The sequence below is a fragment of the Protobothrops mucrosquamatus genome, unplaced genomic scaffold, assembly GCF_001527695.2.
Source record: "Protobothrops mucrosquamatus isolate PMUCROS unplaced genomic scaffold, P.Mucros_1.0 scaffold3119, whole genome shotgun sequence".
Lineage (NCBI taxonomy): Eukaryota > Metazoa > Chordata > Lepidosauria > Squamata > Viperidae > Protobothrops > Protobothrops mucrosquamatus.
This window is the reverse complement of record NW_015389123.1, coordinates 1-59,279: the sequence shown is the minus strand read 5'-3', so window position 1 is coordinate 59,279 and position 59,279 is coordinate 1. Positions and strand designations below refer to the sequence as shown.

At 36.3% G+C, this 59,279-nt stretch overlaps 1 protein-coding gene across 1 annotated transcript; it reads right to left on the bottom strand.

The window, feature by feature from the left end:
* Nucleotides 1-18,860: 18,860 nt before the first annotated feature.
* AUH (AU RNA binding methylglutaconyl-CoA hydratase) lies at nt 18,861-51,408 on the bottom strand. The gene is made up of 10 exons (XM_015826413.1): nt 51,161-51,408; nt 46,442-46,509; nt 46,272-46,359; nt 41,678-41,764; nt 39,700-39,792; nt 38,319-38,375; nt 26,603-26,790; nt 23,573-23,623; nt 20,777-20,824; nt 18,861-19,453 (listed from the first exon to the last, which is right to left on the bottom strand). Exons 1-10 carry the CDS (start codon nt 51,357-51,359, stop codon nt 19,376-19,378), a joined length of 957 nt encoding a protein of 318 aa, XP_015681899.1. The 5' UTR covers nt 51,360-51,408; the 3' UTR covers nt 18,861-19,375.
* Between the last annotated feature and the right edge of the window lie 7,871 nt (nt 51,409-59,279).

Sequence of the window (59,279 nt, the reverse complement as noted above, 5' to 3'; positions counted from 1 at the left end):
CTGCTGCCGCCGCCGCCAGCCGGGGCATAATACGGTAAATAAATACGAGCATGGGGATCCGCGTGTGAACGAAGCCCCACTCCCCCTCCCCTTTTGCTTTCGCTCTCGAGCCGGCACTTTTTTTTTCTTGAAATTTCCCTCTTAAAATGAAGGTGCGTGTTATACGCCTGTGCGTGTTATACGCCGATAAATACGGTATATCTACTTCAGCATTAGAAATTCACCAGGTTACTTTAGCCAGTCACTCCCTTTCAGCCTACCTTACCTACTTCTATGGGTTTCTGTTGTTTAATAACAGAATTAATTACAGTAATAAGAGGAGATCCCTAATCTACTCTGAGCTCTTGGAGGAAAGGCAGGCTATTTATCGAATAAATAAGTAAAGGATCTGCCTGATAAAATGTTCTGGAAAAACACCAGGCACATAAAGAATTTTGTACCTTGAGCTTAAGAGAAAGATATATTCTTTCGTATGGATTTTTGTATTTTCCTGCCTCTAGAGAATAAACTACTAGCTATGGGAAATTCTTTGTATTACCTGCTGATCCTTGTTCTCATGGAGCAATATGGACTGTGTGTGTTTTAGACTGCACGTTCAACGGTTTCGCAAGACCTTATCACAATGTCAGGCGGTATAAATAAAGCAAAGCTCTTCCATAAATTATCAGCTTCCATTTCACACAGGTTTATTTTGCCTGTGACTTCTTATGTGTAGATGTTGTCCCGTTTTCTTTTAATTTATTATTAGAATAACTCTTTAATAGAACTCCTTTCCTGTAATTCAGAATGTCAGTTTTATTCTCTATAATTCATAGGCATAAATCCTGATTCTGCATCTTCTTCCCTGTTATTTATTCCACTGACAGCTCCAATAAGAAGCCCATACATAATATATTTAGAATGAATAAAAGCCTAAGCCTGAACCACAATCCATAAAAGATATTTTGAGTGAAGGAGGATTGTAGAATTCTACAATTGCAGTAAACTGACTTTATTTTTTCAGTTGAAATAGAAAAGCTGACACACAGTCCAAGAGCTAAAAACTACTTGTTTAACATCTGCCTCCCTCCCAGCAGTACAGACAAAATTAAATTAATAATTTATAAAATATCAATTCTATCTAAAAACCTTGAGACTTTTCCCCAATAGGAAAGAGACCAGTTCAGTGATAGAGCCCATACAGGATTTTGTATGATTCCAGAGACAATTCTTGAGGGAAAAATAAATAAGAACTAAATTCTCCCAATCCTTGCACAATGGGAAGGTTTCTTTCATTAACCACAATAACTGGAAGGTTTACAAAAACAATAAACATTTACATAGAAGTCTTTACAGAATTATAAACTTGATTGGCTGCTTCAAATTGGATGTTTTTACTTTATAATGTTGTTCTTCTGCAAATTTTCCCTTCTGGGCAATTGCCTTCTTTAATATTTTCCTTATTATGAAATAATGCAAAGTATCTTGGCAGATGAAAGTTTTTGCAACAGATTTTTTTTCTGCTCTGCAACATGCCTAATAGTTACCACAAAGCTGTTTAGATTCACTCAACTGAAGTAGCAGGAAAATATCCATAATAAAGAAACACATATTCCAACAGTTAAAAGACTCTGATTTTATATAGAAAGAGAATGAATTTATATTATACATTTTTAGAAAAATAAATCTACTTATTTAAAACAGAATTAGATTTTGTGCATGTGATGGATCAAATCAAAAGTACCTCCATTAACCTTTGAATGGTATTTTAATGTATTAATTTATTTATGGTCCAAGACCAACCTGCTTCAAATGACATGCTTGAGAATTGTATTCCAAAGTGGGTAGGGCCAAAAACCACAGTAAACTTAATTTTTTGTGTGGGGTGGGGGCGTTAAGGAAAAAACAGGTGGGCAAGACAAATACAAAAGGTTAATGTAAATGTTTTGTTTTTCATGAGGCTAAAAATGATTAAGTACAAGTTAATTTAATTTAATTTAATTCATTGGAAGCAAACATTTTCCATGCATTAAGTAAATTCCCCCTTCCTTAACATTAAAATTACAATTTGTTAGCTGGGAAACTGGGAACACACCCAAGGCTTTCAAGAATAATATGCCGATCTGGGGTCATAGATTGTCAACAGTCACTTCAGGTAATGGAAGCAATGAAGGGCGATGACTGAGGCAGTAGTTCAGCAATTGGACCGGATCCTGATTTCAGTTTTTGAAAAAAATAAATCAATATAAATAATGGTTCAGAAACTAGCCTGCAGGTTTTCCAATGCTCCATTTCCTCAGGGAAGAGGAAGGGTCCAATACTGGCTTTTCTACCTTTAGAATTCCGAATATCCAAGGTGCAACTGTTCTTGATAGCAAAGCTAGACTTCTCTCCATGTTTCCATTATAATAGCTCACTTTCAAACCTCTCTTTGATAGCCCAAAAGAGCAGAAGAATAGAATATGATTCACTTAAAACTCAACACTCCTCGATTTACAACAGTTCATTTAGTGCCCATTCAAAGTTACAATGGCACTAAAAAAAGTGACGTGGGACCATTTTTCACACTTATGACCGTTGCAGCATCCCCACGGTCATGTGATTTGCATTTGGATGTTTGACAACTGACTCACATTTATGACGGTTGCAGTGTCTCGGAGTCATGTGATCCCCTTTTACGACCTTCTGACAAGCAAAATCAATGGGTAAACCAGATTCACTTAACAACCGTGGTACTAATTTAAGAACTGCAGTGATTCACTTCACAAATGTGGCTAGAAGCGGCGTAAAATGGGGCAAAACTCCCTTAACACATTTTTCACTTAACAACATAAATTTTGGACTCCATTGTGGTCCTAGGTTGAGGACTACCTGTACGAGTTTTATAATATTCTATAGCACTGAATATGAAAAAAAAAAATTCATTCAGGGGTTCCTCATTTAAGTGACCCCAATTGGGATCAGCAATTTGGTTGTTAAGCAAAGCGGTTACTAAGTGAAACCATCACTGTGCTTATGATACAAACACAATGAAAATGTCTAAAGACGTTTGTCGAAGCCACAGCGTGAATGATTTTCTTGTGGCCACAATTCACACTGCTTTGCATAGCTTTAGTGATTAAACATCTGCAGCTTCTATCTTCATGATGCCAGATTCAGACCAGACTTTGAACTTTAATTCATATCACTCTGCTCCTCAACATTAACAGAGAGCTGACCTCATCAACGATCACAGAGCAATGGGAGAAGACCAATGGCAATTTTGACATTTTGCCACTTTAAAATTGACTCCATTATAAAGGTATTTTATTTAATGATAATATCTAAAGAAAGAAAGCACATGCCGTATTATAATATATAAAAAGAATTGCTGACTGCTTCAGCTCGGGAAAGAAATGTGCTGACCGTGTATTTTTGCAGAGAATGTTAACTCTGAATTATTTCTGTTCCCTTAAATAGTGAGATAAAAATAGTGATTTCAATTAAGTATCCAGTGAACTTCTATAACGGAAAACTGTTCTCAGATAAAGGATTGCGTGCACAGAAAAACGTGATTTAATATCTATCTTCCTGTTCCTTTATTTCGCCTTCTGCATGAGGTCATCTGAAACATCAAATGAAAAGTCATTATTTTTAAATTCTCTTCATTCTGAGTTTTGTTAGGGGGAAGTGTGAAATGCCACCAAGTGTATGCCATCAAGCCTGTAAGTGTAGAAAATTGCCATCACTAAAAACCACAATTCTGTCAGCCTGCATGTGTCTTCACTCATACTTCTGTCCTGAACAAGAGTATAATCACTTCTTTGTCAATTTCTAAGGAATTGACTGATTGTACTGAAAAAAAAAGTAAGAGAAATAAGCTATGCACATGGAAACATCCATCTGCCTACCTTATTAGCTAATTGTGTGTACTGTATCTATCTTTATTTCTTCTGGATATGCAGTTCAGCTTAGCTAAAAGGTATTAGGTTAGGGAAGATAGTACCCAAGATATATTATCAGGTCAGAAGCAAATATATCTTGACTTATGACCAGTGGTGGGACTCAGCCAGTTGGCACTAGTTCGGCAGAACCGGTAGCTAATATTTTGTTGCCCAGGCCCAAAATGGACTTCTGGAAGCAGCATCCACACAGAGAACCGGTTGTTCACATATTTGAATCCCACCATTGCTTATGACCACAATTGAGCCCAACATTTCCGCTAAGAAAGACAGTTAAGAGAGTTTTGCCCCATTTTATGATTTTTCTTGCCACATTTGTTAAGTGAATCTGGCTTCCCCATTGACTTTGCTTGTCAGAAGGTCACGAAAAGTGATCACATGACCCCAGGATACTGAAAGCGTCATATGAGTCAGTTGCCAAATGTCTGAATTCTGATCACATGACCATGGGGATACTGTAATGGTTATAAGTGTGGAAAACGGTCATAAGTCACTTTTTTCAATGGTATTGTAACTTTGAACAGTCACTAAACAAACTGTTGTAAGTCAAGGGCTAACTATAGTTCATGATATTCATCAGTCCATGCACATTTATTCATTCAAAGGAGGATCAATGTCATATTGGCATTGTCATATGATTGCTTTTGGGGAATATTGTAAACAATGGTGATCTGAAATCTTTTCCTGGGAGAGCAGTCCAGAATAATGGACAGTCTGAGCCAATGTATTTTTATGCATAGTTTTTATTAAAACTTTTAAACCAGAAGATAAAAGCTAACTAATAGAAAGTAAGGAAGAAAAAAGAAAAAGTAAGAAATCAAAAGAAAAAGAAAGCATTTAAGAAAAAAGAAAATAGAAAAGAAAATAGAAAAGAAAGGAAAAAAGGACAGTGGCTTCCGATATTCTTCAATGCAGTTATAAGTACAAATCTATTTTAACCTCCCTCTCCATAAAATTACACCATATTACTCTTTTTTCTTTAATGTATCCTGTCTTATCATGTCACAAGTTCACTTTTTTCATTTTTACACATCAAATCCATAAGAGGCTTCCAGTCAATAATAAATGTAGATTATGTCTTTTTTCTAATCAAAGAAGTTATTTATCCATTTCAGCACAACCTGAAAAACTTTTTTTTCTTTACTTCCTATTAGTTTATGTTAGCTTTTATATTTTTTTTTAAAAACAAAATTGTATATAATAGAGCCATTGTTGATTGGACTCGATTAGCCCTAACCACCAAAGATGAGGAATGGGCACACCTTGAGTTCGTGTTATCAGAATAGCAAGAAAGTCAAGAATATGCAACAAATAAAGTCCTGTTCTTATCACATGATTGACTGAGTTCACTGAAGGGGTTAAAATGCTGCGGAAACACTAAAAAGGGAACAGTTACCCCAGTCAACAAATTCTAGTTTAGATTTAATCCAAAACAAATACAGTCTTTCACTGGGCTAACTTAACTTCACTCAAGTATTTCTGTACTTTAGGGTTGTTGATGACACGAATTCCTGCTAATATTATCCAGGTGCTTCCTGGAGAAAGTGAACGGGAACTTTATATATTCAAAATAGAAAACTTTGACCCAATTTGAATGACTATGTCCTGCTAGAATCACCAGTAAGGAGATTTGAGAGCGTTAGTGACTAAATAGGTTACCTAATTGGGTTAAATGTTTTGTGCAAACAGAGCATTCAAGTTCAAATACCTAATTAGATAGAAAAGTATTTTCTTTGTTTTAGAAAGTTTACATATATGGGAATAAATACCAATTAATATACTAGAACAGGGACCAGTTCTATGGAGAGAGTTTTTTCCACGGCTGGAGGGGGCATGGTTTTGTGTGCGGCCTGCATCTCACATATGGGGCTTTCCTTGTTTGTGCGGACCGGTTGCTGGCATGCAATGGCCCGGTACTGGTCCACGGCCTGGGAGTTGGGGACACCTGTACTAGAATGTATATTTGAATAAACATCTACAAGATTTTATTAGCTAAGTTATTTAATATGTGAGGAGATGTCCAGGCTAAGCCTGAGGGAGAGGTCAAGCATTTCATCAATCTTAAACTCCGTCACACCCACAAGAGATCTAAGCCTAGCCCACCTTGCGTTCCATTGACTCTTATCTACCGCCAATTTGCTTTGACTGTTAGTAATTCAGATTCTTGTAGAAAGTGTTAGCATGTATTGAACCTGTATTCATTTGTCACCTTAGCTCCTGATTTCTTGTGCTTTCTTTTAAGTTATTGAGCCAGCCCTGTCCAAAAATGTTTTCACAGTCATGTGGTCAGCATGACATCATATTGCAGTTCAAAGATACAGTGAAACATGGAATGCTGTTACCTTCCCACCAAAGTGGTACCTATTGATCTACTTGCATTTACATGCTTTTGAACTGCTAGGTTGGCAGGATCTGAGGCATGCCTATCAAATGTCTAACAAATAAATAAATAAAATGCAGTGAAACCTAGAAAATAATCTCTGATTTTTTTTTCATGACCACTTAGAATAGGAATTTCAAATTCCAAATTTAAGATTATAAGCCTCCCAGAATTACCCTGTGGTGAGATGGGCTGCCAATAAATTTTACGAAGAAATAAATTCATCACAGAATATTGAATAACCTGTCACTGGCTGCCTTTTCCGAGAATCCTTCTAGAAGGACACCCCATAGATGCATATTCTCTTTCTACCCCCTTTTAAAAGTATATCATTTGAATGTTCCATTGGATGTTATAGTGTTGTTCTTTTAATTAAATGCACTTTGTTGTGACTGGAGCGAAATATATTTAGACCCCAGTTTTATTTTGCAGCTGTGTAGGCACAGCTAGGTTTTCCATCTCACAATGTCTAGAAGGGCTATTAATCAAGATACCTTGTCAAACCAGCAGCAACAACAAAAGCTCCTGAGTACTGATAACGAACATTTATTACCTCCCAGGTTATTGAGGAAGTGGACAATAGTTCATGAAAGTATTTGCATAATCACATTTTATGTAATTCTCCTGTTATACTTTCAAATCATAATGTAGATAATGAAAGAAAGCTAATAATGGGAAAAGCATTATATTACTCCCTGAATCTAGCCCTCTCTGGATTCTGCAACCATGTGCTGGAGAGTGGAACTAAAGCTCAACCAAATCAATGAAAGGTTGACACAGGTCATCAAACATCAAAACACAGAAATGTTATTCTGAATCCGAGATTAGGAAGCTGTTTGTGTCTAGCTGTTATCCCCTTTTATTGTTAACACTTGTGCCACAAGCCTATAGGTTCAGCTGTTGAATATTTACTTGCCACATTGCTATGGCACAGGGGCTTAGCCACAGGGGATAACAATCAGATGTCATATGTCACAGTTCTTTGGCTTCAGTATAAATTAGCTTTGCATAACAGCATATGCCATTTTAGGAAATCTGTTTCCATGCTAATTCCCAAACCAATTAACAGTAGTCCCAAATATTTCAGAATAAAAACAAAGTGAAAACAGGTTTGGTGGGTTTTTTATTTGTTGGAATCAAGATGCAAGGCTTCTCCGGGAACTATTTCCAAGGGACAGAAAGAAATAGCTTCAAGCTATTCCTTCCCCATGTTTTGGACTCCCTTGACCATTGCTAATGGTTGCGTGGGCAGTTGGGAGCTATAGCCCAAAGTGTGAAATGACTGTTTTGAAGACATAATCATGTAGGAAATGTGGCACAGAAACCTAGATATTCCCAATCAGCACAGTATTTCTCAGGACCAAGAGAGTGAATTTGGTTCTGCATGATGTTTCTTCTTGTCTTCAAAGACCAGTCAGTACTCCCTACTTTCCAAATCCATTTACTGGTGGAGATAAGTCTCAACTATGGTATCCTTCTGGGCTGACTTAAGGAGTTGGGGGTGGGTGGGTGGCACAGTTCTGTGTTGGTTCATCTCCTTCTTCTAAGGTTTCAATCAGTGTTGATTAGGAGTGAGGCGTTGTCTCCTACTTTGTGGGTTGCCATAGGGCCCAGTGCTTGTACACCATCCAGAATCCCTCTGTGAGGGACATAGATGTTTTTGTTTTTAAATTTGACAAATAAATAAAGGCATGGAACAGGGAAGATGGGGAAAGGGTAAGTGATGCTTTTTCTGGTCTGCAGTGGTCCATGACCCAAGCAACCTGAAGCAATGATTTTGAGCATTAGGAAAACAAGCTCAAATTAAAATGTCCCTGAATGAGCAAGTCTGCAAGGAAGGTGCTACAACTGGGGATTATCAGATGGCCATGTTTGCAGTTGCATTATCTCTAATCCATCATTTTTGAGTTTGGTTGGACCTAGCAACCTCTGCCTACATCTTTGTCATCTGACAACTTCTTGGAAACTATCTGAAAGTTACTGTACATGTGGTATAGAATATGGCTAGTAACATATTACATCTATGTTAAAAGCTCTTATCCTGATCATTATTTTTGGGGTGCAATTTAAAGTGTTGATATTAATGTCCTAAAAGCTCAGCTCCTACTCAAAACAGTGAGAGATAGTTTGTATTAATATAGATTATAAATATCTTATTTAAGAAGTTGCCCATTAATTAAAATACTGTACCTGATGGGGGTTATGCCGAGGAATAGAAGAATATGAACTGTGGAAATGAGTGGTCATTTTCCTTTCTTTGCAATTGAGGATAGTTCAAATGATCAAAACATACTTACAGGATTTAAGTTCATACAGATATATCAGTACTCAATTTTGCCTCATCTTTGGAAATGGTTTCAAGTTTCCTTAATATAATGAGATTCAGCTCACTTCAACTTTTGCCTGGAGGACTTTAGATGGCAAAATCCAGTTTGCTATAATAACCACCGGCAACATATCATTTTCTTTACCACATCAGCAATTGTTTTTCTAAATACAGACCTAATGGGCAAGAAAAAAAAACATTACTGTACTGGATGTTGTGACACCAGAAGGGTGAGATTTTATAAAAGTTAACATCTTCATAATCATGATTTAGCAAACTGAAAACAGCTAAACCACAAAGGAAAACACAGCACACACACACACAGCCACACATACAGTACATAATCATCTTTCCCTTCTTTTATCTCACAGATTTCTGTAATAAACTGGTTGCTAAAGAAATCTGATCAAATTGTGACACAGTGTTTTGAAATTCTTCATGGAGTTCATTTGAAACTTCAGCATAACAAGTGGCCTCTTATCTGTGTACTATTCCAAGAAGAAAGGCATGCTATTTCGTCATCCCAGCTGAAAAACTAGCTGGCTTTGCACGTAGACCCAGGGAGAAGAGAGAGAGAGTGAGCTTGCACACATACTAGTAAACAATGGTAACCAAAACTCTTTCCTTTTCCCCCTGCTGCTGTTACTGCTTGCTGGAACTGGAATGCAGGAAGAAGTATTGCCCAGATTCCTAAGACTTAATGTTTGACTTTTTTATTTGCTTTTGGCTGTAGCTGCAGTTTATTCTGTGGTAGCATTCTTGTTCTGCCTCTCCCAGCTGAATATGGATGCATCTCTCACCCAGGTCATGCACCCTTTTTACACACTGAATTTCCATGGAGAACTTACGTGAGTGATGCTTACTCATTCTTCGTGCTGAGGCCGACCATTTTCCAAGCAGACAAATATTTCACTGAAGAGGGGAAAGGCAATGCTGCCCTTTTCAAGTTAAAAATAGTATTCTGTAATTTCGGGATATGCAAAATTAGTTGCAGCAGGAGAGGTAGCATGTTGCTTCTTCCTGTATCAGTAGATGGATCAATATTCTAAAGAGCCCAACCTATATAAAGAACGGTACTTTTTTAAAAAAGACTATTACCTAGCTATAGTGGCTAGGGTCTAGTACTAAATCATCTTGAAATATGTTAGGTTTTGGTTTAGTGCGGTGTGTAAATACTGCTGGTGTGCCAAACCATGTTTTATAGCTTAGTATAATGATTGTTGAAAGGAAGCAATTCTGCAGATATTGGGCCTGAAGTCACTGAGAGCATGGGTGGTGTGCTATAAAAATGTTCAAGGGAAGCATGGGATAGATAGATTCAAGTCTCTGTTTCATTATATAGGCCCCTGTATGACACAGGACCCATCTCAAGGGGGCTATTTTGAGATTAAAATAAGGGGAGACACCCAATGTATTATCTTGATCCAGAGAAAAGCTCAAGGTTAAAACAGCAATAAGTACACAAATAAGTAAATGATTAGCATCTTCAACTGGATTAATAAAAAGCAAGAATAAGATCATTGAAATACTTATAATGGCCAGAAAAGAATAGTTAAGTTTGATTGTTGAATAAACACATCTGACTATTTAGACAAAATGAGTTACACTTGTATGATTGTAACTATTTCCAAAATTAATCATGTGTAATACTTAGCAATCCAGAAATAAATCATCTATGCCCTTTGCCAAACAAAAATCTCTTTTCTGAACTTTGAAGCTGAACTACATTACCAAGAAGAAAAGGCTTCATTTTTGAAATGTGAGTTTGAAAAGTTCGAGACTTTCATACTTATGTGATGAGAATTATGTCACAAAGTTAATCATTCCCAGGATATAAACATTCAGGCTAATGAAAAACGTCTTGTGCAAGCAGTCATTAGTCAGGAGCATAACATTGCATAATGCTTTCTAAAACATGTGTTATGTGATCAGAGTACAAGGCTACATAATACAGACAAAGTGTTTATGCCATATGCTGACCTTTCCTAAGACAGAAATGGATCCATGTGATATGCTGTTCTTGCCAACTGGGACTTTAATGCCAATAATTAGACTTGATGATATGAAGGAAGACAAAATTGTCTTCTTTTCAACCTTTAAGAAGCAGCTTTCAAGTTCTTAGTTTCTGCTGTAATAAATGTAATCATAGCCACGTTGTCCACTGGGAACACCACTTTTTAAAAGCTGGAATCGATAAAGACTTCAAACGGTTCCTGGTATTTGTAGGAGAGAAAACACATGCTCATATAGAAACATGTGCACACACATGCACCCTCACACACAATTGCTTTATTTGCCAAAGAATTATAAAGGTCAGAGGAACAAAGACAGCCAAAAGAATGGATGGCACATCAAATCTCAGCACAGAACAATGGTGTTTGAAGTTCTTGAGCAATAACATTAGCAAGAAGCTGTTACTTAATCTCCTACTAGTATTACTTAAAAGAACATTTGCGAAACCATTCAGGCAAGCATGCTATAATTATAATAAAAAGGGTTTTTCAGCAGAAGATAATTTTAACTCTTTGCACAAATATTTCTGGAGACAGAGCTTAATTAGGAAGAACAAAGGAAGCCATGGCTTGTAAAAGAACCACATGCACTTAAAACTATTATAGATAGCAGATACCATGAACATAAAAATATCTTTACCAACTGATGGCATCCATTTTGTTCTGTGTAATCTTGAACACGGTTGTTAAATGACTAAATTCCCACTGAAACCAGTCATTTCCCAACTTGGCATATTCCAAATATATCCTAGAAGTTCCAGTTAGCTCTCATAGTGAGAGTGGAAGCTGCAATGAACTCACTAGGAGTAAAGGCAGAACAAGGAAACTGCTGAACCAGGTATAGGTAGAAAATAGATTGAATACTGGAAAATCCTTGGATAATTTATAATAAATATTTCTAACTTTATTAATTTAAATTAATTAAAATTAGACTGCAGAGATGGGAAAAAAGAACCAAAGACTTTTCTTTTGGGACTGATGGACAAACAGTTCAGAAAAAGTTATGGAACTTGTTTTTTTGCTCTGACACACAAGCACAATTCAAAGTGCATTGAAGATGTCCCCCCCCCCCCACAAATGGAGATGAAACATTTGCAGCTAAAACGTCAAGCTCAGAGATCAAGCCAACAGCCCAACTACCAACCCGAGCTACTAATATTCAAACACTTCTCAACTTTGTTTATGTATAGGGTAACTGCAGCAAATTATTGTATGCGCAATGGTGGAAAAATGTGAGACTATCCACAATGGAGAATGGATGGTGAGGATGATAGAACCTGCTGAGATGACTGTATTTTCTTTGATCAAAAAATATATATGATCTATGTTTATTGAAATCCCTTATAAAGTTTTTGCATGAAACATAAAAAAGTGAACATATCATTTATGGTTTTGATGATTAGATAGGATATATTATAGAAATAAGAGGGTTATGTTGTAACCATAAAATAAGAGGTAAATTTCTAATCATACTTATAACTGTTGTAAAGAATATTGGAAGATACTCTGCATCCTTTTTCCTTCTCTATATTTCTTTTACATTTTCTCCTTTCTTGCACTTTTAACTTTGTTTTTCTTTCCCCCTTTATTTTATATTAGTTTGTATCAGTTATCTTACTTTTTAAATCTTTAATAAAATGTATTTTTTTAAAAGCTGAAAGAAATGACTAATAAATAAATAAGAGTGCACTGGTCTGACAAAATTTTGAGGCTAGTTTACTTGTAGAATTGAAAACAAATTGTTGGCTGAGGAGATGCTCACTGTTCTGAATGTATAATCTGTTCTCAATATACTGCTTTGCAGATGGGTAGACACTGTTCTAGCAAAATAATGTAGACCTATTCTGCACGAAGCAAGACTCTATTACTCATATTATTCCCATTGTGTAAATGGAATAATAGGACTCCCATCCATCCTTTAGACTTTCCCCAAATTTTTAGACTGTTCCAACTGAAATTTGTAATTAGCTGAAGAAATTGATGGTCCAAATTTGCAATTTCTCTTAACAAAATAAAGCTTAATTTTCAGAGTGCATCAATAGTTTTCTCTACACATAACCATTTTGTAATTTGTGAACTTGCAATTAATGCAGGCAAAACCAGCCAGGTTTCTTTCTGCCAGAGGCTGGCTGGAGTTAATAGAAAATATAGTTGAGTTGCAAAATTCTTGAAAAAGGAATATGCACGATAAACTGATAAATAATGAATTAGAATTAAAATGTTTAGAATAGTTTATTGATTAAGCTTGTGACATTGATAAAAAGAAAAAGAAAATACATACAGGATAAAATAGATGGAAGGTAATACAGTGATAAAATACATGCAGTATGTGATAATACAATGAGTCAGCAATTGGTGAATCTCCCTTGCAATTTGTTCGAGGTATTGTGTTCTTACCTCAACTGCCTCCCTAAAAACTTGTTAAGTAATGATATATGTAGGATATACAGGAGGAGGAATTCATTCAGAACTGCGCAAAGGATGGATGACCTGGGACATATAATACAAAGAAAAATGGAATATCAAAATAACTATAAAACATGTAAGAAAACAGCAAATGTTCTAATCAGAATCTGAATGTATTCCTTTTTCTTTCCTACATGTACAACACTGTCGTTCGTGTGTGTGTGTGTGTGTGTGTGTGTGTGTCTTTCTCTCTGTGTTTGCTTGGAACATATACAGCAGTAACACAAAGCAGAGGGCAGTTTGGGAACTGCCAACTTCTTGAACTTGGATACAGTCAAATTGATAAGGTTCTTTCAAATCCAGCTTGCCATTTCTCATTTCTCATTATTGCTTTTAGATAGACAATAGAAAAATAAAGCTTAGCCTTTCTCACATGATGCCACCCTCTAAAAATATTCATTACCTACTGGCAAGTAACTTTAAGATGGAAAAAATCTCCCCCCTCCATCTGAAGATTTTTTTTAAATAAGTGAAAGAGAAGGGATGAGGGAAGAAATCAAATAAGACGCATGGCAGAGTGTCCTCCCCACATTTGGCTTTAATTTCCTTTTATTGCCCACAATTATCCACCTAGTCCTGGCACAACATCACTGCAAAGCTTGTCTATCAACTCAGCAGGGGGAAAAAAGCCCCCACCTCCACTTAATGGGATAGAGAGTTGGGATTGTACCTTTTAGACATGACTTCTTGTCCATTGCTCATCAGAATCCATTAAAAGCAACAACTTCATCCACAAGCATTTCTACAAATTTCCCTTCATTTTTTAAAAGAAATCTAAAGCAAGTTGTTTTTCATCAATGGGAATTATAAGCTGATACCAACCCCCCCCCCCAGAATAATTTCTCTGTCTAGACTTAAAATTTAATGATTTTGAAAGAGTTATGTGACAGAAATGCTTTAACTAAAAGAATATATGTTGATGAAATGTTGATGAAGACACAGAGAAAGGAAGTTATGTAATTTCTGTTTCATCTCTAGAACAATTGAGTTTTCAGGAGTATTTCACATAGTGATATAAAGTATTACTGCTGAATGTTTCTTTCTTCCAGGCTTCCACCCAACTTATGACATGTTTGCCATTTCAATCTTCTTTCCCTTTTCAACCAGCTGGGAAAATAGTTTGAATAGCTACAGTTAGTAAATGGAAATACCAATATAATCCAAATGCCTTAAATGAATTAAGTGCAATTCCCCAAAATAAGCATTTTCATAAGTAACTGAAAAAACATCTGGTACTTAACTGAATATCAACATTGCAAAATTTGGAGTCTTCTTCCTGGAATCATTATAATAACAAGAATCCTCCTGAGTCCTTGTGAACAATAAGGGACATTTTATCATACTTGGTAGACACGTAAAAAAGCTAAAAAAAATAGATACATTGATTCAAAGGATTTTAAAGTAACAGTTAAAATAAACAACTGAGAGGTTTTTGTATTGGAATTGAGGGACAGTTTGAAAAAAGCCATGGAACTTTGTTGTTGTATATGGCAATAGCAATGAGATTATTATATACACAAAGAAAGAAAGATTTAGCATTATCCACAATGGAGGAATGGTTGTTGAAAATGATAGAACTTGCTGAGATGGCCAAATTGACTTCTTTGATAATTAGACTGGATAAATTATAGAAAATCATGTTGTTTTAGAATACAAAGGCAAATTTATAATCATACTTTTAACTGTAAAGAACGGATGAAGTTACTTTGTATGCTTATTTTCTATTTTTCTTCTACCTTTTTCTCTTTCTTCAACTTCGTTTTCTCTTTGATTTATTTGATTTTTTCCCCATTATAGTAGTTTCAGTTTTTATTTTCATTTTTAAAACTATATGCAAAAATGTACAGTGAAATAGTGATTTTGTTTGGATTGCTATAGAACATGATCCATTTCCTTTGCAATTTTTTTCCGTAATTTGATGTGCAAACAATATATTTACATATTTGTGCTCATCATCACATTGGTAAGATAAATTCTGTAAACAGGAAATAAATTAAAATATGAGTGGGAAATCCCATAAAAGATCAAGGATTCTTATTTTCCAATAATACCAAATACCCCTATGATGTCTCGCTATAAATACAGTTTTCTCATAGTGAATTTCATTTCTACTTATTTGATCTTTTTTTTTATTATTATTATTATTATTTATTGAATTTATATCCCGCCCTTCTCCTTGCGGACTCAGGGCGGCTGACAATCAGTTAAAAAATACACCAATAACAATTACAAAATTAAAATTAGTTAAAAAGAAATATTTAAATGTTGTCTAATTAAAATATGATTAAAAACCCCTCTAAAAATTGCCCTAGGCCAGTCCCGCTTGTTNGGGGCAGCTCATTCCAGAGGGTGGGAGCTCCCACAGAGAAGGCCCTCCCCCTTGGGGTCGCCAGCCGGCACTGTCTGGCCGACGGCACCCTGAGGAGACCCACCCTGTGGGAGCGTACTGGCCGATGGGAGGTAATCTGTGGCAGAAGGCGGTCTCGAAGGTATCCTGGTCCGCTGCCATGGAGCGCCTTAAAGATGATCCATAACAAAAACAAGCAAATAGCGAAATGGCTTAAGAGGTTATCGCATTTTTTCTTGGCAACTATGGCAAGCAATAAATCCAGATGTGTAACTCACTTAGTGATTACATATTGACAAGCCCTTATGCTTCAGAGAAAGCTACAGGTTCTCTAAAGATTATGTTCTATATATCACACTGTAATAGAAAAATTAGCGGTAAATAATCCATGCTTTGGTTCCATTTGAGATAATTAATCTAAAAGAGTATGCATTATAAATGCATTATAAATAATATATTAATTGGATATTCACTTCAGCAAGAGATAAGAGTTTGGATTATTTTTTTTTTGAATGAGTATAAATCACTTTACTTGTACAGGATCTAAGAATAACATTTTTTTTCCTCCCAGCTGATTCTTTTCTCCAAAAAAGCTTAAGAAGATTGAGAAATTACTCTGCTTTGAGGTTAACATGGTGGGCACAAACGTAATCAGCACAAAAGGATTATGTACTGAATTTTCAGCTTAACAAGTGTTAAGGCAATGGACAATTTATTTCCCTTCTTTCTGGCAAATGATTAACCAACATAAATTAAAGAGAAATGAGGGAGAAACATAGGAGAAATTATTGCCTAATGTGGACATGCTGCGGTATTTCTGAATAATCTTTCTTCTGGAATTCATTACAACTTAGATACCATATTTTATGCACAGAAGTAACCAGATAAAGGCCCTGCAAATAAATAGCAACATAATACTTCGTCTTGTGAAGGAAAAAATGAGATCTGTATAAATAATGTTCTTAAATCAGGATAATTTTTAAAACACAAGGCATCAAAATATGACTAAATATTTCAGTTTGGTAGAGATATTTTTGTATTCCTTTATAAGCGATTCTGATGAATGACATTCCTCATGCAATTATTATAATTTGTTATTTTTATACACTAGATGTATTTAGTCTGAGTGATGTCTGTACACTTCAGTATACAGTATTTAATTGGATGCACGACTTTATTAAACATTTCATCTTACACAATGAAAACAGAATTTTAATATTTTTGGAGACTTTTTCTTTCTTTCTTAAGTTATACCAGTAATAGATAAAATGGTAAGTCAGCTAGCATAGTGATAAGTCCACTGAAGTATTTTTTATCAAAAAGTGAAATGTTAACTTTAATATTTATTTCATTATATGATCCATTCTTATATTTATTACTGACATGCAACATACAAAATTACATATACTTTTTCCATGATAACAATGTTAGGTAATAGAATATGTAAAAAAAAACCTGACATACACTGCATTCATAGATGAACCCTCGTTCTATTTCATTTAGTGGATAGAATAAGTTTCCCTACAAAGGATAGGGTAGGTTAACAGCCAAAGAGCTTTGGAACAAAAACAAAATAAAAAATTTGGGCATCATCTATATATGTGTAATGCTTGGAAGCTGCAAATGATATCAAAAAGCTGAAAATGAATCCAGATCACATGTTGGTTCTACTGATTGCACAGAGAGAATAGTAATACTATGCATGAATGAAGTTGGGAGAGTAAGAATCCTTATAAGACCCTTTATCGCCTTGAAGAAAGAAAAGATTGGCCACAGTCATATGATCTTTTATTAATTTTAGCTGTCCAGAAAGGGTAAGCTTTCTGAAGTGCAACATGTATTTTTGTTAATTGCATTTTTCTCTCATCGTTCTTTTCGATTTTTAAAAAAAGAACAAGGAGTTACCTTAAATAAACCTTGTATACATCCCTAAACTGTAAATTATACTACAGGTAGTCCTCAGTTTACAACCGCAGTGGAGCCCAAAATTTCTAAGCAACACAGTTGTTAAGTGAGTTTTGTATAATCTTTTTTGTCATAAATATGAGTCAATTGCCAAGTGTCTGAATTTTGAACATATGACCATGGGGATGCTGCAACAATCCTAAGTGTGAAAAATGGTAATGTCACTTTTTTCAATGCTGTTGTAACTTCAAACGGTCCCTAAATGAACTGTTGTAAATTGAGGATGACTTGTAAAACAAAAATCAGTGCTGCTTCTTACCTCCTCAGCAGAAGATAGCTGCTTCTAAAGCTGCAAGAATTCCAAGCAGACGGATGTTGCAGTGCTAGTCAGTGGCGTAGCGTGGGTTGTCAGCACCCGGGGCAAGGCAAGTAATTTGCGCCCCCCCCTCCACAGTGGGCGGCGACCCGGCGGCTCGGATCGGATTCGCACAGGCAGGGGCAGAGAGCTGCGAGTGCGAGCGCGCCCCCCCAGATGTTGCGCCCGGTGCGGCCGGCCCCCCCTGCACCCCCCACGCTACGCCTCTGGCGCTAGTGACTCCTTTTCTGGAGCCATCAGGAGTGTAGAACCCATGGCTGGCAGTGTCACTTTCTTTATAGCAATTTCAGTTTATTTGCCTTCTAGTGAAGAGCTATGTTTAGTAGGCAACACAACGGCAGAAAATTGTATGAACAACATACATAAGGTGTAACATAAGGTGGTAAAGTCTCCTATTATTTTTAAATGAATTATTAAGACTCCTATACACGCTTAAAATGTACAGGTTTATAAGTTAAAAGGTTCTTTGTTTTGATTAGCATGTAGGGTAACGCTATCTGATTCACTGTTAAGTTTGCTTTATTAATATATTTTCAACTATGCATTTATTGTTTTAATTCTATTTTACATTCATTCTTGGATTTAGTTAGAATGCCTGTCATTGCTGGGTGTGTATGTGTGATTGTGTTTATGCATGTTTGTGTACACATCTACAGGTTAGTCCTCGACTTACAGCCACAATTGAGCCCAAAATTTATGTTGCTAAGCGAGGCATTTGTTAAGTGAATTTTGTCCCATTTTATGAGTTTTCTTGCCACAGTTTTTAAGTAAATCTGGCTTCCCCATAGACTTTTGCTTGTTGGAAGGCTGAGAAAGGTGATCACATGATTCTGGGACACAGCAACCATCATAAGTATGAACCAGTTGTCAAGCATCGAAATTTTAATCATATGACTGTGGGGATACTGCTGCAGTGGTCATAAATGTGAAAAACAGTCATAAGTCACTTTTTCAGTGCCATTGTAACTTTGAATGGTCACTAAATGAACTGTTGTAAGTTGACAACTACCTGTATACACACAATAATAAACTCATGTGCCATTATACACAAAAAAGCTAAACTTGTAATCTTCGTGCTGCATACAAATAATCCCAACCAAAAAAAAAATCTAAGTTCAGTTTCTATTTTATTGTTAAAATCATATGATGGAAGCATAGCACAATTAATATGCTTAATAACTCTTTACAATTATACAAGCTGTACAGTTGTTTCAAGAGTATATAAATATACTCCCAGTGGTTCTTTCATCGATTTGGGAAACGCCATAAATTTACACATTCAGATGGAATAAAAATGCATTTGCTGATCTACTGATAAATTTATTCAATATAATCTACAGTGTCTGGTGTGCAGAATTATTTTGTTCCAACAGCAGAACACTTACATTGTTTAGTCTCTTTAGGAATGTATATATTTAATTGATAAGATATACAATTCAAAGATGTGGAATAAAGTGCTGCAGAATTCAATGACCTTGCAATTTCACAGAAAAGCCTTCAGTACATGTACATTATAAATATCAACCTACAGGTATTTACGTTTACTTCCATGGTTGCATTAGTCCACATTCTGAGGCAAAGAGTAAGCTAAAAGTCCTTCCAGGAGTCTTTTATTTCATTTGCATTTTAAAAGAAGTTTTTCCTTATTCTCCTTTGTAGCGAGGAGGTCTTTTCTCTTTAAAAGCAAGAAGACCTTCAATTCTGTCTTTTGTTGGGATAGTCTACAAAGAAGAAAATCTTTTTCAGTTCCTGTAAGTTAGTTACATTTACATGGAAACATCACCCAAAGGTATGGGTGAGCAGAAAGTTAAGAAAAAGTGTAAGCTGAGCCATGGTTACAAAATGCTTGCAGCTGTTGTAAATCAATCGTGCTCTTCTATAATCAAAGCTTTGCTGGTTATCAGGGATGGGATAAAACTGAGAGTAGCATCTCAAATTTGTTCTTTCTGAACTAAGATTCTCTCCAGTAATAATCTACATATATAATTATTAATTTTGTGACAAGGATGTAAATTGTGAAGTATGGCTTCTTAAAACTGATCTTGCAGGAAAATTAAATACTCCTACAAGAACTGGACAGCATTGGATGACTCTTTCCAGTTTTAGTTGTCTTAATCAAATAAACCAATCACAATTCATGGAAGACAGAATTAGTATGGTGCACTCAAGAATAAAGAAAAAGCCCACCTCCTGTTAAGTCTTCAAAACCTCCCAGACATTCTTAGGGTATAAGAACTGCCTTGATACCGACAGTGCTGCTGATCTATTTCAAGTTATTATTCAGATTACATCATTGTTCATTTGATAAATTTCAATATAGTGAACATATTGAAATATAGGAAAATAATATAGTGATGAGGAAGACTCTTACAAATTGACCTGTAACTCAGAGAGTTTGTAAGTAGTACAAGGTAAAAGAGAGATGTTTGTCTCAAAGAAGCTTTTTCAAAAGGCAAAGAAGTTTTGAAGAAGTTTTGTTTTTCATCCAAGAACTGTTTCAGTTCACTGAAGAAGCAGAACTGAAGAAGCTTCTTGGATGAGAAGTTAAACATCTTCAAGGAAAAACAAAGTCCAGTTGCCTTTTGAAAAAGCACCTTTGGGACAACCAAGACCTGGATAACTGAGAACCTCCACAGACAGATGTTTTTATTATGAAGTCTGCATTTCTAAATACCCACAGAGGTAGGCCAAGGGCTAATTTTTAAGAGCATTGCTGATTCACGAGAATAGATGATCATTTCAACATGAGCACTCTAACATTGTAAATGTGTACACATTAATCTGGAATTAAGTCCTATTTCTAAGCAGGCACATATACAACTGAACAGTAAATGAGTAAAGTTCTGATCCAAAAAGTGAGGTACATGAGGTGTAAAGCAGATATTCGTAATTCCCCATCATCAAAACTGAACTATCAACTATTTTAGTTTGATATTGGGTGATGACATTATGATCTGCATATTACCAATATTTAAACATGGAAAATAATTTTGGAAGGGAGGCATTTTGGAAGGTACCAAGGATGGATAATTTTAATTTCATACCTGAGCGTAACATGCTTCTTCAATTGCTAAACCTGTTAGCAGATCTACCTAAATAACAACAAAAGTGTAATAAATTTAAAACAGTATAAAAAATATTCTGCATATCAGTTCAAAAATTGAGTTCTTATTATTAATAATAATAGTTGAGTCTATACTTCAATAGAATCTCAGGTTCAAATTTCATAAGGATGTACGGAATCTATGACAGATTCCAATAGCTTTCATCCTTGGTTATGTTTGCTGGAATTAATGGACAGTCACTGGTTCCCCACCATTAAAGTATAAAGATGTTGTACTTAAAAAGGGTTTTGTAGCCCTAATCTAATTGTATTATAGTGATAGGCCACTGAAATTTTATTTAGAGTTTTGTTATACTGAAAATGTGTCCCAATTACACACAAATCCAGCTAATGTCTTTCAACTACTTTTAACAGGATGTCAACATACTATTCCAAGAATTTATATTCTAACTGCTACATGATGCACACTGCATTCCATTTTATGACTAATTTATATGAATAATAGTAAAGTCACTGATATAATATTTTTTAAAAATAAACTAAAATGAAGAACCAGATAAAACATTTATGTGTACAAAGCCACAAGGGATACGTGGGCATGGTGAAATGAAATATAAGAAAAATATGAGAAATCAAGTGATCCCTAACATTTTCCCACATTTTAACTGCAATTCAATCTTAGCCAAATTCTAAAACAACTAAATTCATGTAATAGGATATATTCTCCATTTACAGTTAAGGGCATTCAAAGCACCATTTGGGATTTCCATTTGAGGAACTATTTCAACAAAAATTCACAAATACTTTTGATGAGTACATTTACTGTGTGCTTATATGCTTCTCATATTTCTTAAGAACTCTGGGATACAAAACTACCTATAAAAACACATATACTTCTATAAAGCAGGGCTTTTCAACCTTTTCACAGATTGTACCACTTTTAGGACATGACAATATTCGAGTACCACCAGTGCTTAGCAAGGTGTCAAAAACCTGATGACTAAAAAAAAGGGGGGGATTTGGGGTTGAGGTCCAATGTTAATCCTTCCTTCTACTGGAACAGAGGAAGTTGGAAATCAATGCCTTTTCTTTTCTTTTTCCCTTCTCCCCTCACTTTTCCCCCTTTTTCCTCCCCACTGTGTCTTACTATTTGCTTTTGTATTTTATTCTATAATATAATAAAATGTTACAAACTGTAAAAAAAAGGGGGGGCAGAAAGTACTGGCTATAATTTCTTTGGTGGCGGTTCCTTTGCTAAATCACTTTCGTTTTACAGTGACAAAGGTATGAATTTCTCAATATTTATTAATATGTACCACAACCTTGATGGTCAGGTGGCTGGTCGGCCCTTCTTCCTCTCTCCCTCTCTTCATCCTTCGTTCGCAAAAGCCCCTCGTGCTCTCTTACCCTTTGCTCGCAAAAGCCCTCTCTCTCACACACACACACCCCAAAAGCCTTTCCTGTCTCTCTCACCACTTGTCTGACAAAAGCCTTTTCTTTTCTGAATCTTTCTCCAAAGTCTTTTTCCCCCCTCTTCCTCTCCTGCCAAAACTGCCCCCTTTTATATCTTCTCCTGTCTCTGCCCTCCTCTTTTCTCTTCCGGGTGTGCCAGAAGTGTTGATCCTGTGGCCTTTGTCTTGACCCAGCAGCCCTGCAGCTCCCGAGGACTCTCTGTCAGGGCAAGTCCTGTGCTGCGCTGCTTTAGTTTGTTCCCTCCCCCCACTACACTTGTCTAGGCTGGGCAGAGTCATGTACCACCTGTCAGGTGCCAATGTACCACCGGTGGTACGTGTACCACCAGTTGAAAAGCCCTGCATAAAGCAATACATAGATCAATATCATACTTCAAAACCATATCACAAAATACATCAGAAAATAGCTTTTGGTATCCCTTTTAAACTTTTTGCATAAAGCAGAAAAAATGAATTTAAGATCTTTGGTTGTGACAATCAGGATTTTTTTAAAAAATAGAGTCACAACGTAACTTTAGAGAAAGAGATAAATCTATAATTGTGTTTATAACTGCTATAAAAGAGATCTTTATATTTTTTTTTCTTCCTTTTCAATTTTTCTGCTAACTTTTTTCTTCTTGCACTTTAGCTTTCTCTTTTACGTTTTCTTTATTATGTTTTCTTCCTTTTAGTTTGTATTAATTTTTATTCTTGATTTTAAAACTTTTAATAAAATTATGTTAAAGAAGATAGCTTTTGGTCATGCTTTGTAAAAATAGGTAAAAGGATACATTTAAGAGGTCTAAAGGTACTACTCTGCATTATAATTGTGCTAGAATACATGTTTTCAGAAGCCTGGTGAGGATAGAAAAGAAATATATTGTCTTTGTTCAAATAGAAATTTGCAAGTCCGATAAAAATATGTTGTGCTGAAAATAAAAAATTGAAAATGAACAAAGAAATCATAGCTTAGCACACTTTCTAAAGTTAAGGAATAAATAAGCTGATTTGTAGGTTTAGTCTTTTCAATCTGAGGACTAAGTTGTGAGAGGAATCTGCATAATCCGTATTGTTCTATGTGCAATAGGAGGGTAACATTCAAACTTTCCCGATTCTGTGAGGCTATGAGACTAGAAGTATAGTAGTCAACGAAAAAGTATGGATAGGATTCAGCTTTCCAAACTTTCCAAACTGTGCTTGAGACAATACATCCAACTACTGTTTTACAGATTTTAATCCATATATATCAAGTATACAATTTCTACATCTATTTTGCCCCTTAAATGAAAAAGATTAAATAGTATGCACAAATAAGATTTTCTTACCTCCATTCCTTGATTTATGGCCAATTTTGCAACTCTCATTGCTATGGGTCCCTAAAATTAAAAAGAAATGTAAGTTTCAACACAGAAAATAAGGTTTGTGATTTTAAAAAGGATTCAAATATCAACATTTCCTTTTGTCAGAAGTTAATTGTATTAATTGTTAGATTTAGAGGGAAGGAAATGCATGAAGACCATAACAGCTTTTGAGGGAAAGAATTAAGACCTAAATCTGTAACTTCATTTTGACAAGCTGACTTCAGTAAACACAATATTGAATCTAACACTTCTTCTGTATCAGCAATCTGGAACAAATGATAAAAGTGCTGGATTAAAAATCAGATTATGAGTCATAGTGCTTCTATAGGCACATAAACTGGCTTGGTAGTTTTGAGTCAGTTCTTTCTCTAAGAACAGTGGTGGCGAACTTATGGCACGCGTGCCAGAGGCGGCACTCAGAGCCCTCTCTGTGGGCACACACGCCATCACCCCAGCCCCACCTCCCCCTGTGGCCCCCTCACCAGCTGCCCCCCTGGAGGAGAGTCACCCCTGAGCGCGGTCCGTGCAGAGCAACGCAGCCAAGGACATGGCAGCCAGGCTGCAGGGACAAGACTCTGCCCTCGCGCCCCGTCACGCGCAGATGATGCTGCGGGGCATGGACGGGTGTGGCTGCCACGGCACTGCTGGGCCGCCTGGGCAATCTACTGCGGTGGGCCATGGAGGCAGTGGGTGGCCTTGCGGAGGAGCGGGGGCAGAGTGGGTGGGGCACAGAGTGGGGCAGGCGGGGAGGCAGGGGCGGTTTTTGGGCACTCAGTCCCTAAAAAGTTCGCCATCACTGTTCTAGGGCTTTCATGGAATGCTTCACTTGTGGGTTATGAAAAAGAAAAGAAATGCTGAGCAATGGAGAGAAGGAAGGGATGGCTGCAAGATATACTTTACTGAAGAGTGAGCCAAATTTTGTTATTTCATATGCAAGACAATGGGGAAAATATGGTGGCCCCAATACTGCACAGGATTCAATTACTGTTTCTGCGTTTCCGTTTAGTTCTGTAGAAAGCTTCTGAGAAGCTAACAGAGTCACTTCCATCTTGTTTTGGAAGGACTATCAAATCTAAGCTGTAAGATTGGTTGATTATATGCCATCAAGCTGTAAAGCAGAAGGAATTAAGATCTGGATGGAAGGCTTAATTCTTCATAGGAGGGTTATTCCTCCACATCTTAGGGAGGTATCAGTTCACCCTGAAGGGATCCTATCATACTAGACAGCTTTTGTCCAGTGTTTATTCTCTCTTTTTTAGGGAAGATTATGGAAAAGGTAGTTGTGCAGCAGGTTCAGCAGGCCCTTGATAAAGAAGATTATCTGGATCCCTTTCAGTCAGGATCTAGGCCTGACATGGATCGAGACCACACAGTCATGCTTTTGAATGATTTCTAGTGGAAGTAGGGCAGGGACAAGCATCTGTTCTTGCTCTTCTTGGCACCCTTCAATACCATGAACCATGATATCATTGTGCATGGACTGGAAGTGGGAAGCAATACACTATGCTGGTTTGCTTGTTTTTAATGGGGCTGGTATCAGCCAATGTGGGAGAGTTCCACTCTTAATCTATATATTGTAGGGTTCTATTTAATATTATATAACAGTACAATAGCATTATTAAACACTATTATGTAGGAAGGATATTTTAAAAAAATATTTTTGAAAAATACTTTCTGAATTTATTTATTAAATTTATATGCTGTCCCTTTCACCAATAAGGTAACTTGGGCTGGCTTACAAAACCATAAAGAGATAAATATAGAAACAATTTAAAAAGAAATTAGAATTAGTATTTGCTGGACTGAATCATACAGATATCAAATCGACAGAAGTTAGGAGAAATATCCAAGTTTACATCTTCACAAACCTATTGAATATACTGGTTGGTAGGTGTGTTGTTTCAAATGCACAAAATGGTAACAGTACCTATCTCCTTCCCCATATTAAAGAAACAGCACTAAAACTCGAGCATTAAAAATTGCACACAAAATCCTATAAATCACAGCTTTCATGAAAGCAGAATGATTATCTAATCATTCTAGTAACTTTTAAAAAATTATAATAGAATTGATACAGATTTTCATTGAGTTATGCTTTAATAACATTAATGTTATTTTAATATTAATATGAAAAGTATTAATGGGATGGTAAGTATTATGATTTGATAGATGGGTGGCATACAAATTTAATAAACAAACAAATAATAAAGGCCCCTGCTGAAGGTAACAAAATAGATTTTATACTACATAGTTCACCTGAGGAAATTTTAAAATGTACTTTGTAAAGCTGCTTGAGAGCTTGAAGATACTGACCTTTAACAAAGACAATGCTAGGTCTACTATACTTGACAATAGAAAATATTCTTTTATCTATTGTTTCTTAAAATGTTAAAGTTAGACATAGTGGTTCTTTTTCATTTCAGATCAATAAAAATCAAAATATTTTTTCACTATATCTAGATAGTAATCAAATAAATAAATATTATATTATTATAGAGGATGTTATGTAATATATAAAGCTTCATACTTAAATACATTCATAAGTATACACTTTCCATTAAGTTAATGGAATCTGTATTTAGTATTTGGGCTATAAAGTGCCACTTCACTACTTTTTACTGATTAACAGAAAGTAAAAATTTTAATTTTTTGGGGAAAACTAAATTAGGAAATGTAGAAACAAAAGAATTTTACAAATTTCCATAGTAAGATGCCTAAGAAAAAGATGGATACTAAGCAAAAATACCAGTTAAAGCACTAAAGCTTAAATAATAACAAAACCCTCTAATATTTATCATTAATTCAATATTTTAAGATTTGTTAACACAATCATGGATAGATGAATAATATGCCTATAATGACAACCAAGGAAGGAAGATTTGGCATTATAAGTAATTATAAGTAATGGAGGGCTTTCAATATATTTTATGGTAATAATTGTCATCTATTGCAACAAAATGGCAGAATAAAGAATATCATCCATTGAGACTGTACCTGAGGTAAAAATTCTGTTGCTAGGGCTAAAGCTCTTTGGTAGGCAGCATCCCCTGCATCATTCTGTTCAACCACATGACTGATCAAACCTACTGATTTTGCTTCTTCACCGTCAAGTACACGAGCAGAAAATATTAATTCTTTTGCCAGAGACACACCAATGGTACGAGGTAGTCGCTGTGTCCCACCTATAGTTTAGGAAATGTAAGAGAAAACACAAATACTGACGCTATGGAGTTTCATCATATATCAAGCTTTAAAAGTGTGACTGATTAATAAACCTAAGAGTGATTTTACTACAAAAAAAAATAAGCAGAGTAAGAATTCAAGTACTTTAAGAAAATGTATATGTATTTAAAGCACAACATAATACACATTATTCAGAGCCCTTTTCTTTCTCAAGGTAAGCAAACATATCCAATTTTAACAGGTCATCTTGACTCAGCAATTTTCCAACATAGAAAATAGGTTAAACCTATTTATAAAAAATGCACCTCTCTCATAAATAATTTAAGAAATCATATATGCTGAAATTTGGCCCAACAAAGGAAGTAAGTTTTAGTTTCCATTAACTAACAGATCAGTACCCTTTATTATATAGACATCAGCTGCAGTCAAAAACACAGATAATCTACATTGCTGATGGATGTTAGACAATGATAACATGTAAGTAGAGTATACTTCTTACCAATCAGAGAAAATAATACTCAGTCTTTAACTGAAGGACTTTCTGACTGCTAGTTCAGGCACATTTGTTAGATCCTGAACTCTCCCCAGTTATGAAGGTGACATGGGCGTAATCAAGAGATAGGTCGGTGCAGTGATTTCTGCTTCTTTGAGGGAGTGGTTCTGCTGTCTGTGAAGGAGGCAATAGCATGGCCCCTTCTGAGGAGGCAATCAAGGGCCATTACACTATTCTAGACAATTATTTTCCAGGCTCCAAATTCCCCTTTACGGTAAAAGTTGTAGAGAAAGTGGTTGAGCAACAATTACAGAGGATCTGGATGAAATGGATTACCTGGACACGTTTCAGTTGGGTTTTAGACTGGGGTACTCTATGGAGACAGTGCTAGTCATGCTTGTCAATGACCTTTGGCAAAGCCGGGATGATGCATTCATTGGTGAATTCATTTGAATTCATAATAAATAAAAATAATAAATAAATAGCAAACACTCCAGGTCTCTTCTATTAAACGTTATCATCTTGTGGAACTGAAGAAACTTGCCTTTTCTATTGTGCCTCCCATCCTCTAAAACAGGGCTTTTCAACTGTTGGTACGCGTACCACCGGTGGTACGTTGGTACCTGGCAGGTGGTACATGACTCTGCCCAGCCTAGAAAGTGTATTAAGGGAGGGAACGAACTAAAGCAGCACAGCACAGGACTTGCCCTGACAGAGAGTCCTCGGGAGCTGCAGGGCTGCTGGGTCAAGACAAAGGCCACAGGATCAACACTTCTGGCACACCCAGAAGAGAAAAGAGGAGGGCAGAGACAGGAGAAGATATAAAAGGGGGCAGTTTTGGCAGGAGAGGAAGAGGGGGGAAAAACACTTCGGAGAAAGAGTCAGAAGAGAAAAGGCTTTTGTCAGAGAAGTGGTGAGAGAGACAGGAAAGGCTTTTGGGGAGGTGTGTGTGTGAGAGGCAGAGAGGAAAGGCTTTTGGGGAATGTGTGTGTGTGAGAGAGGGGGCTTTTGCGAGCAAAGGGTGAGAGAGCACAAGGGGCTTTTGCGAACGAAGGATGAAGAGAGGGAGAGAGGAAGAAGGGCCGACCAGCCACCTGACCATCAAGGTTGTGGTGCATATTAATAAATATTGAGAAATTCATACATTTGTCAGTGTAAAACGAAAGTGATTTAGCAAAGGAACCGCCACCAAAGAAATTATAGCCAGTACTTTCTGCTCCCCCTTTTTTACAGTTTGTAACATTTTATTAGATTATAGAATAAAATACAAAAATACAAAAGCAAATAGTAAGACACAGTGGGGAGGGAAAAGGGGAAAAAAGTGAGGGGAGAAGGGAAAAAGAAAAGGCATTGATTTCCAACTTCCTCTGTTGCGGTAGAAGGAAGCATTAACATTGAACCTCAACCCCAAATCCCCCCCCCTTTTTTAGTCATCAAGTTTTTGACACCTTGCTAAGCACTGGTGGTACTCGAATATTATCATGTCCTAAAAGTGATACAATCTGTGAAAAGGTTGAAAAGCCCTGCTCTAGAATACCAATCCCTCCCCCCTCCCAACGGAGATACAGAAAGCACTTTATGTTTCTGAAAAATATTTCAGAACTGGTTTTGGTCTTAGGTCTGTGTGTTTCTGAGTTGATGTATTTTGGTTTTATTTGTTATGATTTGATTGTTTCAGTCTGGGCTGCTTGTGGGGTTATATACTTTTAACTGTTTTTATTAATGTGTACTTGTAAGAGGTAGAGAATCTATGGGAGTGGGTGGCTATAATACATTTAAATAAGTAAATTAATAATATTACTATTGGCATATTTTGGCTAATATGCAATAATCATAATCAAAGCCCAGTTTTACCCAACAAAGTTTACTATTTTGTGCAAGCTTAGATGTACATTCTTACAGACTACTCTATAAACCAGGGGTGTCAAACTTGCAACGTCACGTGACGTGTTGCAACCTATCGCAACTTTTTTTCTACTGCCGGCAATGGGGTGGGTGAGGTTTCGCTATGATGCATCTGGCCCGTGGGCCGGCAGTTTGACACCCCTGCTATAAACCAACATTTTCTTGTCTGCAACAAAATATCTGGGAGCCATAGAAGTGTACTCTCATACAGGATAAATTGAATATGAGAAATTTTATGTATCTCTAATGATTTCAATAAGGCATATGATGAAGTTGAAAGTTTGAATTACGGAATGTTTTGCTTAAATATTGAAGGATGGCTGCTTTACGTGGTAAAAGCAGTGTATTTAAAAGTAAGATATGTATGAAAATAAGTAGAATGTTTAGCAAATGATTTCAATATTGAGAAGGGAATAAGACAAGGATGTGAGATGTTCTTGATTAATGTAATTATGGATAATTGTATTGCAGTCAGTATGACAGCCAGTTTGGTGTAGGCAAGCAACTAGAAACTGGGAGACAGTGAGTTCTAATCCAGGGGTCCCCAACCCCCAGAACTGGGCTGCGGTAGTGGTGGGTGAGCACATGTGCATGTGCAGCTCCATGTGAGTGGTGGGCTGGTGCACATGCGTGAAGTTCCATTTGTGCGGGCGGCGGGCGCGTATGCCCACTGCTCACGCAAATGGAGCTGTTTATTTGCGTGTAACTATTCCCTCTTTCCCCCCCCCCCGCTGGGCACAAAGCTGGAACAGTTGGGGATCACTCTTCTAGTACCATTTTAAGCACAAAGCCAGCTGAGTCATTTTGGCCTAGTTATTCCCTCTAAGTCCTAGAAAAAACACAATGACAAATCAGTTCTGAAATTCTTGCCAGGAAAACTGTAAAGACTAATTCAGGCAGTCACCAGCAGTCAAAACTGTCTTGATACCAACAAGAAACATCATAATTTACTGAAATACATGCTTACGGCAGGAAGAATAAATTTTGCCCCACAGTGGAAGAAGATATAATCCCAACAATATTTAATTGGGAACTAACGGTAAGTTTGGAAAATATGCAGTAATGGCAAAATTAACAATATATATTCACAACAGAACTTTAACTAAATGTAAGCAAGAATAATTACAAGATATCATGCAGCATGGCAAATATAAACATTTACAGTTTGGCTTCTCTGTGAACCTAAATGTTTATGAATATTGTAAATTAGCAGAAGCACAAAAAAGGGTGAAGTCAGAAACCAAATATCCTTGGTTTTTTTTCTTTTTAGTTGTTGTGCCTATTTGACTTTTTTTCCTCAACATGAATCAATAGTAAATAATATTACAGTGGAGACCTTAATATTAAGTAATCAGCTTAAGACAGAAACCTTTACTGTATAACAAATATTTTAATGTAATGTACAGCTACTTTTTATTGTTATATTCAGCTTTGGATGTAAAAGCTAAATTATCCTCTTATTAACACATTTTAAATCATAATTAATACTGATATAATACTTTCTTTTTTCATCTTTAATGGTCTAGGTTACCTAAATATTACAGTGCCAATAATCTATAATCAGCACTGCACAAATAACCTTGATATTGAAATCATCTATTACAGATGATTCAAAGGAACCAAAAAAAGCTTTCCTGTTTTCTCACCCAATTCCTAAAAATTCTAATTAATGCATATCAAAAAACTGTTCTCAAAGTAGTAGCCAATTTAGATAGTATAAATATTTGATATGATTTATCTGTGGGGTTTCTAGCATAAACAACATGTGAGTCTTCAACCATATTTTCCAGCTGCCTACAATTAAAAATGTCTAAGTCTCTTTTTGCTCTTTTATGCTCTTTTTTATTTATATAAAAGTGTCCCAAAGGGCTAACATCTTTGTAGGAAAAAGAAACCATTGTTATTTATTTTATGTTCCAAGAAAGAAAAATCTATAACAGAAATATTCAGATAGATCTGAAATTGGTTGATTTATCATTTTTTTTAAATTTCAAAATGAGTCACTGAAACATGGCCTGCAATTGAAATGAATCCTATTAAGTGCTACATAAAAATGAATCACTCAGAGCAGGATAATTTAAAAAGAAATCTGGTTAAAATGTTGTTATGTGCATTTAATTTTTAGTTTTCAAATACACCAAACAAGTGTGCATGCTTGGAATACTTTCAAACTGTGGGAATAGGTAACAGGATCATTTGTAGAATTCCTGGTGTAGCTGAGAATTCTGAATTAAATTAAAATCACAATGAGTTGACAGAATGTAATAAGGTTTAGGAAACCATCTTTGTAATATTTCAAATAGTTATTCTTGAGGCCATAAAAGTCAATCAGAACAATAGTGTTATTAATAGATCTTTTCTAATAAGAAAATAAAGCATCATTCACTGTCACAAAGCTTTTATTGTACATCACTTTTGGAATTGCTATTAAGCATAATAACTATCCATATAGTAATACAGGTTTGTCCAATCCAATTTCTAGGCCTCAAGAAAAGTAGTTCACTTGGTAGAATTATTTCCTGCAACATAGTATCTCGCTGTAAAAATTTCCTGCTTTACCAATTTCCCCACCCATTCCCTTTTTAAATCTGAGCCCAATTATATTCTAGTTGATTACTTTAGGTCCATGCCTTCATGTAGGCAAAATATTTCTCAAGATCCATTTCCCAACATGGCAGACATCTTGTTCTGTGGAAGCTTAAAAAGTAGTAGATACATAAAGAGGAAGCATTTAAATAATGATTGTAGATCTAAACTAAAAGAAATTAAATATAATTCAAAAATATAATAACAAAAATACAAATGTTACTATACTAATATTAAAATTGGGCAAAAAAGCCCTTTATTATAAATCTACGATAGGCTCTGGCTTAAAACTCCTCACATCTCTGACTCTAGATATAAAAATGTAGAAAAGGAAGCTTCTGTATTCTTACAGGAGCAACAACTGTTGAAATGGGGGGGGGGGGGGGACAAGTTTGTTACAAACCAGATAAATGCAAAAGTTGTAAGAACTCCACATGACAGAATGGGTACATTTTAAAATATTTTCTCCCAAAAGAAAGACAGTAGGTTGCTGGATGTAAAAATAATTAAGTTTCTTGTTTCCTGTCAACAGACATGCCAAACCATTTTCCTCTTTAAATTTAGCATTTGCAAAGGAAGAACTGGTTAAATCATTATTTTACTTCCTACTTATTTCATTTCCACAGCTAGAATCAGCTAGCAACGAGAAGAAGTCCTAACTACATTCTTGTATGTAAAATTAACAAAGAGATCAACTGGTCTGCATGTCCAAAAGCAAATTAATTTTTAAAAGTTATTTCAGATAAGTTGTCTATGTATTTTAAGTATGTGATATTTAATGAATGTAATGTATTTATGATATTTTTTCCTTTTCTTCTAAGGCCTTAATTCTGATTCCATGTGATATAAAAATAAGTTCAGTATTTCCAAATCTTTATAAAATTTAAGAGCTTGAGCTATCATAGTTTTAAGGTTTCCATATAGATCCCAGATATACCAGTATCCAGATTCATAAATCTACTTTCTCATCCATTTATAGTTTAACTAAAGTTTCACTATTAATTTCAACCTCACTATTGCTTCTCATATAAATAGGAAAACATCTCACATTCATATAGCTCTTTCTAGCCCAACAAAATGTACAGTGGCTCTCAGGAATTTCAAGTGAATTTATATTTTTGTCCAAGTTTTCTCCCTATTATCCGAAGTACAGCTGAGAGGGAGGAGGGTGACTTCTGCATTTTACAAAGCATATTGTTAAAGTAATATTATGTCCCAGTTGTTAAAGCAAACTGTGAAAGTTTGTGTATGCATCACTTGCTATTTATATCAGCAATTTTGTTCACGTAGTTGGAGGAAACTAAAAAGAGGCAACTGTTTAGGCTTCAAAATCAAAGTCATACCATTTCCCTTGTAGAATTTTCTAATTTTCTATTTTTAGGACAATATTGTAAGACATTAAAAACCCTCAGCAATCATCATCCAATTTACCATACAGGAAATTAGGGATGTACCAAACATTTTGTGGTTTAATATTCTAATTCTGGAACTAACAAGTATTCTGGAAGTGTTCTGGCCCCAAGCTACCATTCCAACCATACAATGGGTCATCCTGACGCCTAAACAGCTTATTTCAAATTCAGATCACTTCCAGAATATAGAGAATTCATAAAGTGGTCAATTTCAGAAACAGAATATTCTGTGAAAGCTTTCTTGCTAAAAACTAATAACCTAAGTTTGCATCATTCAAACCAAATGTAAAATGTATACATTGATTTTCTGTAATTCAGAACAATCCTCCACACTCTCTCTCCAAAGCAGGTAGGTAGCATTTATGTGATGACATCATTGTGCATGTATTGTCATTTTGGCATCATACTGGTTTGCTGAGAACACTGCTACTTTGCAGTACTAGGTTATTGTTCAGAATAAAAAGTTAAGGAAGATTATCACAGGTTCCATTGTGGTTTTAAGTCAAGGACTACCTGAGTCCACAATACTATATTTTGTGTCTTATGTATAAACTAAAGTAACAGTAGCATCAACAAAACCACATATTTAAATTAAAATATACCACAATACAAAACATAAAGTGTGATGCACTGTGGCCTGCAGAAAAAACAACAGAGAAAGGGTAGATAATTTTTCCTGTTATATGAGCTGTCAAGAATTGACCTGCAAAATGGATAATCATCACCTCTACAAAATCTGTTCTTCCGAATACATGCTTCATGTTCTATAATGACTAAAGAAAATCTATGTTTTAAATGCATGGTTATGCTAACTCAGCTGTAACTCAAAGTATGTTGATGTTGGTGTTGATTTATGTTGTTGTACTTTGAAGGCTTTCACTCAATAGCTGTATTTTTCAGTTGCACTAATACATATATTAAAAGCTTCAAAATCAAGAATCCACCAATATTGCTTAGGTTTACTAAACATCATCAATTGGTGTTTACCACCCACTTCCTCCCCTTCTCTAACACTACTGATCTGCACCAAAACTTGGGGTAAGGGTTTTGGTCAGTTTTGCCGGGGTATAGAAAGGATAATATAAACAGATTCTGTTTCTCATATTTACCAAATTCCACTCAAATAAGCTAATACCCTGAACCAGCAAGACTGGTAATTAAAATCACCTGATATTATATTACTTATTCCAAGTACAACTAAGAATTCTAGGGAGTTTATCGATACGTCTTAGAAAAGTATTTTAACATGCTATATAATGCCAAGAGCTTTAAAAAAAACCAGATAATAGAACATTTGAGGAACTACTGCTAGATTTATTAAATCAGTTACAATGAAATTCATGTGAATCAAATTCTATTTTGGGACAGCAAACAGGAAACACATACAAGCCACACTATTCTTCTTAATTTATAGACACAGAATTAATTCACCTCTATTTGCATTTGAGATACATTGTGTAATTATTTGAAAATAAGATTGGCTGTTCAAACATCTGCTTTCTATACTATAATATAATTACCGTTTCTCTTGAGGGTATTTATTTTTGTAAGCATAAAACAAACATTTTCAAATAATACAAAAAGCAAATAAAAGTAAGTTTTCATACAAACTAGTAATGATGAGAAATAATTTGATTACAACATCAAGACTTCAAATTAATGATGAACTCAAATAGTCAGAGCCAGATTTACAATAATTACTTAAATTCTGTATATAAAAATCCTTTGATTTTGTAAGTGCCTCTTTGTATCATTCAAGAAACATGTCAATCCTCTTAAGTTCACAGCTCCAAAAAAGATACAGTGCTACAGTGGGGGGGGGGATTATTTGATCCCCTGCTGTTTGCCCACTGACAAAGAAATGATCTATCTATAGTTTTAATGGTAGGTTTATTTTAACAGTGAGAGATAGAATAACAACAGAAAATGCATAAAAACACATTTCAAAAAAGTTATAAATTGATCTGCATTTTAATGAGTGAAATAAGTATCTGACCCCTTTGCAAAACATGACTTAGTACTTGGTGGCAAAACCCTTGTTGGCAATCACAGAGGTCAGACATTTCCTGTAGTTGGCCACCAGCTTTGCACACATCTCAGGAGGGATTTTGTCCCACTCCTCTTTGCAGATGTTCTCCAGGTCATTAAGGTTTCCAGGCCGAGGTCTGGAAGCAGAATCTTCAACTCCCTCCACAGATTTTCTACGGAATTAAGGTCTGGAGACTGGCTAGGCCACTCCAGGACCTTAATGTGCTTCTTCTTGAGCTACTCCTTTGTTTCCTTGGCTGTGTGTTTTGGGTCATTGCCATGCTGGAATACCCATCCACGACCCATTTTCAATGCCCTGGCTGAGGGAAGGAGGTTCTCACCCAAGATTTGATGGTACATGGCCCTGTCCATCGTCCCTTTGATGCGGTGAAGTTGTCCTGTCCCCTTAGCAGAAAAAAAACCCTAAAGCATAATGTTTCCACCTCCACATTTGACGATGGGGATGGTGTTCTTAGGGTCATCAGCAGCATTTCTCCTCCTCCAAACACGGTGAATTGAGTTGATGCCAAAGAGCTCGATTTTGGTCTCACTTGACCACAACACTTTCACCCAGTTCTCCTCTGAACCATTCAGATGTTCATTGGCAAACTTCAGACGGGCCTGTACATGTGCTTTCTTGAGCAGGAGGACCTTGCGGGCGCTGCAGGATTTCAGTCCTTCATGGCGTAGTGTGTTACCAATTGTTTTCTTGGTGACTATGGTCCCAGTTGCCTTGAGATCATTGACAAGATCCTCCCGTGTAGTTCTGGGCTGATTCCTCACCGTTTTCATGATCATTGAAACTCCATGAGGTGAGATCTTGCATGGAGCCCCAGACCGAGGGAGATTGACTGTTATTTTGTGTCTCTTCCTTTTGTGAATAATCACACCAACTGTTGTCACCTTCTCTCCAAGCTGCTTGGCGATAGTCTTGTAGCCCATTCCAACCTTGTGTAGTTCTATAATCTTGTCCCTAACATCCTTGGACAGCTCTCTGGTCTTGGCCATGATGGAGAATTTGGAATCTGATTGATTGCTTCTGTGGACAGTTGTCTTTTATACAGGTAACAAGCTGTGATTAGGAGCACTCCCTTTAAGAGAGTGCTCCTAATCTCAGCTCCTTACCTGTATAAAAGACACCTGGGAGCCAGAAATCTTGCTGATTGATAGGGGATCAAATACGTATTTCACTCATTAAAATGCAAGTCAATTTATAACTTTTTTGACATGCGTTTTTCTGGATTTTTTTGTTGTTATTCTGCCTCTTGTTGTTAAAATAAACCTACCATTAAAATTATAGATTGATCATTTCTTTGTCAGTGGGCAAACATACAAAATCAGCAGGGGATCAAATAATTCCCCCCCCCACTGTAAATCACCACATACTATGTTTTGCAATTCAATGGCCAGTCTGAACCTTCATGAATTTTTACCATGTGGTAATAAAGGAGTTTGTGCAGCTTGCTATTATCATTGGGGATGTATATTCCTGCACAGTTCACCCTAGAGACATGTCATAAACAAAGTATCTATTAGAGAATGAAATGGCAACCTCATTCCAACATTTTGCCATGAAGTTACTGATAGACATCCTGGTGAAAACAGTCTTCTCTTTTTTTTGGTACAAACCCTTCTCCTTTTGTTAGCTTAGGTACAGATTAGCATTATAACTATACAAACCAGCTATTTTTACATTATTCACATTCATCAAGCTTTGAAATATTTAACATTAGACAAATGATAAACAGATGTAATAAATATTGAAAGAGAAAATATTCAGCTACCTATCATGAAGAAAAGTGATGTATGGTTGATAAACAGTCAGAATTTTTTTTCTCTTCATGTCCCCATTTCAGACCTTATTCACTGAAGTAGGAAATAGTTCATATTTATAGTTTCTTCATGAAGCCAAGACAAAACAATATAGAATAAGTCTGTTTCTCCTTTCTTCTAACTCTTATGTTCTTAAGATAGGATCTTCAATGTTCATCAGCCAAATCTAAGCATCATCTGGCCAGTGCAACTGTATCTACAGGTAGTCCTCAACTTACAACCATTTCTTTAGCGACTGTTCAAAGTTACAACAGCACTGAAATAAGTAACTTATGACCAGTCCTCGCACTTATGACCATAGCAGCATAGCTACGGTCACATGATCAAAATTCAGGCACTTGGCAACTGGCGTGTATTTATAACTGTTGCAGCAATTCTGGGGTCATGTGATCAGCTTTTGCAATCTTTCCAGCTGGCTTCTGACAAGTCAATGGGGGAAGCTGGATTTGCTTAAGGTCAGTGTAATTCACTTACAGTAATTGCAATGATTCACTTAGCAACTGTGACAAAAAAAAGTCATAAAATCGGGCAAGACTCACTTACCAACTGCCTTACTTAGCAATGAAAATTCTGGTCCCAATTGTGGTTTTAAGTCAAGGGTTACAAAGGAAGAAAATTAAAGAAGTGCAACTTCTCCTTCCCCTTTGAATAAATTGGGGACTTTTGCTGCACTGAAGAAAACTAAGTAGCAGGCCAATTACCAAGGGGTGCATTTCTATGTTGTTCCCTCATGCTAAAAATCTTCACAAGCTAAAATGGGCAGCATGCATATCCACATGTTGCTCGTACAATAGTACTAGAGGGCAAAATGCCATACAGTCTAAGAGTAGGTAGGTAGCCCAACCTGGCTTCATTTTCCATTCTCCATGACTACTCATTTTAGATCTCATAAATTGGTAAGACACTCACAACATTATGACAGTTACCAAATAATAGATATGGAAAAACTGTATTCAGAGTCAATTTGATGAAGTGGTTAATATACTGGCCCTAGAAACCAGGAGACTGTGAGTTCTAGACCTCCCTTAGGAATAAAAACCAATTGGGTGATTTTGGGTCAGTCACTTTGGTTCAGCCCAACCAACCTCACAGGGTTATTGCTGTGGTGAAAATAGGAGGCAGGACTATATTAAGTACATTCATGACCTGGAATGCAGAATGAAAATATTGTTGTTCAAAACTGACCAGCCTCTGGACAACGTACAAGAGATGGAGAATAACAAAAAAGTTCATAAAGAACAGTTACATAATTATGAAAAAAAATCCATACCTGCACCAGGAATGATCGCTAATTTCGTTTCAACTAAACCCATTTTTGCAGAAGAAGCTAAAAAACAAAAAACAAAAAAAAGTTGGTTTTTGAAAAGCCTACAAATTACTTAGAGAAAATAAAAGGAACTTAGTAAAATAACCTGTAACTTCACTGTAACAGTTTTGGATAAAAGTGAAAGCATTGAAAAGAGCAGAATGTCAATGGCTATGTTTCACTTCAGCACTAAGCCATGGTTTACTAAGTAACCAAAAACAAATCCCACTGTGCCTTAGGTTGTATGGGGAAAAACTTTCTCTCAGTAGGCTCTGTAGCCCTTCATTTTTCAGAAAAAGCATGCAGGATGTAGGAAATCAACCTGTATAGTGCCCATTGCAAAGATTCATTTCTGTTCTCAGTAAAATGCCAGTATGAGTCATGATTTTCTAATGTTTTCATACCCAGGAAAACAAAATTCTTTGTACAGCTATTGTTCTACATACAATATACAGCTATTTAAAATACTCTTCTATATATATCAGTTTTTCAATATATTGATCTCCAGCTGAACTAGGCAAATTGTAGTAAACTGAACAGTACAATGATTAAATATTTTAATTGGCATATATATTGCTATTGCTTTTGAAGTTATTGTTTATATTTTTATTTTTTAATTGCTGTAAACCAACATAGTTGCTTATGCAAAGAAAAAAAGCAATATATAAATGTATTAATATATTAAAAACACTGCTTCCAAAGGGAGCATGAAGTTACAGGAAGTTTTAATTCATCCTCCCTTCCTGTGAACTTCCTCATTTAGAGCAAGGCTACAGAACAATATCCATCATACAATTATCTTGCCTAGATTTACTGTTTGGTAAAAGCCTTGAAAAGCCTGATCTACCGCTGCACAGACAAAGGTTGATTACCTTTTTTCAACATTGGTTTTATTAATGTTGTAATTTTCTGTATCTGAATGAGACAAGAGGTGAAGAATCCATTCCAGTTTTGGGCAACCATCTCTGGCCCGCCATCCAATATTCCTAGCTGGAGAATGTTTCCAAGATAGCTAACATGCTAAAAATCCTTCACCTACTCTTGTAAAGTGGAAATGATTGTCTTAATATGAACACTTCATTAACTTGTTCCTTTTTCTTTATCCTCTTTTGTACTTATTAGCAACAATCCTTTCATGACACAAATCACAAAATTGTTATATTAGTTAAATACATTTACTCTGGATCCAAATATTGAAAGATTCATATTAACACTAATGTAACTATTATAACAATTATCACAGTTCAAAATTGCATTAAAATAACGTTAAGAAATCATTTTCTCTACACTTGAACTAAAAAAGTTTAGAGAATGCTTTAATTTTAAAAATAGGACTAAATCTTACCTGCCACTCTTATATCACAGGCTAGAGCCAATTCTAGGCCACCACCTAATGCAATGCCATCTATTGCAGCTATAGTTGGTACTGGAAGATTAGCTAAAAGGAAAAATTAACAAAAATAATTTCAGCCAGTTATCAATATTTCTAAGATAAAATTTTACAAAATTTCTATTTATTAATTTATGCGCTACCCATCTTGTCTAAAGGCAACTCTTTTTAATAGCATTTTTTTGTTTCTTTCCAATATTAATTGCAAACTAAATTCTGACTACAGAGATATTTGGGGTATTAACAGCAATAAAAAGAACAAGATACCAGAATTAATTGTAATAAGGAGCAATTATGATAAAACAGCAATTCCTGATTTGTATATATGCAAATCAAAATAGATACCGTATTTTCTGGCGTATAAGACGACTTTCTAAACCCTGAAAATCTTCTCAAAAGTCTGGGGTCGTCTTATACGCCCAGTCGTCTTATACGCCAGAAAATACGGGTATTCTATTTTATTCCTTTACACATGTGGTTTGGCATATTACTCATCAAGTTTTCTCCCCCCCCTCTCTCACTAAACTCTATATTTTAACTGGGAAAGTTGGGGGTCGTCTTATATGCCCAGTCGTCTTATACGCCGGAAAATACGGTATGTTGTTCTATCCATGAAACTAACACATATGGAAGTTATTTACTTTATTACTTTAATTTATATTCCACTCCATTTCCAAACAGCCAAGACTATAGACTCCACCTTTTGTTTAAGTAGGAGCTATAAGATGAAGAGGATCAGATGAAAATTGTGTTATTAATAGAGATCTGGAAAACACATAAGCAGGGCATGAAAATAACAACCCTATTCATTGCTTGTCACCAGCATTCACACACCTATACTACCAGTGAATATGTAAATTTTACTTAGTTGCTTGTTTCAATATAAGTTAACTGACTCAATCCTAACAGGAAATTATTACTGAAGGACAAGAAATACTTAAAAAATAGCCATTCCAATTTTAGGTAACAACAGATACATATTCAAGCATACCTACAATATTAATTCTTAACCACATTATCAAAAACGTTTTATGAATTTTTGGAAACATTCCTTCTAATTTAATTTCTCTCTCTACAAAAGAATATCTAGCAACTGGCATGTTCAGTGATAGATCCATGAACAGAGGTGGCTGCTAGATTGATGGCAGACTCCATCCTCCCCTGCCCTCTGGTCTCTACCCATCCATCTTTTTGCTTATCACATTGATGTAATATTCTCACTGTTTCCTTTTTCATTGTTTATTTTTCTGTTCTATTATTTTACTTCTGTTTACACTCTTTTCATTTTTCTTTCTTTTTATTACTGTAAGCCGCCTAGAGTAGCCCCATGGCGAGATAGGCGGCAAATAAATTTAACAAATAAATAAAATAAATAAAAAACAGAACTGACAGTTTGAGATGTAATTATAAAATAATTGTAAGCTCTCTGAATTATTTACTAGTATAATATTCTGATACTGTTGAAAAAGAAATACCTTGGGCTCTACTCCTTCTGACTATCTCCCTCAATCCAGTTTAATTCATCATCAACAGAAATGAACACATTTGTTTTAACAGTCAGTTGAAGTGTCTGATGAAAGTTTTGTAGGAAACATTTTGATTTTTTTTTGTTTTGACCCTACTGAAATTGTTTGAGAGTTTAACTTACTTGCCAACTGAAATAAATTCAATTAACTGTCTATATATTTAGAGGGGTTATTTATACTCAATTCAATATGAGTGTATCTAACAGCAGAAAAAGGTAGAAGAAAATTAATATTCTTTAGTGACAATTATATTATATATATCTTTGTCATGTTGATGATAATTAGTCTTAATTTATTACAGAGTTATGAAAATTTAAACAGGCTTTTTTGATCACTGAGAATTTACTTACTACTACTATTCATGATTGATTAGCTATCAGCAATATTTCAATGAGACTTGTACTTACCCATTTCATTAATAGTGGATCTTGCCTTTGAGACAAAAGAGCTTACTTCATTAGCATGCATTTTAGCTCTTTCTTTAAGGTCAGCACCTGCAGATGACATTTTCTGGTCATATTTAAATACCATCATAGTTTCTATTTGAATCAACCCATCTTCCCCAACCTAAATATCCTTCAAATGCTTGAACTTCAGCATTTTCATGAATGGTCACACTGGCTAGGAATGCTGGGAGCTAGGCAATATAGTGAAATAAACCAAAATGGCATAATCCATTCATACTTTCAGGAAAAGCAACATGGAACAAATGTAAATGTAAATCTATTTCTTGACAAGATGTGAAAACTCAGTCACCTCTTTACAAATATTTGGATATTAAGTAAAAAAAATTATACAATTTACAAAGTATTTAAAACGTACTTCATTGCATGTTTTATATGTATATTTCATAGAAAACATGGAAATAAACCAGTCCTTATTTCATAAAGGGCAAAACAAAGGAGAAAGTTAATAAAACAAATCAAGATAATTTACAGATGCAACTGTTAATGTAAAAAGGGATTTGTTTATTCATGATAACTCTGAAAACTAGCTCTAATTCTTGGTGTTATACAGTAAACAGGACCCTATCTTCTGAATGTTATGACAGAATGAATAATTTTACAAACAAAATAAGGAAAATGAAAATAAGGAACACAATGTCTTCTTAAAAAATCCAACAAATGATTTATAAAAGTCATACATTTTATCCAACACCAGAAAATAATTGTTTCAAATTTCATGCTTAAATCTCTCCTGAGACAAAGCACTCCATTAGAGTGCTTAAGAGGCTTTGCTTTATACAGTCAATGTAACAAGAGAAGAAATTTACTAATTCTACAGCCAGTTATTTAAATTTAAATTAAAAACAAGTTTTCTATGTAAAAGCTATATAAAAAGTTTTATGATTGTAGCCCACATGCATGTGTATCCATAATTAAATGTGACTGAAACATTTCATATAATTATCCCACTCACATATATTAAAAGTCCAAGATGACAAAAATTAATGATGCAAGTCATTTTTACTTCTGCCAAGATTAAAAAAAAATAAGTAAAAAAAAAATCTGAGTCAGAGCTAGATTAAAAAGTGCCACTTGTACATTTTCAGAGATACCAGATTTATATCAGGCATTTGGAGTAGGACATAAGACTTACTACAGTATTTTATACTGATATATAATTTATATGCTCCCCTAATTGAAGAAATGAAAAATATTCAATTTATCTTGTCTATTTCAATGATTATTATATTAGTCTTCATTTAACTTATTTTCACTGGATTTGAAATTGAGGAGTACAATTATGGAAAGATTATAATTAGAAGAATTATTAGATGGAAGAACGTTTGAATGAGGGTGAAGGTTCTTCGTTCTCCGAGCTTGTGGGTTGGTTTCTGAGTGTTACGTTACCAGCCTTAGGTAACATCTTCAACAGCGTTTAGGGAATGTCTGTGTCAGCACATCACCTAAACGCCGCTGAAGATGTTAGCGTGGTAACGAAACATTCGGAAACCAACCCACAAGCTCAGAGAAAGAACCTTTACCCTCATCCTACACCCAAGCTACAGATATATGCCACTATTGCAAACAGTTTGAATGTTTGCAGTTTTATGATCATATCTAACAGCTCTATTAAGACATAAAATAAGGTTTACATCAGACATGTCAAACACAAGGCCCGGGGGCCAGATGCAGCCCGTGAAGTGGTTTCATGTGGCCCGCGAAGCCATCCTGGAAACAGTGAGGGAACGGCCCCTGCGGCCCTGGCCCAGGCTGGCCGGGAGCCAATGTACAATTTTGTGGTGGCCATCTATGCTGAAATGCATTCCGTCTTAGCTTCACAAGGCCGTCCAGAAACAGCGAGGAACCAGCCCCTGCCGCGTTGGCCCTGCCCCCCGAGTGCATACTGGGAGGTGTCACCCTTTGTGAGGAATGAAGAAATGCACCATGCCTTGGCGCTTGCCCTGGTCCCACCCCCTTCTGCCAGAGACCCTCAGATTTGTCCCATTCCTGCCCAGGCCCCAACAGGCACCCTTGATGTGAACGATGTAGAGCTGGCCATTCCCATCCAGTAGGCCATACCCACTCCATCCACACCCATCCAGTAGGCTGCACCCACCCTGGCCATACCCACCTGGCCCCCCAAGGGCAACCGCAATGCTGATGCAGCCCTCAATGAAATTGAGTTTGACACCCCTGGTTTACATAATCTAAAGAAATTATTCTCTGAAATTCACACGTTTTCTTACAAAATCAATTTCAGAATAATTTTACAAATAGCTATGTAATTTCTGCCTCTAATTAATAGCAACAATAGCAGAGTATATACCTTTTTTATATTCTTATCTAGATATCTAGCAATCAAAGCTAAAGTATCAGAAAATTTAAACAACTGACAAAGCACTAAGTCAGTGGCATCAGAAGAGAAAATAATGTTATGATATGTTCTGGTTATTCTCAGCCTACACAACTCAGCAGTCCTCTGCTAAAATTATGGCAACAGAAATAAGAGTCTCTTCAAAACTATTGCCTTGGCCATTAGTTACACTTACAATAAAATATGTACTGCCTTTACAATTGCTATTTAGCTAAAATGGATAAAAATTAATAATGATGAGCTGCATGAATATGCAATTACTGTAACACTGTACTTTAAATAATACTGAATTATCTGAGCATAAGGCTCAAGTTAAATTTTGAAACTTTAAAAAGTGAGAGAAGATGTCATACCATGGTAGCAACATAAAATAATGAACTGAGTAGATATTCCCAATATGAGGAGTAAACAGTACTGGCTGCTATAAACTAGATCCTCTACTTCAAAAATCTTTCTTCAATATAAATCTAACACTGTAAAATGATTAGTAAGAGAGGAAGCTAACCCTCTTCTGTAGCTCTTTATTGCACCCATATACTATTACAACTCTTCTGTCTGTAATCTTTTAAAACGAAGATATCTAAAATGACTAACTTGCAGAATGCGGGGACCCATTATTCCCCAAAGGAATGAAAATTTGGGGAAATTGTGGATGCTTCAGCGCTGCCAGTTACTACTGCTTCAGTAATGCCACCACACTGTTACAGTCATGTGATCTTCATTTCCAACTTTCCCTAACAGCTTCCTAGCCAATCACACAATTCTTTGTGAGGAAGGGCAGGGCAGGACAGGGAAGGGAAGAGGAGATTTCCAATGCTCATTGCCAGCTTCCTACAAAGAAATTCAATGGGGAAGCTGACAGAAACTCAAAATCACTCCTCCTCCCACTGAGTTTTTGTTGTCCATTGTCATTCCGTATCTCTGTTTAAGTAAGGAAATATCTCTGAAACAGTGATCCAGTGAGTCACAGGTTGCCTAAGTTTCTTTACTGGTTTGAAAGTGTTGCTTCTTGTTGATCATAAGATGCTCCAAAGATGCAGCTGAAGAGTCAGATAAAACACCCTTAACTAACAATTTTTAGAAATCTACAATATATTTCTAATATATTTCTAATTTTAGACAATGCAGATACAAAATTCACCATATTTGTCCTTTTTGACAGATCTTGTTTCAATGCTTAATTTCAGATACTATATTGGATTGTCATGGTCTATTAGAGCTACTGATCTCTAAGTTATACGTGGCTGCACTTCCCCAGGCAGATCAGATATGCAATTGGGGGAGGGGCATATCTTCTGGAGTCACAACTGTTGCTTGAAGAGGTGAGTGTTGTAGCTAGAAGGGTCTTTGTGCAGCTTTCATTTGTGTTCCAGTCGCGCCCAATCCTAGATCAGGAGGTTTCTATGCTCAGGCCCTAATTAATTCCTACTGAGGAATATTTAGAGGCTTCAGTTCAAAACAGATAAAGGCAGTCCATGGATCACGATGGCAATTGAGATTGGGACCTCTATCACTGTCATAAAATGTGAAGTCACATGATTGCCTCATTTAACAATGACAATTATGGAAGTAATATTTGCTGTCCTTAAAAGAATGGCAATTTTAAATGTTTATGTTTTAAATATAAGCCATCCAGAATCATGAATGTGATGAGAGGCTATATAAAGCATTGGGTCATTAAGTCAGGACCTCACATGATTGCAATTTCCTGCCAGCTTCCCCACTGACTTTGCTTTTAGGAAGCGATCGGGGAATGCTGGACATTGCAATCGTGTGACTGTGGCTCACTGAGAGGTCATAATCACAAGCCAGGTGCAAGCATATGGATCACATGACTTCAGGGACATGGCAAGGGCTTAATTCCGAGGATATATCTTAAGTCTTCCTCATTCAGCGTTGTTGTAACTTGTAATTGCTGAACAAATGGTCATCATCTGAGGACTACCTGCACAGATATAGATATTTAAACACACATACACACACACGCAAAGTCAGGAAAGCTCTCCAGTCTACATATCTCATTATATATTATGGAACTTTTTTTTTTAAGGGCATAGCAAATGTTACTTAGACATAGAACTTATCTATATTTAGTTCCCAAATAAAGGATTCTGAGTTATTTCTGCTGAGTATAATAGATTATGGATTTCCAGATGGATAATAAAAATTAAGTTTGCATACCAGCACAAAATACCCCAGGAACTTCACTTCGGAATATAACTGTCCGTACTTTTTTGTCTGTTTTCAAAGCGTCCATAACTTTTGATATCTACAGAGAAAAGGTGTGGACAGTATCAACACTAATTTTCAGTTTTCCACATTAATAATTAGCTAAAGGTTCATTTACTTACCATTTTAATAAGATTTTTATTAAGTGCATTTTTTGCAGGTGCTCTGTTTATTCCAAGTACAACAATTCCTGTATGCAGGACAAAAAAAATTACAAGACTCAGTTAAGCATTCTAAAACATTTAATGCTATATTTTTAAGACGTCTTTGTCTTTTGGGGAAAATGCAGGAATTTATGTGAATAATTATTGCTGGGCATTTATCTGAAAATTTAGGTGATATGCACCTACGTCTCTTACCTCCTAAAATAGCTATCATAATTACTGCATGAAAATACACAATTAATACTTAGTTGATAAATACATTTTAATATATTTCTTATTTGAAAAACTGCTATACTAAATAATTTGGGGTATTATAAAACATATACAGTTCAGGTAATCCCCAAGTTACGAGCATTCCTTTAGTGAACATTCTAAGTTATGCAATAAATGCCCCCTAGTGTTTATAAAAAAGTCCCAAATTTACGAATGTTGCCGTATCACAGCAGTCGTTCACTCTTACGAACAACTGCAGTGGCCCTGCAACATTCATCCTGGCTATTCCCAGCCTCCCCCCTGCCACCCCGGGTCTCCCTAGGCACTAGGCCTATGGATACTCACGTTGTGAAGATCGAGAGATTCTTTGCTTTCTTGGCTGCTCAGGCCTTCGGTGCTTTCGCAAAGAATGGAGGACTAAAGTAATGCAAGATCACGCAAGATCAGTGGTGCGAGTCTCATGCTACTGATCTCATGTGATTTCACGGTAGTTTAGGCCTCTGTTCTCTGCAACAGAGAACGGAACAGAAACTGGGGGAGGCTTCTGCGTGCCTCCGGAGACCTGATCCGGGCATCAGAAAGACCTTTTCCAGGCTGCTGCCACCCAGAAAGGAGGCCAGGGGTGCTTCCGTAGGCCTCTGGAGGCCATGGGCGGTAGCCCCATGCTTTTGGAGGCCCAGAACGGAGTCTGTGGGCTGCAGCCATGTGCTTCCAGAGGCCTGTTCTGGGCCTCCGAGGCCTCCCTCTGCTCTTGCTGGGAGCAGAGAAAAAAACAGAGAGGCTGGAGAGGAGACAGACCTTCACAAGGTAAATGACCCAGTATGGCAGGATTGGGGGGGGGGAGAGCAACTATTGGACCCCAGGGGCAGAAGCATGAAGTATCTCAGTGGGGGGACTTGGGTGGTCTGAAGCTGGTGGCCTGTTCCATCACTAGGCCCCCCATGGCCTTCCTCGCCCTGTGAGATACTCATGTTAATTTAACGAGCCGTGCATTCGCCCATGCATTAAATTAGCGAATGCATGGGCAAAAGCTGGGAGTGAATCATGTTCAAGATACGAGATTCACTCCTACGAATTCTCGAGTTACAAATGGAATGGGCAGGTTCTATTATATTCTTAACTCAAGGACTACATACATATTATAGTATTTATAATAAAGGCTGTAAATGTGTTGATAACATTAAAAATACTTCTATGACCTAGCTTTACATAAGCATAATTCCATTATAGCAATAGTACTTGGATTTATATACCACTCCATAGTGCTTTACAGTACTTTTTGAGTGTTTTACAAATATCAGCATACTGCCCCCAATAATCTGGATCCTTATTTTACCAATCTTGGAAGGATGGAAGGCCGAGTCAACTTTAAGCCAGTCAGGATCAAGCTTCTGGCTGTGGGCAGAGTTAGCAATACCATTTGCACATAGACTTATATAGTGCTTCATAGTGCTTTACAGCACTCTGTGAGGGGTTTACAGAGTTAGCCTATTGCCCCCAACAATCTGAGTCCTCATTTTAATGACCTTGGAAGGATGGAAGGATGAGTCAACCTTGAGCCAGTCAGGATCAAACTGCAGAGTGTAGGCAGAGTTAGCCTGCAATACTGCATTTTAGTCACTGCGCTACCAGAGCTCCATTTATTATGTTACTAAAATGGACATTCTTACAGAGAAGAGTTGTAAGGAGTAATGTTAAAGGGCAGATGTGTGTAACTGATACATCTAATGAATGGGAGTCTATATCATATAGTTTTTTGAGAATTGTGTTATAGTGGATTTGCCTTTCCTCCCTAAAATGTCCTACCAAGTGCCCCTATATAGCAATTAGGCATAGAGCATTCACTGTCAATAATTGATGGCGACAAAGAAGAATGTCTATTTCCAAACAACTGACATCTTTCTCTTTTGAAATATTATTCTTTCTATAAAGTTAAGAGTTAGGATTTCAAAAGCAAAACTGTTAAGTTCATACTACTGTGTAAATTTTTTACTTGAAACTGACAAATGTCAATTAAATTCAGTTTGAGGAATATTTTGGAACAAATCTGTTTACTTGTTAAATTAGTTCGCTTTTTATATTTTCCAAAGTCCGATCAACAAAAAGTAGGCAATTTTCAGACCTTTTTTTAATGCACAGAGTTTATCGCAAATGTATATTTGAGAATGTACCTTCTCCTTCTGAAACTAGAGAAAACAGGTTCCCTCTAAAACACAAAATTTGTTTTAACATATTGAATCTTAATTTATATTTATATTGTTTATTTAATTATTTTATTTATTTAATTATTTTATTTATTTATTTATTTATACCTACATTATTGCTCCATTTTTCCCTTTGGGGTCATATCACGTTTGCAGCATAACCATTGTCAAGTAACGACAGACTAAATGAGACCTTTAGTTTTATTTCTTTTTACATGCCCAAATCATAATGAAATGGATTAGGGGACCAATGCAGATTATGGTTTGGTTTTATATAATTTTTATTGCTTTTACAGTTTTGAAATAAGTTTTGTTGTTGTTTATGGGGGGGGTTCTACTGTGTCTTGTTTTTAACGTATATCAGAGTCATGTATGTGAGTTGAGCAGCTATTTATTTACCAAATAAATAAAATATAATAGGCATATGTCATATAGTGACTGTCTAAATAGTTCAGAACAGAACATTATTATGTCTCTAACCAAAACAGCATATGATTATGTGACCGAATTATATAAAAACTGTATAAAAATATCTTATCAAAATAACAAGGAAAGTAAAATAAATTAGAAATAACAGAGTAATAAAATACAAGTTCTAAAGGAGTAAATACTTAAGATCAACCACTATACAAGTAGTCCTCGACATGACCAAAATTGAGCCCAAAATTTATGTTGCTAAGTGAGATATTTGCTAAATGAGTTTTGCCTCACAGCTAAGTGAATTTCTTGCCACAGTCATTAAATGAATCACTACAATGGTTAAGTTAGTAACACAGCTGTTAAGTGAATCTGGCTTTCCCATTGATTTTTCTTGTCAAAAGGTTACAAAAGATGATCACATGACCCTAGGACACTGCAAACATCATAAATATGAGTTGCCAAGAGTCAGAACTTTGATCATGTGACCATGGGGAATTGAGAATGCTGAAATGGTTGTTAAATGTGAAAGCCAGTTACAAGTCACTTTTGCAGTGCTATTATAACTTCAAACAGTCGCTAAATGAACTCTTGTAAGTCGAGGACTACCTGTACTATAAAACTACTTTCCAAAAATATAAAAGAAAAACAATACGAAATGGCAAAAAAGCAAAATTACAAACCAATAGTTCTTCAGACAAAAATACAATTGCAGATTTGTTATATACTTATGAAATAAATTATACTCAAAATGCTTAAGAAAGTCAACATCCCTTAGAAGAAAATCATACTTTATGCACCTCAGCCTCTCAACAGCTGCATGACTAGTTGAAAATTTAATCTAGAACTCTCTATTCACTATAAATAATACACTAGAAATCAGACTAGATGTGTTTCATGTCCCAATCTTCCACGTTTATTAAAAAGGCAGGAAAAGTGAATTAAAGCAAACATAAAATTAGAGATGAATTTTCTCACAAAGCATGATTTTAATGCTTTTCCTCTCGAAGTGCACTTTTCTCATTTCACGTATCTAAAATAATCATTTATATTGATCTCTGAATATATTGTAAAATTCAAAAGTATTAGATATTCAAAAGATAATCTGTACATCACTACAGAAATCAGTATATCTGTATCAGTGCGTCCAATCAACTCAATTTAAAATACATAGACTTTATTGTGCTTTTAGTTTAAGGACTGGGCAGAAATTCTTGATATATTTATAAATTTCAGATTTCAAGATGATTTGAGTATTTATCTGTGCATATTTTTCCAAGACGTTCTGCATTCTCAAATACGCAGAACATAAGAATTCAAATAAGAATTATAGACTGTATTTTTTTAGAAATATGAACAGCTAGAAGACATGCCACCTTCAAATAAAACACAGGGCTTTCAAAGTCTGCACATCGGACATCCTGATCTTACAACCTACGCACCCATCCCCCGTATTCCCCAATCTCCTAAACTAGCTTAAAGGCTTTCCCCAACCAGCGGCTGTTAACAGGCAACATCAGGGCAGTCGAGAACGAGCTGCGCATGCGCTTTATGATTCAGGCAGCTCGCGCGACCCGCCCCCACCAACGGGAGAATTTAAAGGGTCAGGCAGCTTCATCATTTCGGACAGTTAATTGGAGATGGACGCGTCTCTTAGACGAGTCTCCGCTGCTGACAAGCAAAAAGGGACATCCAAGCCTTACCTGCTGGGCAGAACTGGGGGGGAAGGGAGGGGCAGATGGCTTTGGAGCTGGGAAATGGAGTTTCAGGTTGCGGGCCGACCGACAGGTTAAAAAAAAAAAAAAAAAGACCCCGCGCCTTCCACGCCGGCTATTGCCGTTACCTTTATGCTCATCGTCCAAATATCGAACCCGCAGTTCCTCCTCCAGTCCTTTGGCTTCGGAACTGTATCTTCTGACGGCCGCGAGCAGGCCCGAACAGCTCCTCGGGCTCAGGCGGCCCAGGGAGGACGAGGCCGGGGCTAAACCCCCTCGATGGTGAAAGAGCCTAAGAGCTACCCGGGCTGCCGCGGTAGCCGCCATGTTGCCTGTCCGAGAGCACGCACGCCGAGCCCGGCGGCACCCCGAGCCCGTCTCCAGCGCGGTCACGTGACCGCCACTTTCGCGCGGCCGGCCAGATGAGCGGGCCCAGCCTTGCAAAGGGGCCTGGAGCGGCACGTGACTCTCCGAGCGCTTGGAGTCCAACTCTCTCCAGTGGCCGGTTTTAGTCGATCGAGTCTCCAGCCAATGAACGGAAAGCGATCCTCTTGCCCCTCGGGCAGGATTGAGTCTCCCCAGACCTGGCTTTTATCCCTTCGCCCTTCCCTGAGGACTAAAGAATGACCCAAACCTTATGTGCCTTACGTATTGCCAAGTTACAAGTCAACTTTTCCTGTTACCTTAAAAGGCTTCCCACCAGATGGAAAAGGAGGATCGAAATATTTCCCAACGAAAAGAATAGCGTTTTCCTTCATTCTTAAATGGAGGTGTGACTTTTACTGTTTTGTGCGTCGACTCTTTTAGGGGGGCTGTGGTGCTGATATAAGTAAGATCAATAATCATCGGGATTTTCACCGATTTTATTTTTTAGTTTCAGTATAGAATTAATAAAACATTGTTACTTATTCTTTAAAATGGAATTAAAATTTTAAAATGCTTTAATTTGATATTAAATTCATTTAATGGTGACGAAAAACGCGAATGGTGTCGTGGAATATATGCTTTGTATGTTTCTTTATATTCGGCAACATAATAGAGCAGTTCAGCGATATAATTCAGCAGTCTTTATATTCATGCAAAAATTCCACGATGCAAGCCTATTGTATGTTTTGATTAAATCAGCAAATGCACATAAACTTTTTTTCTTGTGTGCATATATTTCCCAATGGCTTGCTAAAAAGCAAAACTGATCTGTGTACCCTAGCTCAGCATGAAGTTCCCCCCCCCATTTCCAAATTTTATTGTGGTTTTTTTCAATAAAAATTCTGCCAAGGACCTTCTCAGAGTGCTTAAGCAAATAGTAATGTAGTTTTTACATTTGTTCTTGCTACCTTCTTATAGCACTCTTCCAATCTGCATTTCTGCAGTCTTTGCAGACCAGTTAAAACCGGCCAAGTTTGAAGACCCCTGAGTTAAAACATTGCATATTTATTCCATAAACAAATAATACAGTTAAATGTGAAGAAACAGGCCCATGGATCGTGAGGAGCCCAAGGGCTGAGTACCCGAGCCCGGGGTATCTCTGTATGTGGCCTCCCAGGGCCTCCCCCATCCCTAAGGCACCATGTGCTCAATACTAGCACTTTCATTTAACAACTGCATCAGGAAGTTGTTGAGGCTGTCTTACTTAATGGCTGTCTCTGCTTGTAACTAATGGTCAGGCTCTATTACGTTAAGTGACACTATAGACATGCCATATCATCCTGTGTGGAAGGAGATACAGTGGTTGCCAGTTGCTTTCTTAAATACACCCCATTTCTTTATTTCTAATTTAGATTTAGAAAGTCTCCCATTTGAATCAGACTCTATACCTAAAACAAAAAAAAAAATGCATAAATGTAAGCAGAACTATTTTACCAAAATAGGTACTGTACCCCAGGTAGGCATGGGCCATCTTATTTGTTTAATCACTTATAAAGCCCACTCTGCTGGCACATAACTCACGGCAGTGTGCATGATCAATAAACAGTAGTAAATCAGCAAAGATCACACAATAGGCTAAAGTATAAAAGTGTAACCAAAACAGCTTACAAAAATATGTGCCACTTTCAACTCAATGCCGGATTAAAATACCAAATTTTTAACATCTTTCAAAAAGCAGGCACACATTTCAGGAGAAATGCTGTTCCATGCATTTCTGTTCTGCTATTTAACTTTGGCTGAATCCTGGTAAAACTAAGGGGCTTTGGATATGTGGAGTTCGAGATCTGGACTTTAACATTTGGTTTTGGATCGGGTTGCACTGCCCCCAGATAGACCTGGTGCACAATTCAGGGCTTCTTCTGGACTTGCGACTCCTAATCAGAGAGGCGGCAATTGTGGCTAGGAGAGCCTTTGTGCAACTTCATGTTGTGCACCAGTTGCACCCTTTTCCGGATTGGGAGTCCCTGTGCTCAGTACTCAAGCCCTGGTTATTTAATGTTTGGGATGCAAGTAATCCTCAATTTTACGAACACAATTGACTCCAAAATTTCTGTTGCTACAATTGTTAAGTGAACTTTGCTCCATTTTATGAGCTTTCTTGCCAGAGTTGTTAAATGAATCGCTGAAGTTAAGTTAGTAACACGATTGTTAAGTGAATCTGGCTTCCCCATTGACTTTGCTTGTCAACCAGTTGCAAAAGGTGATCCCATGACCCCAGGATACTGTGACCATCATAAATATAGTCAATTGCCAAGCGTCTGAATTTTGATCACATGACCATGGGGATGCTACAACAGTTGTGTGAAAAATGGTCATTAGTCGCTTTCTTCAGTGCCGTTGTAACTTCGAACAGTCACTGAACTGTTATAAGTCAAGGACTACTTCTATTGCAATGTGCTCTACGTAGGCCTACCCTTGAAGAGTATTTGGAAGCTACAGCTTGAGCAGAATGCAGCCTCACAAATAGTTCTTAGGGTCCCTAGGGTGGCCCATGCTACACTGTTATTCTGTGAGCTGCACTGATTGTCAGTTTGTTTCCAATTTAAGGTGTTGGTTATCATCTTTAAAGCCCTTCATGGCATAAGTCCAGGTTATCTGAGGAACTATCTCACCCTGAGGGGATTAGCGCACCCTACCTGCTCCAGCAGAAGGGGCATGCTACTGATCCCATCAGTCAAGGAAGACTGGCTGGCAGATCCAAGAGAAGAACTTTATCTGCTACGGCTCCAGCCCTCTGAAACATCATGCCCTTCAAGGGGAGATCCACATCCATTTCCTGGCTTTCCGAAAGACCCTGAAGACCTAGTCTGCCACCTGTCTTGGGGCCCCAATATAAATATAAAATTAGTGCAGCTATTACCTTTAGAAGAGCACTCAATGCTGTTTTTAATCTCTTTAAATGTTTCTTTTATTTTCATTTCCTCCTCCCCTCCCTTTTTTTTAAACAATGCTATGACATTAACATTCTCCTAATTGTAATCAATCATTCATAAATAAGCAGCACCATGGCATTCTCACTTTGGCACACTGCCCTTTTAGTATATTTCAAAGGCAACTGTTTCCTCAAATTGTCCTTCCGCATGTTAATTAGAATATTTTCTTTTCTCTTTTAAACTCGCCACAGTCAGAAAGTTCCTGTGCACACACTTTCTATATAAAGCGAAATAATACTTGTTTAGGTTTTGACAATAATTTTCTGACACTTATACCCAACTGTTGGATAATAAAATGTATTTACCGTAATGTTGCTGGTCTTATTAATATCCCAGAAATAAACATAGCAATTAAAATTAAGTACACCCTATAGATTGAGGTTGCAAATTCAGTGACGATGGCAAAAGTGGACAATATTTTCAGTCCTGAAAGCCACAGAGATGCTCAAGTCGGAAACCACAAGTACATGCATATGTTCATATTCCCCTTTCAAATACCATCTCTTTCCCCTTTTTTTCTTAGCCACCCCATGGCCTATGCAGTGGATAATCAACTGACTGTTAGTTGCTGTCAGATTTCTTAGTATCTTGCCATTGATAGCTGGCAAAAAAGGACAACTGTGAACAGTTTTATGAACCAAATTCTTTGCAGCACATGCATCTCCAGGTATAGGTTGTTCACCTGTACATGTAATATTTAGGCGATTTAAGAAGTGAATACAGGCAGTCCTTAACTTACAACCATAATGGAGCCTGCCATTACATGTTGTGATACCACCATGTGACTGGACCAATATTTTTTTTCTAGTGGTTGTAAAGCAAATGTTGCATTCATTAAGCAAACATTGTTTGCTATGGGCCATTTTTGCTGAAAACTAGAAGTAAATATAGTTTTACAGGCAAAAACGTATAAAATATCATGTGGCTGTGTGATACTGCAAATAGCAGTAAATGTGGCTGGTTGAGAAACATCTGGTATGCATTCATATGACTGGGAGGACACAGTCATCAGAACTTTGGAACCAGGTTAATAGGTGCCTTTGGACGTAATTTCGAACAGTTGCCAAGCAACCAGTCATAAGTCGAGGAATACTTGTAGCACTAGGAGTGAGCAGACTCCCAAGCGGAAAGTTATAAGAAAGGGTTTCATTTGCTATTATGCTTTATGGCTATTCTACAGATATTTGCTATTTTTTAATCTTTAGCCAAAGTTTTATTACATTAAAGCATAATAAAATAGTAAAGCATTAACAACTGATATATTTGTAGCATTGGAAAAAAATAAATAAAAATATGAAAAATCTAAATGCCACCGTCCTGGTGAAAACAGATAGTTAAATCCAAAACTAAACTGTGCAAATGCCTGTGAGAAGATAAATGCTTTAGTCTGGCACCAAATCACCAAAGCATGGATTCCAACAAAGGTCATGCTGCATGTGGGCCCCACTGTAAATTTGAGTTCCCTTGAAGCTGTTTGCCCAGATTTATTTACTGGAGGTGTCACTTGACTGTACTGACCCTCTGGTAATCTAAGATCTGTTTTGAAGTAACTGAATTTTCTGCATATCCCATGAAAAGTGCATTGTAATAATCTGATAGAAAGTTACTTGAACAGGTGTAACCGATCTCATTCTGTGTCCTGATATCACTGCAGATGCTGTCTAACCTAATAAGATGAAAAGCAAAGGCAGAGTTGATGAGAACTGCTTTTACATTGGTGGTCTTTTCCAGTAATTTATATGTACATGAAGGAGAAAACATAATAGTGACAACATAATGGACCAAATCAAGTATAATTTACAAAAATCATCTTTTATTGTTACACAAATATAGCATACTGTATGATCTGAATTAACAGAAGTCTGTGTGTGAAATATATATATATATTAGAAAAATAAAAAATGTGTAAAAGAAACAACAATTCAAGGAAGTTTGACAGTTTGTTTGAAGGTTCTCTTCCATACCCTTCTCTTAAAATTTTAATGTTGACAAAGTGAACAAATAATATAATATATTGAATCATTTTATCTTTCAAATGTCATATAATAATTTTTTGGCTAACAATTCTTTCCCCTCCCCTCCTCCAATTTCTCATTGCACAAAGAATTCATTATTTGTGAATCTGAATACATTCCAAATGCTAGGAATACAGCCAAAGAAAACATATGACAAGCAGTAGTCTTTCTAATATTGAAAATGAGTGACTGCCAATAGGATGGCAATATTGTTGAAATGTAGACAATTCAGAGGATTGTTTGTAAGAATAGGATATGCAATCTCATTATTCTTAAGATCAGCTAAATAGTATTAATTTCATCTATTTCATCTTCTAGTCAAAATAAATTATTGGATTAGGAATCCAGTGAATTCTTCCAAGACTTCTAACAAATATTGAATTTTGAGACGGCAAAGACACTAGGGGAAATAATTCAAAATAATAAATCTTTGAAAAATATACCAATGAGAAGTCAAGAGCGTTAAGTTCTACAAATTACAAAAATAAATAAATCATTTCAGCGAAGTTAAGATAGACCAAGACTATATTATTAGAGGTCCAATTTATTATCCTTCCAGACTTTTCTAGGTATTTTTAAAACATGATAATCTCGTAATAGAAATTTTTCTTGGGTACAGTGATCAAAACTACCTAAGACCTAGTATTTTCAATACACTGAAGCATTGAGTTCAGAAATTAAAACTGATCCCTTGCCAAAATTTCAGTGAGGTGAAAGAATAACTCTTAAATTAATTAAAGTAGAGCTGAATTCAGGAATTCCTTATTTCAAATTATAAATTAATTCATTCAGAAAATTAAAAATGTGTAAAATTAAATTAAATCCACATTTCCCAAGAGGAATTATAATTTCTGAAATAAAACTAAAAAAGAACACTCTATACAAGGGAATTGTTTAGTAAACAATGCATTTATTTAAAATAATGTGAAAGAATAAAAATAGGAAGGCTTTATAGTGTCCCTAATTTAGAGAGTTGGACTTGGAAGATAAATGTTATTGAAAATGGCTGGGTGTCTAAAAAATCAGCAGAATTGAACTTCTTTTGTCTCTTCTTCAACCAATATTATCTCCCAGGCTAATTAGGCAGTTTTTATTTAAAACTTTTACATAAAGTCAAAATGAACCTAAAATCAGCTTCATCCAAGAACATGCAGTCACTTGATGACCCATTTAACAACCTCTAACAACCTGACAGAGAATGAGGTAGCTGGACGGAGTCACTGAAGCAGTAGGCGTGAGCTTAAATGACTCCAGAAGATGGTAGAGGACAGGAAGTCCTAGAGGAACGTTGTCCATGGGGTCGCCATGGGTCAGACACGACTTTGCAACTAACAACAACAACAACCTGACTAATTCCAGGTTCAATTGCAGTCATAAGTCAAGTACTACCTGTATTAGGATGTTAAAATAACCAGGAGGAACTCAACCCTAGTGTATAGACATGTTTATCACTTTCTGTATAAGTGGGCCAAGAGGGAATAAAATAATATTTGAAAACTGAGGTCTTGATGATAAAAGACTTGGTGAGTGTCAATTTAAAGAACCTTTTCTCATAACCTCTCCATCACAATTACTGAAACTTTGTTTTCACCGGCGGTAGAACTGCTTGTGACTAACTCTTGTGGTCAAATTAGCTGAAAACTACAAAAAAATACATAATTCCCAAGTCATACTTTTCAATATAAGCATGCCTTGGCAACTTCTTTCTATGTTTGCGTCATATCCCCAATTCATGAGTGAAATAGGATACTATGGCCAAGCAGTCTCTTTATGGTTCCTTCAACATTTTTCAAGGGGTATAAAATCTATTAGGCTTTGTTATCTATTAATATGGAGAGAAGTTGATTGATCTATTAATATGGAGAGAAGTTGATGGAGGCAACAATGACCAGATAGAGATTGGCAGTGGAAAAAGCAGATTTCATTATTTGACTAAACAGTGAGGAAAGAATTATTATAAATCTATTGTATAGCATTCTTATTCATCCCTTTTTTAGTTTTTAGTCTTGCAGAAACATTTATGTAATGTAAAAAGACAAATAATTTTGCTACGAGATTTTGGGGGATACATATAGTTTCTGCTCTATATAATTGATTTAATGTTTCTGCGAAAGTTGGAAAATTGCAGTATTTTAAAATGTCATTTCTAATATATTGATAGCATTGTAATCATGAAACAAATTTCACTCACTGTTCACTAATTCTGCCATACAAATTTCCCTCATCTTATGTTGCTTCCCCCCTTCCCATGCTACAAATGGTTGGGTTTTCAGTTTGATAGGATTTGCTCCAAATACTGTTTTCAGAGCTGCAAAAAATGCTGTTGTGAAAATAGACCAGCTATATCTAGCCATTCCCTTGTGTAGTTTTTCCCATGAATTTTTGTTTATTTAAGTTTCAGCCTGATGTTGTAGTTAATCAACTATGCTGAGAGAAATTCTTTTGATTTCATTACATTTTTGTTGTCATTTATCCCCAGTATAATGTTAGTTCCCATAACCTTTAAGTGCCAGAATTAGTCAAACACCAGAACAGAAGAATTCCCACTGCACTAGTGGAAGTTGGGGAAACATGCTAGGCGTAAAGCAAACAACAGAGTACTTTCAGCATCCAATGTATGTTTCCTATTACTGGAAAGAAAGCTGGGGGTAGGGAATGACAGCTGGCAAACTTGCCAAAGTACTCTCCAAGATTTATGTATCAGTTTAAACTAGAATAAACATACCAGATCAGCATTCCCCAGTCTACTGTGTTGGGACTACAATTCCCAGGATCCTAATTGGTTTGGTGAAGGCGATGCTAGACAGATAAGGGAGTGTTTGTGTCTGTCTGCATCTCTCTCTTTCTCTCTCTCTCTCTCTCTCTCTCTCTCT

Bases quoted from the DNA above. Each gene is read 5' to 3' on its own strand.
- AUH (XM_015826413.1), bottom strand. From the start codon at position 51,359: ATGGCGGCTACCGCGGCAGCCCGGGTAGCTCTTAGGCTCTTTCACCAT. The intron at 38,376-39,699 runs GTAAGATTTAGT...TTTGTTTTTTAG, and splicing joins CTGTGATATAAGAGTGGCAG to CTTCTTCTGCAAAAATGGGT. The intron at 20,825-23,572 runs GTAAGAAAATCT...GTTGTTATTTAG, and splicing joins CCATAAATCAAGGAATGGAG to GTAGATCTGCTAACAGGTTT.